General features: G+C 34.7%; 1 protein-coding gene and 1 long non-coding RNA gene across 2 annotated transcripts; both read left to right on the top strand.

Annotated features, from left to right (window-relative positions):
* Positions 1 to 12,832: 12,832 nt before the first annotated feature.
* On the top strand, positions 12,833 to 45,827 carry LOC129894689 (uncharacterized). The gene is made up of 3 exons (XM_055970350.1): positions 12,833 to 13,186; positions 14,631 to 14,692; positions 45,548 to 45,827. Exons 1-3 carry the CDS (start codon positions 12,833 to 12,835, stop codon positions 45,825 to 45,827), a joined length of 696 nt encoding a protein of 231 aa, XP_055826325.1.
* A 13,209-nt stretch (positions 45,828 to 59,036) lies between these two features.
* LOC129896962 (uncharacterized) lies at positions 59,037 to 68,215 on the top strand. Its single transcript, XR_008768089.1, has 8 exons — positions 59,037 to 59,438; positions 59,527 to 59,804; positions 59,904 to 61,882; positions 61,965 to 62,271; positions 62,382 to 62,539; positions 67,379 to 67,502; positions 67,602 to 67,777; positions 67,893 to 68,215. It is a non-coding gene; the product is annotated as an uncharacterized LOC129896962 (long non-coding RNA).
* Positions 68,216 to 72,089: the final 3,874 nt, after the last annotated feature.

The raw sequence follows: 72,089 nt of genomic DNA, 5'->3' as shown, positions 1-72,089 counted from the left end.
AAGCAACAGTGTTAAGTGCTTCCGTCCAAAAGAAATTTGGAAGTTTAGCCTCTGAAAGTACGCATCTAACTCTCTCAACAAGAGTTCTATTCATACTTAGAGAGTTTTATTCCTCCTTTCTGCCAAGCCATTCAATTGAGGCATCTTGGGAGGATTCTTCTGATGAAGAATTCATTGCGCTTTACAGTAGTTATCAAAGGGACCAATATACTCACCACCAATGTAAGTGCAAATATATTTTAATTTCTTTCCAGTTTATCTCTCAGAAAAAGTTTGAAACTCCTTAAACACATCAAATACTTGATATTTAGAGTTTAAAGGATATATCCACAACTTGCGAGAATGATCATCAATGAAAGTTGTAAAGTAAATTGCACCACCTTTTGACTTCACTTTAACAGGACCATACAAGTTAGAGTGTACTAGCTCCAGTAGTTTAGACTTTCTTGAAGGAGGATGACTGTGAAATGAAACTCTTTTCTGTTTTTCAGCTAAGCAATGAACACATCTTTTCACCTTTGCTTGTTTTACACCAGCAAGCAAATTCTTCTTAGCCAAACATATGATTCCCATCTTACTCATATGACTAAGTTTCTTATGCCATAATTCTGACAAAGTCTCACTTTCTACCAAATTTATAGAGTCCTCAAGAATTGATCCTTGTGTTACGTATAAATTTTAATGCTTTCTTCCTCGAGCTACAATCAATGAGACCCTGGTGAGCTTCCATTGGCCATTGAACAAGTCATTATGGTATCCATCATCATCTAGTTATCCTACAAAGATCAAATTCAAAGGAATGTCTGGAGCGTGCTTGACATTCTAAAGGACTAACACTGTACCAAGATTGGTCTTCAAACAAATCATGCTAACACCAACCACCTTAACCTCACCAGCATTACCCATCTTTAACACGCCGAAATTAACAGCAGTATAAGATGAAAAGAAGTCTTTCCTCAATGTGACATGTGATGTAGCTCCAAAATCTACTATCCAACTTGTATCTTGAGATACAAAATTAATGACGTTTTTACCACAAGCAAAGAGAGGGTCATCTCAGACAATAGCAACAACAGTGTTTCCATTATTTTCTTCTCTATTTCCTTCTCTAAGGTCTTGATTCAACTTATTGCAAAAAATATTCATATGTCCTTTCTTTTCATAATGATGACATGAAATATTTTGATACTTGGATCTTGACTTGCTTCTACTTTTACCTCTACTTCTCGAACCTCTTGTTCTACCTCTCCCTTAATTTTTTGTAGAGAGAACGTCTGAATGTGAGGATGTGCCTTGAGATCTTCTTCTGACTTTTGCATTTAATACACCACTTTTTGCATATTACATAGTAAGCTTACCATCGAAAGCATGATTTGTTAAAGAAACTCGAAGAGTTTCCCAAGAATCTGGTAGAGTATTAAGAAGCCAAAGTCCTTGTATTTCATCATCAAAATTAAATTCATTCCTGAAAGTTGATCAAGAACACCTTGAAAATCATTTATGTGATCAAGAATAGGACTGCCCTCCTTCTATTTAAAGGTTATAAACTTCTTTACCAAAAACAACCTATTATTGCCAGTTTTTGAAGCGTAAAACGTCTCCAACCTTTCCAATAATGTTCTAGCATGTGTCTCATTCACAATAAAGTTCCGAACATTATCTTCAACCCATTTCCTTATATATCCATGAACTTGTTGATGCTCAAAATCCCAATTTTCATCTGTCACATTCTCGGGTTTATGAGCAGCAAAAATAGAAAGATGCATCTTTTTCACGAATAATAAATCTTTCATCTTTCTTTTTCATATGTTGTAGTTACTCCCACTTAAACACATCATCTTTCTCAATTCTCCTCCATCAAAACATCCTTGATATACAACCAAGGCTCTGATACCACTTGTTAAGACGGAAGGACTCAAACCTGAAAACAGAGAAAATAAATAATATCAAATTTAACGTGAAAAAACCCTTCAAATTGAAAGTAACAACCACGGAATCTTCGGGATCCAATTTTCTCCACTGTAAAAATAATAGGATTACAAATATTCTCCTAAATGGCTACACAATAATTTCCAAAGAAGGAGAAGGAATATCTATATCAACAAAAGTAATAGGAAGAAAATCACTCAAAATAGAGCTACTATTCGGGACCTAAACGGGGATGTTTATGAGTTCCCAATCCTATCTTCATATTTCAAATCAAACACTAAGATGTTAGGAATACTCAGTAAAAATTTTATCCCGATCCAATGGTTAATGAATTAGAAAGGTAATTTAAAGGTTGCTAGTCCGAGAGGCAAAACTGCTACAGAAAACACTATTTTCTTCACTCTTCACTCTTATTGAAAGCTCTCTAAAAAATATATATTAAGATCCTAATGTCTCTCAAAGACACTACCAATGAGCAATGGCATAATTCTCTCAAATCATCATATTTATAGAGTGGTACTTTTTCCTAAAGACAAAACCAACTCAAATTGTATTATAATTCCAATTCTTTTCCAAATAGAATCGAGAACCAAATTAGGATAATTATTCTTCCTTTTAAAAATAGGATTAGGCCATGGGCCTTTGGATAGAACATGGGCCATAGCCCAATAATTATGGCTGCTTTGTATGTTTGGATCGAGTGTCACATTCTGACACATAATTGAATCAGTTGTCACATTCCGACACACTTTTGGATAGGGTGTCACGTTTTGATACAAACCTTAGACTGCATGTCACGTTCTGACACATAAATAAGTGTTTACAAGTACCATAAGAGGACCCTTATATGAAACTGCATGATATTGAGACTAGTGAATAGTAATCTTATTGAGTACTATTTGAGATGAAAATGCTTAAGTTTATTTCTGTATATCTGTGCTTTTTGGGTTTACTGGTCCATAACTCACTTATTATCTAGTTGCGTGATCCAATCAGTACACTATTGAACTTGTGTGCTAATACCGCACTTGCTTATTCTTTGTTGAGTATAGGGCATATTCAGCTGACTGTAGAGAGACCTCTCTTAGAGGATAGATAGTTGTTCGAGTTCAAGGGTGAGCCATTTCTTTCAGACAGTCGTGGACTCTCTTTGATCCTAGTCTTTCTTCCATGAATTAGATGTTCAGACACACATTTTATTTTTAATGACTCTGGGTTTGCATTTCCTTTCTTAGACTTGATGGTTGTTAGAGTTTTGGTACGATTGACTTTTAGGTCTTAGGATATTTTTCCAAATGTTTTTGTTGTTTATTGAATTGCTCCTGAGTTTATAGGGACTTAGACCTATTTCTCTAGTTAAGACTGCTTTCACAACCTTATCTTGTTTACCTAATGCATGTATTAATTATTGGGTTATCATAATGGTTCTCCCACCAGGGGTTAATGGGGAGATTTAATTAAGAGTGACAAAAAGGTCTTGAAATTTAAAAAAGAGTGACAAGAGTTTTAAGAATTGAGTGTTGGTGACAATTTTATGGTTAGTAATTAATGAATTTTGACCCTTTTTTCAATAAGTCCTCAAGGTTATTTTTACACTTTGACCCAATATTATATAGAAACCCTAATGGACCTAAAACGGTAAAAAAAAAACAAAAAATTATTGCCTCTCTTGTCAACTACCCAGTTCATGCATCTTATTTTTCTTCTTCTGCAACTACTACTATTACTATTTCTTTTTCCTTCTTGTATTATGGTATTGATATTATTGTTGATCCTATTATTGTTGTTATTATGCTGGAAAAAAGAGAGAGCAGAGCACCTCTTCTTTTCTTTTTCCAAAAGTTATTTTAATTTGAAAAAAATAAATTAAATTCCTTCGATTTGGAACTAAATTTCATTGGTGTACCATTGGACATTGATTGAGAGGTGATTTTCAATCATTTTGGTTAGTGAATATTGTTTTTTTTTATGTATTTCTCATCTGGATTTATCTACTTTTCCATTTATTACTGCTTTCGTTTCAGCAACTGTTGCATATGTTTAAGCAATTGCTTCATCAACTGCTAAAGCAAATGCAGCTATTGGATTTGTTACTACGTTTGCTGCATCTATTTTAATAGTTGCTGCACTAATTGCTGCTTATATTTTGGTTTAGCAGTTGCTGAAATATATTTAATAATTATTGTAGGTGCTCTAGCTGCTGCAATAATTGATGCAATAATTACTGAATATGGTTCAAAAATTGATGCATTAGTTACTAAAATAGATACAACAATTGTAAAAACATATTCAATAATTGTTGTAGGTGCTTGAGCTGCAGTAGCAATTGATACAATAATAGTTAAATATGTTTCAGCAATTTTTGCATAAGTTATCGAAACTGATACAATAATTGTTGAAATATGCTCAGCAATTATTGTAGGTACTCTAGCTACTGCAACAATTGATACAACAATTGCTAGATAAAATACAAATAGAATCAGAATAAAATTATGATCAGTTTTTCTTAAATCATAATGTAGGTACCTATCTCCGACACCAATGATTGTGAATCGAGATATCATGTATGGATATTTTGCAAAAAAAATCATTTCCTATTGTGAACTGAATTGTGAGTTGAAAGAACTTGTCATCACCTACATACATAGTTGCGGAAAAAGATAAAAGGCAACTCCTTTTGTAGAAGATGTCGTTGCAAGAAATATTAATTTTGGGAAGATGTCATTTCTTATGAAGTTTCTAAATGTTGTTATTTTGAACTTGTTTTATTTTTCATTTTGATTTTATCGTTATTGTTGTTGTTGGATATTTCTCTTTTTGAATGCTTTAGCTGTCAATAAATTGCAAATTAAATTTCAAGTAATTATATGTTGAACTAATTTTTTTCAAGAGTTTATAACAATTGCTATAAAAATCACAACAATTTCTAAGGGAGTCCCATCCTGAATCTAGCTTTTATTCTTAAAATAAACTAATACCATCCTATTTATTATTATGTTTGATTGATCCGTCCAACTAATAATTATTTTATTACAGAAATTATCTAACTTGCTATAGAAAAGTTTGACAACTGCTAAACAACTCACAATAACTCACTAACTTGTTACGAATAGTTTTAGCAATTACTAAGAGAGTCCCAGCAAGTAACTAACTTGCTGAAACATTTTACAGCAATTGCTACAACAATTTTAGTAACTTGTTAACTTGCTACAATAGATCCAATTAAAACCTCTAAAGAATTAAACATTTAGTCTTTAATTAAAATAACACCACTCTATTGATCAATGAATATGATTGATCCAATCAACTAGTAATCAATTTATTGAATCAATATCGATTTACATGTTCAATTGCTTAATTGATCGCACATTACCCGTCTAATTACTACCTCAATGTATAAGATCACTATTCAATCTATTTTTTAGTTTTAAATTGGATTAACACCACCCATTTATCATTATATATTTGATCCATCCAACTAATGATTAATTTATTCAATCAATTTCTACTTACATATGCAATTCCTCAATTGATCACGTATTATTTCACATATTACTTGTCTAATTACTATCTCAATGTATAAGATCATTATTGTACATATTTTTTAGTTTAAATTGGACTAAGACCACCTCATTTATCATTAGATATGATTGATACAACCAACTAATAATTAATTTACTATAACAACTATATAACTTTCTGTAAAAAAAAGTTCAACAACTGCTAGACAATTCACAATAATTCACTAACTTGCTATGAGTAGTTTCAATAATTGTTAAGAGTTTCCCAGCAAGTAGCTAACTTGCTGAGATATTATACAACAATTATTAGAACTTTTCAGTAACTAGCTAACTTGCTACAACATATCCAATTAATAAATATAATTGATCCTATCAACTAATAATCAATTTACTCAATTAATATCGACTTACATGTGCAATTGTTCAATTGATCAAATATTACTTGTCTAATTACTATCACAAGATCACTATTGAATTTAGTTTTAAGTCTTAAATTGTATTAACACCGCCCCATTTATCATTAGATATGATTGATCCATCCAAGTAATGATCAATCTATTCAATCAATATTGACTTACATGTGCAATTGCCCAATTGATCGCATACTACTTGTCTAATTACTATTTCAATGTATAATATCATCATTAAATTTGTTTTTTTAGTCTTAAGTTGGACTAACACTACCTCATTTATCATTAGATATGATTGATACAATCAACTAATAATATATTCACTATAGCAATAAGCTAACTTGCTATAAAAAATTTAGCAACTGCTAGATAATTCACAACAATTCACTAAATTGCTATGAGTAGTTTCAGCAATTGCTAAGAGCGTCCCAGTAAGTAGATAACTTGATGAGATATTATACATCAATTGTTAGAACACTTTCAGCAACTAGCTAACTTGCTACAACATATCCAATTAAAATCTCCATTAAACCTAAATTTTAGTCTTAAATTAAACTAACACCAAGCTATTTATCAATAAATATGATTGATCCTACCAACTAATAATCAATTTACTCAATCAATATCGATTTACATGTGCAATTGGTCAATTGATCACATATTACTTGTGTACTTACTATCTCTATGTATAAGATCATTATTGAATCTAGTTTTAAGTCTTAACTTTTATTAACACCGACCCATTTATCATTATATATGATTGGTCCATCCAACTAATGATCAATCTATTCAATCAATATCGACTTACATGTGCAATTACCCAATTGATCGCATACTACTTGTCTATTTACTATTTCAATGTATAATATCACTATTTAATTTATTTTTTAGTTTTAAATTTGACTAACACCACCTCATTTATCATTAGATATGATTGATACAATCGACTAATAATATATTTACTATAGCAACTAGCTAACTTGCTATAAAATATTCAGCAACTGCTAGATAATTCACAACAATTCACTAAATTGCTATGAGTAGTTTCAACAATTGCTAAGAGCATCCCAGCAAGTAGCTAACTTGCTGAGACATTTTACAATAATTGCTAGAACACTTTCATCAACTAGCTAATAATCAATATCGACTTACATGCATAATTGCACAATTAATTGCATATTACTTATCTAATTATTATTTTATTGTATAAGATCACTAGTGAATCTAACAATTACTAGGAGAGTACCCACAAGTAGCTAACTTGCTGAGACATTTACAGCAATTGCTGAAAAATATTAAGAAAATAACTAATATGATAATGTACTTTATAACAATTTTTACAAAAGGTTTCAGAAAGCAGCTAACTTGCTAAGGCATTTTACAACAACAAAATTAAGCAAATAGCTAACTTGTAGGGGCATTTTTCAATAATTGCTAAATAATATTCAGGAAATAGTTAACTTGTTGATGTATTTTATAGCAATTTCTATAAGAGTCCCAGAAAATGCCAACTTGCTGAGATATTTTACAATAATTGACAGAAGAGTTTCAATAAGTAGCTAACTTGCTGATGTATTTTATAGCAATTTCTATGAAATTTTTGGTATAATCCAATAATTACTACAATAAAATTTAGCAATTGAAAAATAATGAACACAAATTATAATATTAAACAAATTCTAATATTCAACACAATAACTACTATTTAAATAATTTCGATAAATTGAAACATTCAATATACTAATCATAAAACACAATCAAAATACTTTTTTTATTTATTTAACTAGGGCACAAATTACTTCTCATAATCTTAATCCATTTTCACTACATCATCTATCAGTTGTTGCTCTTTTTCATCTCCACTATCCTTTTTTTGGCACTTACCAATCCTTTTAAAATTTCTCTTTTCCTCTTTTGTAGTCAAATAGGAGTATATGACAATGAAATCCTTGATGATGAAATGATACCCCTCTTTGATATCATGGTATTTTTGGCTCTCTTTAAAGACTCCACCTTTGTAATCAATAAATTTGTCTTCTAACTGCACTTTAAACATTCACAAGAACAAGAAGGCAACTTAGAGGTACCGACACCAATAGTAAAAGATCATCCATCATGCATTGTGAATGGAGTTTGAATATCTCCTCCAACAGCACCATCAAAATTGCTATCGACAATTGGAGAAGATCCTCCTCTTCAACTACCACCTTCAAGATCAACAAAGCTAGTATTCATAATCGGAGAAGATTCTCTCCTTCTACCAGCACCAACATTAGCACCACCAACACCCTTTTCATCATTCAATATTCACCCGCAATATTTTTCACAATATCATCAATAGTTTTTGAAGCATTGAATTCATCATCAATTAATAACTGGTCGATGGAGACTCTGTTACAGGTGTATCATAATGCCTTTTTTATCTAACCTCATTCGATTTATTCTCATCTTATGTAGTCTCACCAGTATCTTTAATATTTTTTGAATTATCAGTAGCACCAGAATTATCTATATCTTTGAAATAATTAATTCTTCTTTCAAATTCTTCTTATTCTTCTTGTCTAGACTGCTCCAAATCCTCATCTAGTATCCTAGGGCTTGACGGTGCCTCACTCTCAATAATAACATGCTTAGGAAGGCTTGTCAATTGTGTTTTATTCATGTCTTTGTTTTGTTGTTGTTCATCCTCTCTTTGTGTACTAATTCACTTTTTTTAAAACTTCTAGTAAGAATATCATCTCTAGAATTTTTCTTTTACTTCAAGCCATTTAATTTGCACACTTGTGATAAAATAGAAATAGTTTATTAATTTAATTAATTATTCTAAATAAAGAGGAAAGTTAAGCAATTGGAAATTACTATAAAAACTCTAGTAATTGCACTATAGAATTAAACAATTTTTTTACATACTTCAGTAGTTGTTATAATAAATTTAGCAATTTAGCAGACTTGTTATAATAATTTCAGCACTTACTTCTCCTATTTACATCAAATTCTAAGATTGTTACGGCAAATGCACATTTTTCAAGTTCAATACCAGAATAACAACGAACTACCAACACCAACCACAAGAGCATACTTGTTTTCTCACAAAAAATATAACAATCAAGAACAGCATATTTAAGAACACATCACTATATAACAGTCCAAGAAAATCATATTTTTCCTCTTATTACTATTTTTCTTCCTTTTTAATTTACTACATTTGGGTGAAGCAACTGCTGAAGTTTCTACAGAGGCGCTGCTGTATCAACTTCAGCAAATGCTTCACTCAACTGTTTCAGAAAGTTCCGTAGTCGCTACAAGTAATTCAGTAGTTGTTTTATTCACAGTAAGATCTGAGAAACCAACCATCAACATCAATCCACCATCAACTACAAGAATATTTTTTCTCACAAAGAATAAAACAAATTCAGCAACAACATAGTTTCTCACAAAAAGTACAACAACAATCAAAGAACAACAACATATTTAAAAACACACCACAACAAGAACAATTTAAGAATATATTTATTAGGGCATGCAACAATAAAAATTGTGAAATCCATGTACTTCTTTATCTTTTTTAACATAAATCATCATTTTCACAAGAAAAATTGAAACCCTAACTATGAAACAAAGGAAAAGAACTTTATCTTTAAAAAGTATTGAAATCCTAATAGTGAGAGAGCAACTAGCGGCTAAGTGACGATGAGGATGACGGTGACGGAAATGGAGAACACAGAAAAGAAAAGAGAAATAAGAAGAAGATGAAGATGAAGTTGAGAAACTTTTTTCTCTAATTTTGACTTGTTAGAGGAGGAAGAAAAAAGTAATTTTGATTTCTTGTGGAGAAGTTTAAAGGATGGGTTATTTTTGTATTTTATTAAAGTTTAGAAATTTTAAATAATACATTTCACCCCTACTTAACTTAATCCTTAATTAGAAGAAGCTTTGACCTTGCCTAGTCAAAGTTGTCACCTTTTTTTAATTAGACTTTTTTGTCACCTGTGATTCAATTTTCTCAAGTGTGGGTGCCAGTCACGGCAGGTCGAGGTCGTGAAAAAAGTGGTATCAAATCCCTAGGTTCATTGATCTCGCCATATCAAAATAATTCTGTTAGAACCTTGCAGAACAATATGAAGACTTCTGTTCTTTTCTTTGGGAGGCTATATGACTTTAGAAAAAAATTCTCTATCTTCTTTCCTTTATGCTATAACTTTATTCCAATTGGTATATGGTGATCCAAATTGGTATCTAACTTCTTTCACTCTCTTGTTCACAGATTGTTAACACTTGCTACAATGGTGTTCGACCCATGGCTCTAATTAAGCCAGAAGAGGAGCTAGCCATACGAGAACGTAATTGAGGTAGAGGAAAGATAAGGAGGTATGGCAGAGATCGAGGGAGAGAGTCACCCACTAGGGTTGAGGCTCCAATTGAGGAGGTACTCAAAGAGGATTTCCCTCCTGCATCGTAGAATGAGTTAGAAGAGAACAGAGAGGACGAAGAGGAAGAGACTATTGAGCAGGTGGAGGTAAACCAAAATGGGGCTGCCGGTATTCCCCCTCTAGACCCCTACTAGTACAATAGATTATGGCTTTTCTAAGTAGGTTGGCAGGCATTAGAGTTATTCCCACTATGCCCCCGGTACCAACCCTTGTGCTCATCTATTTGCTACTGCAGCTCCCTTGGTAGATGAGGTGGAAGGCACTGATATCTTTTTTAGACCCCTTATGGATCCAGTTATAACGAGCACTTAACAAGACATGCTCACTAAGTTTTTGAAACTAAAGCCCCCGATCTTCCATGTCTTTGAAAATGAGGATGCCAATGACTTTCTCATTAATTGCTATAAGAGGTTGCACAAGTTAGGCATAGTACATCAGCATGGGGTAGAATTTGTGACTTTTCAATTGCAGGGTGAGGCCAAGCAATGGTAGAGGGCTTATGTGGAGTGTCGCTTGCCAGTGTTGCTCCCACTCACTTAGGTCCAGTTTTATGCTTTGTTCCTAGAAAAATATGTGTCATATACCTTAAGAGACCTCAAGAAGAACGAGTTCATGGCTTTGGAGTAGGGAGGTATATTAGTGGATGCTTATGAGGTCAAATTGTATTTACTGTCTAGGTATGCTAGCCAGTTGGTAACTACAGAGGAGGAAAGAATTTTAATATTTGTGAAAGGGTTGAACCCCAAATTGCAAGTGTTGTTAGTTCACATGACTTCATCAGGCATGATTTTTAATGAAGTCACTGAAGGTAAATGGTGTAAGGCAAGATGTGCAGGCCAAGGCTTTGACTATGAAGTCCAAGAGCATAGGTAATTTTCAGAGATCCTATTCTACAGGGTCAGGCAGGCCGATAATTGTAGCCCAGCCAATTCAGTCAGGTCTGATCGCTTCTACTGGCAATTTTTCAATTACTCCATAGTAGCATCCAACCCATTAGGGTCAGGAAGCATTTTGTCCAAGTAGAAGGACATTTTTTGAGAGTGTCTATTTCAACTGTGGAGAGACGAGGCATATAAGGAGAGAGTCCTCACTCGAGGGACAGATTCAGCACCTCAGCAGGCTAGAGCAGTAGTACCTATGGGCGAGGGAGGCAATTGTAAATGATGACCGCAAGGTGGGCGGAGAGAAAACTAGAGAGGATGTGGAGGTTTAGGTAATGTTAATGCAGGTCGAGGAGCAACACACCCAGGCAGGGAGTGGCCCATCAAGATGACAGGGCATAGTTCTATGCCTTTTCGGGAAAGACCGAGTCTGAGGAATCTAATGTAGTGATCACAGGTACTATTCTTATCTGTGACTAGATGGATACTATTTTATTTGATCCAGGGTCTACTTATTCAAATGTGTCAGTGAAATATGTCTTGGGTTTTAATGCAATTTGTGATATACTTGATGCCCCCATCCATGTTTCTACCCATGTTGGAGAGTCATTCATAGTCAAATATATTTATCGTGCTTGTGTTGCGATGTTTATGGGATTCCAGACTTGGGTTGACATAGTGATTATAGAAATGATCGATTTTGATGTAATCTTAGGCATTACTTGGTTGTCCCCTATTTTGTTGTACTTAATTTTAATGCAAAAACTGTGGCTCTAAAGATCCCTAAGAGGGAAAGGTTAGAGTGGGAAGGGGTGTACAACCCTAATCCAGCTAAGGTCATATTCTTTTTCCAGCCTAGAAAAATGGTAGGGCAGGGTTGTTTGGCCAATCTAGTCCATATTCAAAATGTTGATGTAGAGTCTTCCTCTACTGAGTCTATTCCAGTAGTGTGTGAGTTTCCAGAAGTGTTTCTAGTAGAATTTCCTGGTACACCTCCTAATAGAGACATACATTGACTTAGAGCCGGACAGTCGCCCAATTTCTATTCCTCCCTACCGTATGGCTCTAGCAAAGTTGAGAAATCTTAAGGCTCAAATTCAAAAATTCATTGATAAGAGGTTTATCCATCCTAGTGCTTCTCTGTGGGTTACTCCAATACTATTTTTTAAGAAAAAGGATTATAGCATGAGAATGTGCATTGATTATCGTCAACTAAAAAAGGTCACCATTCGGAATAAATATCCCCTACCACATATTGATGACCTATTTGATCTATTTCAAGGCGCATCAGTCTTTTCAAAGATTGATCTCAGGCCTAGGTATCATCAATTGAAGATTAGGCCTGAGGACATACCCAAAATAGCTTTTAGGACTAGGTACGGGACTATGAATTTTTTGTGATGTCTTTTGGGCTAACCAATGCACTTGCAGTCTTCATGAGTTTGATGAATGGGGTTTTCAAACCATTCCTATGTTCATTTGTTATTGTATTTATAAATGATATCTTAGTGTATTCGAAGAGTGAACATGAACATGCAGACCATCTTCGTATTATTCTAGGTGTTTTGGGAAAGTAGAAGTTGTATGCAAAACTCTCTAAGTGTGAATTATGGTTTCCTTGAGTTGCCTTTTTGGGATATGTTGTTTCACAATAAGGGGTAATGGTAGACCCACAAAAGATTGAAGTAGTTAAGAATTGGGCTAGGCCTAGTTCCGTGTCTGAAGTTAGGAGTTTTATGGGACTGGCCAATTATTATCGCTGGTTCATGAGGAACTTTGCTTTTATCACTACTCATTTAACTAGACTGACTCAAAAAGAGGCAGCATTCGAGTGGACTGACAATTGCGAAGAGAGCTTTCAAAAGCTTAAGACTCTTCTGACCACAACACCTATCTTGACCCTACCAGTTGAAGGTAAGGACTTTATTGTTTATTGTGATACTTCACATTCAGGTTTGGGTGTTGTGATGATGCAGGATGAAAATATTATAGCCTATGCTTTATGGCAGTTGAAGGTGCATAGAGAAACTACCTGACTCATGATTTGGAGTTGGCAGCGATAGTGTTTGCCCTGAAAATCTAGAGACACTATATATATGGTGTCAAGTGTGAGGTGTTTACTGATCACCATATTTTGCATCATGTGGTCACCTAGAAATACTTGAATTTGAGACAACGAAGGTGGATAGAGAAGCTCAAAGACTCTAATGTTACCATATAGTATCATTCAAGTAAGGCTAATATAGTAGAAGACATATTAAGTCGAAAATCAGTTAGTATGGGCAATCTAGCCTATTTGGGAGCCTTCAAGTAGCCCCTGACAAGAGATATTCAAGCCTTGGAGGCCAGGTTCATGAGTCTGGCATCTCAGAGAAGGGTGGGGTGATGGCTAGTATTGATCTAAGACCTACTTTTATAGAAAGAATTAAGGCCAAACAGTTTTGAAGATGTATACTTAAATAAGATTAAAGAAAAATTTTTTATGGGAAAGACCCAAGATTCAGTCTTTGATGTAGGTGGGGTGCTCAACTTTAGGGGAATTATTTGTGTTCCCAAGTAAATGGCATAATTTAGAAAGTTCTGTTGGAGTCTCATGGTTCACAGTATTCTATTTATCCAGGAGTAACCAAGATGTATCAAGACTTGAAACGTCTATATTGGTTGCCAGGTTTGAAAAAAGACATAGCCAAATATGTAACCAAGTGCCAGAATTACCAACAAGTAAAATATGAGCACTAAAGACCTTCAGTTTTACTTCAAAGAATGCTCATTCCTGAATCAAAATGGGAAAGGATAGGTATGAATTTTGTGGTGGGACTTTCCATGACCTTGGGAAAGTATGATTCTATTTGGGTAGTGGTTAACAAGTTGATAAAGTTAGTATACTTCATTCCGGTTAGAGTGGACTACAATGTACAATAACTGGCAAAGATTTATGTGAAGAAGATAGTAAGGCTGCACCGGGTGCTCATTTCCATCATTCCAGACTGTGGTACGCAGTCCACCTTTAAAGTTTGGGGAAAGTTACATGAAGAGTTGGGCACTCAACTCACTTTCAGCACGTCCTTCCCTCCACAGACAAATGGATATTCAGAGAGGACTATCCAGGTGCTGGAAGATATGTTGAGAGAATGTGTGATCACCTTTGGGGGACATTGGGACAAGTTTTGCCGTTGCATGAGTTCTCATACAATAATAGTTATCATTCCAGCATTGAGATGTCACCCTTCGAATCTATTTATGGGAGGGGATACCAGTCTCCCATAGGATGGTTTGAAGCTGGAGAGGTAGAGCCATTGGGGTCACATTCCGACACAAACCTTGGACAGAGAGTCATATTTCGATACATAAATAAGTGTTTGAAAGTCCCATAAGATGACCTTATGTGCAATGCCATGATATTGAGACTAGTGTACTGTGATCTTGTTGAGTACTGTTTGAGATCTTTGTTGAGTACAGGGCATATTCATCCGATTGCGGCAGACCTCTCTTAGAGGGGAGATAATTGTTCAAGTTCAAGGGTGAGCCATTTCTTTCCGACTGTCGTGGACTCTCTTTGATCCTACTCTTCTTTTGATACTTAGATATTTAGACACTGTTTATTTTTAATGACTTTATTTTGGGATTCCATTCCTTTTCTTAGACTTGATAGGTGTTAGGGTTTTGGTACGATTGACTTTTAATTCCTATGATGTTTTTCCGTATGTTTTACTTGTTGATTAAACTTTTCTTGAGTTTATGGTGACTCTGGTCTATTTCTCTAGCTAAGACTGCTATCGCATCCTTATCTTATTTATCTATTGCATGTGTTAATTTTTGGGCCATCATAATGGTTTTCCCACTAGAAGGTTAGTGTGGTGCCAGTCATGGCGGGTCGAGGTCGTAAAAATACCCCGAATTTTCTTTTCAAAATTTAAATTGTATCTTTTTCAAATCAAATTATTCCTCCAGGTCTTTAGAGATCATGAATATGTAATTGTTAACATAAAAGTCAAAGCTCATAGATAGATCTCTCTAAAGTACTTATTCAATGGTATAATTTTGTGCTGATATCATGTTATGAAACTATAAAAGAATAAGAAGAAAATAGTACGGAGAAGTGTCACAACCAGGGGAGGAGCTACCCCTAGTTAAGGGTGGTTAGATGAACAACCTTCAACCAAATTATTTTGTGAGTATATATGTTAAATATTGATATTGTCAGATATATACTAATTGTTGAACATGTTTGACATAGTAAAGAAAGATAGCCTAGTGGTTAGGGGTGTGCAAATTCGCCTTGAAGGCTTGGGTTCAAGCCTTGACAGGGGTGTTTTATTTATATTTTTTAGTTTCTTTTTGTCCTAAAGTATGAACACCCTTTAGATCATAAGATTAAAAGACATTTTGGTACATTTGACTTTTTTTTCTTATCCTAAAGTATGAAAACCCTTTACGAAAGTTCTGGCTCCACCACTGGTCACTACCCAAATTATGGAATCATGGGGGCACCTATCCTATTCATAACTAGATAGGCGAATTCTTACCACCCAATAAAAAAAAGCAAAAAAGCAGTTATAGTCTTTTAAAAACATATTAGATATATTTTTAGGGTTAAACTTTACAAGAACTCACGATCATTAAATAAATAAATAACACTTAACTAACAACCAACTTCCATGACCTTGTCTAAGAATGTACAAGAGTCTCTAATCAAAATAGAACACGAAATGACATAACTTTCACCAGACATAGACATGAAGAAGTTGAGGACGAGGACTCGCCACTTCACGTAAGAGACTCTAGTTAACTTGTAATAGATATATACTCCAAAAATAAGAGTAGTTTTAGAACACGAAACATACTGAAAAGCAATATCAACCGACTAAGGTTAAATCACACAACATAAGCATAGAAGTCATAAGATCAACACTGAAATACTATTCCACCCAAATTACCTTCATTCATCAAGCTTAACATTCTAACCCTTGGACCTTTATTTATCATGACAAGTGTAGTTAGGGTAGTTAGGGGCCATTTAGTTATTGGATAAGGGCTGAGTTATTTAGGTATAAAGGGTTGTATAAGCTTTACCATGTTTGATAGTATTTTTATATCATGTATAAAATTCAACTCATATAATACTATGTTTGGTTAGAAAATTAGAGAATCATACAACTAATACATGTATAAATTATAAGTCAATCAAAGTATTTGTAATGATTCTTTCTGGTCATTATGAGAAAGCCAACACTGAAAGATTTGGGATAGAAAAACTTTTATCTAGTAACTTAGAAATTTCAGGCTAAGCTAGTCTCAAATGAAATCTGAGCAAGGTGAGGTTTAGGTCGATCTGGGAAAATATGAGCTTGAGTTTGATTTCATGTTAACTAAGGAGTTAAAAATTTGTAGGGTTTTTCGGAAGAAAATTCGAATAGAGTAGAACTCCCAATATCGAACTAGGCATGAAGAGGCTATTCTAAAACTTCACGTTTGGGGTTGTTTTGCAAAATAAGGGCTTGGTGGAAGAATTTTGAGTTTCTATCTTGGTGCAACCAACCATAACGGATGAAATCCTGCTATGGCGGGGCCGCAATAGTGGGTTGGTAGCCTCTATAGCAAGATAGTCGCTAAATTAATAGGGAAAAGTCCCAAAATCATTTTTATTTTTGCAATTTCATTCTTGAGAGATCATGAGGCGACTTAGAGTTGTTTTCTTCAGTTTTCCATCAATTTACATGCTAAAGGTAAGTTAGTTACTCCCCTAACTTGTATTTTGATTCTTAGACCTTAGAATCTATGGTGATTACCTTAAGAGGGGTGTTCTTGTCCTAAAATTGATGATGGAAAAAGCCCTAATTAGGTGGGATGATCATGAAATTGTCCAAGGATTAGGATTTGAGAATAATCCGGGTGTTTTTAGACTATTGTGCATTGATTATTGTATTTTATAATTATTTTAGACCGAGAACAAGTCAAGGCACTTCAAAAAAGAAAAAGATAAGGTTCATTAGAGCATGCAAGTTTGATTTGAGGCAGGTGATTACTGTATTTTTCCCATTTATGTTATATATGCTTGTTAACTACTTCTTTAGTATTGCATGCATGATATAGGATTAGGGAAAATGAATGAACATAAATTAAAGTGGTAATTGTGATCATATTACATGTAATGAACGTATTACTTGGGTGTATAAGTATGATTGTTATTCATCATCTTATTAAAGAAGCCACCTCGGAAACCAAGAAGAACATGTGGGACAAGTACCTTAATTTTTTGAGGATTCAGGAACTACTTTTTTCTTGACTTAACTCTCTTTTCTTGTTTGATCATTTGGGGATGAACGATGGATAAATTAGTATATATTGTAATGATCCTTCTGGTTGTTAGAGGTGAGCTATTAGTGGACAAAGTTAGTGAGAACTTTTTTAAAAAAATGTTCAAATTTTCAAGCTAGACTAGACTCAAACGAAATCTGATGAAGATGAGGTCTAGGAAAATTTGGGCAAAGGATCGAGCGAAATGTCTAGGTATATTTTGATTACCTCATAGCTACGACGTAAATGAGTCCATAGAATTTATTTTGTAATGACCCTTGAGGTCGTTTCTATGTTCTTGCATGTTCTTACCATTTTACCCCTTCCCATAGCTTTCTTATAGCATTTATGCGGTGTTGGGATAGGTGACACACTCTCCAAAATGTTCAGTTGATTTTTGAGGAGGTTTGGCCATTTTTTAGGCTTTTTACTTAAAAGAGTTGACTTGTGTCAACATTTAGAGATTTTGATGTCGAATTGAAATTTTGTCAGCACGGTTATCTCCAAAATGCTAAGTTTGATTTAGAATGACCTTTAGTTCGATTCTCAAGGTGATCGAATGGGTATTAGTCCCATTTCCCTATTTTTGAGCTTCAATAACTCGAAAAGATGACTTTAATCATAAATTATGGTAAACGACCTCATAACAGAATTTAAACGGTTCATCAGCTTTGGAATGGCCAAATTAAGCTAGTAGCACGGTTAGAGCGAGTTTGGGGTCATTTGGCACTTTTGACTTTGAAAGTTAGTCTATGGTTGACTTTGGTCAACATTCTTGAAAAATACACCCGGATGATAATTATGACAGTGCGGTTAGTTCCAAAATGTCAAGTTTGGTCTAGGACGACCCTTTGTTCACTTCTAGAGGCTTCCGTTCTAATATCAAGAGCCATTATAGAATTTGGCTCAAAATGACACTTGGGTCTGACCCACATTGCATTAAAATTACCTTATATTAGAATTTTAAATGTACCATTGTGTCTTGAACGTCGAATTTGGTGGGGTAGCATATCTAGTTTGCGCGTATGGGGTTTTGAAAGAATATAAGACACCCTATCAGAGAATTTAATATGCCAAGTTCATTTTACACCAGCAGGGATCTGTCGTCACTAAAGAGACTCTTAATCGCTAAAACGATGCCATTAAAGTAGTCAGGGATTCGCTAAAGCGATCAGGAACCTAAGGTTGGCATCGTTAAAGTGACAACCCCCATCTCTAGGGTGAATGGTTGCTTAAGTGACCTGGTGTCACTAAAGTGGTGCCCGCTTCTTTGAGGTGGTCTATGAAGCGACATCAGAGGCCTATTTTTGGTCTTTTTTTAGATTTCAGCCCTAACTTTCAAACTCAATTTTTCCCTCTATATTTGGGCGATGCGGGGAATTTAAAAGGCTAAGTTGTGTGGATTTTTTAAGAGAAATCCATTAGTGTGCTCATAAATAGGAGCAAAGGCTTCTTTTGAGGTAAATTTCCCCATTTCCTTGAAATGTTTATGGGTTATGTACTAGGTTGAGGACTTTGGTGTTTGTTGGGGTTGTAGTTGTTTGGTTGTATGAACTTTGCTTCTTACGGAGTAAATTTCGTAAGTTACAAAGTGGGACCCACCATTCTTGCTTTTTACTCAAAATACTTCTACCTCCAAATTCGATTATTTTAATGTCATAAAGATCATATTGAAGTTGTGATTCCATAATTGATAGAGTGATATCGTTCAGAGGTGGACCGAAAAGAAAAAGCATTGGTTTAGCGGTTCGTGTGCAGTTTCAACCTTGAGGGAGGTTATGGTTTGCCCTTCTCAACTTGGCTTAGTTGGTTATGTATATATTTGAGTAGTTTGATGGTTTGGATGGTGTTAGAACTAGGTTATAGGTATGCTTGATCCTTAGCAAGATTCATTGGCCATTTCGGGTTATTTACTTAGTGTTTTAGCCTCTGAGCCTTAATTTAGGGTGATTTGTGGCTTGATTGATGGTTAGATCCTTAGACTACTCTTAGGTGGTGTGAAACTTAGCTGGTGTACGTTCTATTTGTTATGTTTGGGTTGTGTACGCCTTTTGTACAATGTTGCAGTTTATTTCCCTTTTTGATTAAACTGTTGGGCCTAAGGACATGAGCTTGGACTGCCTGATTAGTACCTTTGAGCTATGGTGGATGTTTTACCTGGTTACATGCGTGAGTTGGATTGTTTCAAAATATGGATTGGACTGTATTGGTGCATAAGCATGATCATGGCATACTTGTATTTGATTTCTAAAAATAATGAGGTTTTGAGCTATTTTTGAGATATACTACACTTTTCTATGGATTTTAGCTCTAGGGGAGAGGGATACCAATTTTTGACTGATTTTACCGATGGAAACTTGGGCTTTGAGGAAAAGTACCATTTTCACCTAATTATGCATATGTTAATGAGGTCCAGCGACCCACAGATTAAATTTTAGGTTTTACTCTTTTGATAAGCTGAGACGGTACTCTGTAGTTGTCTCGAGGGTCCACAGGACAGATGGTGAGACAACTCTAGAACTTTTTGTATTCATTCTGCATTGACCACATATGCATTGGACTTGTTTATGTGTAAGTGATGAATTGTGTAGTAGTTGTTATGGTAACTTGATTATTCTTTTATACTTGTTCATAGTTGGGTTGCCTTTAGCTTCTATTTAGACCCTGTTATATCCTTCTTGCTTCTTATGAATATATATACGGTCCTTCTAAGCTCGGTCGGCCTATGATACCTACTGAGTACCCTATGTTTTAGTACTCATACTATATTTATACATCTTTTCTGATGCAGCTCTAGTAGTAACCACCCTCTCTGAGCATTGGATCTCCCTTGGCTATCACTAAGTTGGATAATGGTGAGCTCGTGGCGTCCAGAACTTGTTTCTTTCCCTCTTTTGTATTGACTTATATTTTGTATTTTGATTAGTCAGTTCTCTAGTATATATGGACTTTCTGTACTTGGTAGCTCTTGTATAGGTGAAACCAGGTCCAAGGATTTGGTCTTGAGTCAGTTTGTCTTCCTGGTCATGTTCGGGCCTCTTTTGTATATTTTATGTCGAACTACAAATTTATGATATGGACTATTTTTCTTATATGTTTATTCCTTGCATTCTCTATTATTATCATTATATTTAAACTATTGTCTTCTGTGAATTTGTTTCCTTGGGTTTAGGCTTGCAACCATGGTAGGTTATAGTAGGTGCCATCATGGCCCAATTTCGAAACGTGACATAGTGGTATCAAATCCTAGGTTTACCAGTCTCACCAGGATCAAGTGCTTAGTAGAGTCTCGCAGATCGGTACGAAGACATTGGTATCCCATCTTTGAGAGGCTATAGGGCATTCTTTAGGAATATTTCACTTGTTTGTTTGTTATCGTGTGTCCTTGACTGTAGCAACTTCTAAGTTTTGTTCGTTTCACTCTTTCTCAGATAGAGAGGATGAGATCATTTGTTATCCAGAGAGATCTTAATCTGAGGCAGTACAGGTGGTTGGAGTTACTGAAGTACTATGATATTTCAATTATTTAATCTGGGAAAGGCTAATATGGTAGCGGATGCCTTGAGCCGGAAGGCAGTGAGTATGGGAGTTTTTCTTTCTTATCTATAGAGGAGCGACCTATGGCTTCGAACATCCATTCCTTAGCCAATCAAATAGTTAGGCTTGATATTTTTTATCTAAGCAGGGTACTCACTTGTGTGGAGGTTAGATCTTCCTTGATGGAGAGGATTCGTGCATAGTAGTTTGATGATCCGCAATTGAGGACAATCCAGGATAAGGTGCTTAGTATCAAGGCTAGGAAGGCAATTATAGATTCAGAAGGTGTTTAGAGGATTGAGGGTCGTATCTATGTTCCTAGAGTGGGAGACTTGATTAGGCTGATTCTGGAGGAGTCCCATTATTATACATATTTCATTCATCCTGGTATGGAAAATATGTATCATGATCTGAGCCAGCACTATTGATGGTGTAGGATGAAGAGAGATTTCAACTTTTATGTCTAGGTTCTTGAACTATCAACAGGTGAAGTATGAGTATCAGAGGACAAGTGGTTTGACCGAGAGCCTACCTATTCTAGAGTGGAAGTGGGAGCAGATAGCTATGGATTTTACAGTAGGCTTGCTATGTACTTTTTGAGGGTTTTATTCTATATGGTTCATTATGGATTGATTGACAAAGTATGCTCACTTTCTACCGGTTCATACTTCCTACAGTGTAGATAGTTAGATCAGATCTTTATTTGAGAGATTGTCTGTTTGCATAGTATACCAGTGTCTATTATCTCAGATCATGGTACACAATTCACTTCACACTTCTGGAGGTCTATTTAGAGAGAGTTAGGTACCCAGGTTGAGCTCAATTGCTTTCTATCTCCAGATTGATGGTCAGTCAGAGAGGACCATTCAAGAGGACATGCTACGGGCTGTGCTATTAATTTTGGGGGTCAGTGGGAGCAGTCTTTTTCTTTGGCAGAGTTTGTATATCATAATAGCTACCATTCGAGCATTAAGATAGCTCTCTTTGAGGCATTATATGGTAGGATATATCATTCTCTTGTAAGCTAGTTTGATGCTTTTGAGGTTAGTTCGTGGAGCACCAACTTATTGTGTGATTCTATGGACTGTATTAGTGTGATATAAGAAACACTCTGTACTACCCAGAGTAGGAAGAAGAGTTATACTAATCGGAGGTTATGGTCTTTAGTATTTATGGTTGGTGATTGGGTATTTCTATGGGTATCGTCCATGAAGAGCGTGATAAGATTTGGGAGGAGAGGCAAGCTTAGCCCCAGGTTCATCAGTTCATTCGAGATTCTGAGATAGGTAGGAGAGGTGGCCTATAAGATAACATTAACTCCAGATCTTTCTAACGTTCACCCTATTTTCCATGTTTCTAAGTTGAGATGGCATATTCTAGATGTGTCTCACTTGATCTAGTGGGATTCAATTCAGTTGGATGAGTCTTTGAATTTTGAAGAGCAGCATGTGGCCATTCTAGACAGGTAGGTTAGAAAGTTGAGGACTAAGGAGATCCCCTTAGGGAAGGTTTAGTGGAGGCATCGTCCAATCGAGGAAGCGACTTGGGAGACTAAGCTTGATATGTGTATCCAATATCTTTACCTTTTCGAGCCTTCAAGTAACTTCCTTTCTTTTACTTTCGAGGACGAAAGTCCTTTTAGTCGTGGATATTGTAATGACCCTCAAGGTCATTTCTGTATTCTTGCATGTTCTTACCAGTTTTCCCTTTCCCTTATCTTTCTTGTAGCATTTATAAGGTGTTGGGATGGGTGGCACGCTCCCCAAAGTGTCTAGTTGAGTTTTGAGGATGTTTGGCCATTTTGAGGCTTAAGACTTGAAAGAGTTGACTAAAGTGAACATTTAGAGATTCTGATGTCGGATTGAAATTTCTTCAGCACTGTTAGCTTTAGAACACTAAGTTTGGCCTAGAATGACCTTTGGTTTGGTTCCAGAGATGCTCAGAATGGGTTTTAGGCCCATTTCCCTGTTTTGGAGCTTTTATAACTAAAAAAGATGACTTCAATCACAACTTATGGTAAACGACCTAAGAACGGAATTCTGATGATTCCATTAGTTCCAAAATGGCCAAACTAGGGTAATAGCTTTATCAACACAAGTATCGAGGCAATCAATATGAGTTTGGGGACATTTGGCGCTTTTGACTTTGAAAGTTAGCCTAGGGTTGACTTTGGTCAACATTTTTGGAAAACATGCTCGAATGAAAATGCTGACAGCGCAGTTAGTTCTAAAATGTCGAGTTTAGACTAAGACGTCCCTTCGCTCGCATCCTGAGTCTTCTGTTATAATCCCATGACCCATTATAATTTTTTTTCTCAAAATAACACTTGGATATGGGACCCACTTTTTATTAAAATGACCTCGTAGGGGAATTTTGACAATGCCATTATGTCTGGAATGTTAAATTTGGTGGGGTAGCATATCTAATTTACGGGCATGGGGTCCCGAAAAAATCTGGGAAACCCCATCAGAGAAGTTATTATGCCAAGTTCATATTGCACCAGTAGGGATCTAGTGTCGTCCCTAAAGAGAGTGTCGCTAAAGCGACTAGGAGGTCACTAAAGTGACCAGGCACCTTGGGCCGGGGGTCGCCAAATCAACCACCCCATCGCTAGGGTGATTATTCGCTTAAGCGACTTGGTGTCACTAAAGTGATACTCACCTCTTTGATGTGGTCGCTTAAGCGAACACTGTGGGTTTGCTTAAGCGACATCAGAGGCCTATTTTTGGTCTCTTTTTCAGATTTCAACCCTAACTTTCAAACTTGATTTTTCTCTCTATATTTGGGCGATTTGGTTGATTTAAAAGGCTAAGTTGTATGGATTTATTTTATTGGAATTCATTGGTGTGCTTATAATTAGGAGCAAAGTATTCTTTTGAGGTAAATTACCCCATATCCCTAAAATTTTTGTGGGCCTTGTACTAAGTACAGGACTTTGGTGTTTGTTGGTGTTGTAGTTGTTTGGTTGTATGAATTGTGTTTCCTTTTGGAGCACAATCTAGGCTTAGAATCTAGGACCTATTCTATGATTAAATTTTGTAAGTTACAGAGCGGAACCCACAATTTTTAATTTCTACTCAAAATTGACCTGCCTCTGAATTTGATAATTTTAATTTCATCACGACCGTATTGACGTTGTGATTCCATTATTGATAGAGTGGTATTGTTCGAAGAAGGCTCAGAAAGGAAAAGCTCTGATTTAGTTGTTCATGTTCGGTTTTGGCATTGAGCTAGGTTATAATTTACCTTTTTTGGACCTGGCTTAGTTGGTTATGTATATATTTGAGTCATTTAATGGTTAGGATGGTATTAGAACTAGGTTATAGGTATGATTGATCCTTAGCAAGATTCATTGGCCATTTCAGGTTATTTAGCTTACTGTTTTAGCCTCTGAGCCTTAGTTTAGGGTGATTTGTGGCTTAATTGATGCTTAGATCCTTAGACTGCTCCTAGGTGGTGTGAAACTTAGCTGGTGTTTGTTCTATTTGTTATGTTTGAGTTGTGTGCCACTTTTTGTGCTATGTTGTAGTTTATTTCCCTTTTTAATTGAAATATTGGGCTTAAGGCCATGAGTTTGTACTACCTGGTTAGTACCTTTGAGTTATGGTGGGTGTTATACTTGGTTATATGCGTGAGTTGGATTATTTTGAAATATTGATTGGATTGTATTGGTGCATAAGTATGAGCATTACATACTTGTATCTTCTTTCTGAAAACAATGAGGTTTTGAGCTATTTTTGAGATATACTACACTTTTCTATGGATTTGAGCTCCAAGGGAGAGAGGTACCAATTTTTGATTGATTTTATCAATAGAAACTTGTTTTTGAGGAAAAATACCATTTTTACCTGATTATACATATGTTGATGAGGTCCGGCGGCCCAGAGATTAAATTATGAGTTTTACTTTTTTAATAAGCTGAGGCGAGGTTCCACAGTTATCTCGGGGGTCCATGGAAAAGTCGATGAGACAACTCCAGAACCTTTCACATTCATTCTTCATTAGCCACATATGCCCTACACTTCTTTATGTGTGACTGATGAATTGTGTAGTAGTTGTTGTCGTAACTTGATTATTGTTTTATACTTTTTCACAGGTAGGTTGCCTTTAGCTTCTATTTAGACCCTGTTATATCCCTCTTACTACTTTTGTATATATACAATCCTTCTGAGATCGATCGTCCTCTAATGCCTACTGAGTACCTCGTGTTTTGACACTCATATTATATTTCTGCATCTTTTTTTATGCAACTCCCAGTATAAGCCACCCTTCCTGAGTGTTGGATCTCCTTTGGCTGTCATCGACTTAGATCGTGGTAAGCTCCTGGCGTCCAAAGAGTTGTTGCTTTCCCTCATTTGTACTGACTTATGTTTTGTATTTTGCTTTGTTAGTTCTCTTGTTTATATGGCCTTTCTGTACTTACTAGCTTTTGTATAGGTGACACTAGGTCCGGGGATTTGTTCTTGTATTAGTCTATCTTTCTGGTCACTTTAGGACCTCTTTTGTATATTTTGTATCGAACTAGAGGCTTACAATATGGCCCATTTTTCTTATATATTTATTCCTGGCATTCTCTATTATTATCAATATATTTAAACTGTTATCTTCCATAAATATATGTCTTGGGTTTAGGCTTGCCTACTTGGTGGGTTGTAGTAGGCATCATCATGGCCTAATTTTGGGTCGTGACATTTTTGCAAGAAAATTTGAGTGAGTAGAACATTCGATATCAAACTTGGCATGAATGAGTTGGTTTGAAACATCAAGGTTTTAAGGTGTGTCGCAAAATTGAGACTTTTGGGAGGTTTCCAAGTTTCTTTCTAGTACAACCACTATAGAAGGGGACACACCGCAAAATTAGTTGAATTAATTCCCGCTATAGTGGACGATCCCACTACAGTGTCACAGTTATTGTGGGATTGGGCCGCTATAGCAGGGTTAGTCACAATTAATTCAGAAAATTCCCCAAAAATGCTCATTATTTGGCAAGTATAGTTTGGGAATAAAAGGGTGGCCTAGGCTGAATTTCAACTATTTTTCATCACTTTTAGGTAGATAATCCCTTCCCTAACTTGGTATTTTGATTTCCTAGGCGTTAATAGCGGTATTTGTGACCTTAGGGGAGGTTTTGATTTATCCTAAAGGTCGGAAAGATTCGGATTAATGAGGATTTTGGGGTATAAGACTTTGAATTGTTTATAACATTATTTGTTCTTGATTTATTTATAATAATTTGCTAATGCAACAACTCAATTGGTAGTTCTAAGTGAATTATTAGTGGAAAAGCCCTAAATTGAGGGGAAGGGGAAAAGACCATAAATTTAGCTTGGGGTTTTGTATTAGGATATAATACTATTGTATTTAGGCCATTATTCATTAAGTTTGTACTTGTGTTATTTCTATACCAAGAACAAGCTAGGATTCATAACAGGGGGAAGGCTTAGGTTCAATAGTGATTTCAGACTTGATTTGAGGTAGGTGATGATTGTTGTTTTCCATGTTATATAATGTGTACATGGTAAATATTCTAGAATATTACTTGTACAATGCATGTTTGGGGAAACATAAGGGTTGAATGTAAAATTTTATCTTATTTTCAATCTCATTCCATGAATGTGTCTTAATTGCTTGTGGCTTTATCAGTGTGATCGTATATTATTGCAATTGTGATTGTGTGTGGTATGACTTTCGGTTGGCTTAGGTAGTATGCCTGGTATAGAATATCTTTTGGTTCTCTTGGGTATCACATCTAGTACATATTATAGGTTGGCTTGGGTACCACGCCTGATATAGAATATTTTTTTATTGGCACGGGTACCACACTTGGTATGGGATATTATTGGTTGCTCAGGTATTGCGCCTGATACAAGATATTATATGATTGACTCAAATACCACACCTGGTACATGTTTGATTATTCTCTTGTATGTTGGTTCCTTAGAGTGAACTGGGCTTGTTTGTTATCATGTTGGACATGCTTTATAGAATTCTTAAGTTAGGATTGTTGATTGAGATCGTCTTGTTATATTGCTAACTTGTTTGATACATGAGTTGTCAATCATTTACTATGTTGTAGTTATATGTTTACATCCATATTTTTGGAATCTAATTGATGATCCTATCAGTACACTGTTGACTTTATGTATTGATACTGCACTTGCTTTTTTTATTGAGTATAAGACATATTCAGGCGGTAGCGACGAGACCTCAATTGTGAAATGCACGTCATCTAAATACAAAGGTGATCTTCTTTCTCCGGGCGGCTATGGTCTCCTTTTTTATTTTTAGTCAATATATTCAGACTTAGATTCTTTAGTTCTTTTATTTTCATATAGCATCTCCATATTCTAGACTATGTAGAGTTTTGGGGCATGACTTTCAGGTTCTAGGCAGAGTATTTTCCGCAAGGGTGTTTGATAACTATTTTTTGGTTATGAAACTTGATTTCTATTGTTGAAACTGTCATTTTAGTTGTTTGGTTAATTACGGGGTGGTGAGAAGTTGGTTCTCCCACTGAAGTTTTAGCGTTGGTGTCTCTCATGGCCAGTTGGGTCATGACACCAAGTCTCTTAACTCTTAATTCTCTCATGCGAATCGGCCTCCTATTGCTATTTTCTCGCTTCCAATGACATGTTCAAGGTAAATCTCTCATTCTATCCTTACTACATCATTAGGTACTTCCATTTCTTACATCTTTGGGTTTTAAAATGCTATAATTTTGGGCTAGAATAGGGGGGGGGGGTTAACTGAAGAGTTCTTTTCTTTTTGGGAATGGAAATTTGAAAGCATGCTAGTCTCCCTTTTCAAAAAAGATATGGTTGCACAATTAATGCACTATATTAAATGTTGTATTTGTATTCGTTGATATTTTTAATGGAAAAAAATAATTGAATACATATGGTACTAAATAAAATAGAGCTACAAATTATAATTAGCCAAAGTGAAGTTAAGGAGGCCTAATTTTAGCCATATATTAGCTATTTCTAAAATTTTCATATAAAACATCTCGATATGAATATCAATAGACTCATATTTACTCATAGATCATGCTCTTGATATATTGAAAGTAATTTGTAGCTGTTTGGAAAGGAAAGATCCATTTATAATGGTTTGTAATAGGTTTGCTCATACTTTGAAGTATATAATGACTTACCTTTGTTAGACTTGACTTGTTTAGTGACTTATTGTACAAAGCATGTTATGGGTTGGAGAAGTATTTGTTGAAGTATTAAGTGAGTTGATGTGATGTTCTTATACTTGAAATGGGATTTTAGTTGGTAATGTATTGAGACTTGTAAAGTGCTTTGTTGTTGCATTATAAAGAAATATGACCTACAAGCATGAGTTTGAGCATATAATTTTCGATTGATAAGACTTGTAACCTATGTTTTTATATTGTGAAACATATTTTTATATACTTATTTGTCACAGTCCAAACTTAGGGCCTAGATGTGACACGAAGCTTAAGATTTTCGAAGAGACCTCAATCAAGCCCCTTAGCATATCATAAGCATACAAAAGATAATAAATAAGCAGAAACTCATAAAAGTCGAAGAAGACATAACTAGAGTGAATCAAGACAACATAGAATCCATACACATACCCAACATGCCTTTATATGACTACATAGGCGGGGACTAGGATATGCTCCTACCCCACCCTCAAAGGGAAGAAAATGACATGACATCAAATAGTCTCAAAACATCATCATAGTCTAGAAATTATAATAAGAGGAAAGATAGACTCGGTTTTCCCTAGGAGCATGAGGACTCACCACACTAATCTTCAATACATTACTAACTAGCCACGGGAAGAGGGTAGAGCGTATGTTCCTACATTGTGATATAATGTAAGCAATGAAGTATGTGTTAATATGTTCTAATGTACAAAGTATGTGAGAAGCATGAAATTGATGACATAAAACATGGTAGTGCAATGACCAAGATTTAAAACATAGTAAAAATCCTTTAAAAGCATCATAAGACATAAGTCATGATCAATGCAAAACTCATAAGTAAATGATAAGTAGTCATAAGAAGGAAAAACGCACAATAAACCATAAGAGTATCATATAAAAGTAAAGAGAGGATTAGTCATTTAAAATATTATACGAACCATAATCATATATGGGAGATAACTGTAACCGACATTAAGACCATGCGAGCTATAACATGAAATTTCAATGCATTAGTCCATCAAAAAGGGCCTAATATATCTTGCCAAGACATAAAGGAATTATATCCGTAGACCGGGTACTCGCCTCTAGTCCTTGAGATTGGGTACTCACCTCTAATCTTTGAGATTGGGTACTCGCCTCTAATCTTTTGAGATTGGGTACTCACCTCTAATCTCTTTACCTATGGTGGCACGTAGTTTATGGACATGGGTAATCGCCACTAGCCCACTCGGTGTTAAGTACAACTCCCAACGAAATATTCTTCATACTATCTATATATCATAAGAGTAGCTCATTCGTCATCATTCATTACTTTCAATGAGACATCCATAGTCCTTGATAATCATTCATAAAACTTGTTCATAAGAGTAGCAGATTATCATGTGATTCATGTAATGTGAGTGTAGACCTTCCATCATTACGAATCCTTTTAATAAAAATATCATTATGGTCTTAAGTCATCCTCTTCATAAACTTGCTTGAAACATCATTGAATGAGTCATTCATAAACATTCAATGAAAATCCTTTGAAATTCATATCAAGACTTATACTCGAAAATATGGTGAAAACATGAATATATGATCAATTGACTTGGAAATCATGAAATTGGATTAAAACATGCATGATCATATATTTATACCTACCCACACATAATTCATGAAAATAATATCAATTTTATGTATAATTAAAAATACCCACTATCCATATCATGAACCCTAAAGATCAATATAGAAAAATTTATAGAAAAACACTTCAATTCCATGCAATAACCATAAATTTACATTAAAATAGATGCATAATCATAATTTGAATCGTATTTCATGTAATTGAAATAGAGATCATAAAACCCATAAAAATATATACTTTAATTTATAAAAAAGATGAGAATTTGTTGGGCTCCTTGGGTGAAAGGTACCCTTGGATGAATATTCCACATACCTTGAATGAGAAGATCAAATAAACTTCAAAAAATTTGGAATTTTGATGGAGAACTTGAGAGAAATTCTTGAATGTCTTCAATGGTGCCTTTTGAGATCTTTTGTAGTTAGAAGTATTTGAATAGATGAATTATGGTAGAATGAAGAAGAATAGGGGTTTAGGTTAGTTTATAGAGTCGAATTAGGTCCATAAAATATCCATGTTCATTAACTAATAGTTAGGGAAATATCTAAAGTGTCCCTACTTAAAAACTAAATTCGGACGAAAAATTTAAACCAAGTCCGCGTCACAGACTTGTTCCATAATAGGCTAATTTTAAGCGAATGAGAATTTTGCCAGATTTTGAATAGGAGAAAATTTGTACTATGGGGAAGCAGATCCGCGATGCAGACCTGTCATGCACCCCTTCTGAAAAAGCAATTTTTGGAAAATTTTACCTTTCGGGATATTTGACCTAAAAATCCTCTATGCCCATTTTTTGCAATGCCTAACCTTGTAATAACATATTCCAATCTTCAAAAACCTGAGATTTTACATTATTACATTCAGGAGTTATTTTATTTATTATGATCATTGATTTGAGGTTTATTTATACATTTAAATACCATATTTTACCCATATTTTAATTAAGTTATGAGTATAATCTTGTGAATATCCATGTGTTTATTAATTATATCTTGTGATGAGATAATGGACATGATTATGATAATTTCGGGCTAAAAACATTAAGAAAAGACCCGTACAATGGATTAAAACACAAATCAAAGTAATCCAGACTAAGACAAAGAAAAAATAATTATAGGCAGGACCCTGAGATGGGCCTCGCATCGCACTTGTCCAAGAATTGAACTTCAAAGATTCAACAAAAGGAGGTAAAGTCAGAGTGAACCTCATGTAATGACTTAGTTCCCCTTGTGATAGACCCACACCGTGACCCCCTGTCTATTAGACTGGGTTTGACTTAGTCAAAACAGAGTTCTATCGGGATTAGAATTTCGATCCTACTCTTATATGGATGTCTTTTTGATGATGTTTTTAGGGTTACAAATCACTAGTCGAAGAGACACACTATCAGTAGAAGATTACGACTTAGTAGAAGAGATTAGAAGAATTCATTGTTCTTAGTTTTTTCTAGGGTCTACTTACAGTTTTAGTAGACTATTATGGAACAGACAACATTCTTTCGCAAGAGATGGATTAAACAAATGTTTTGTTTACTTTTTTCTCAATTAATGTCCTCTATTAGTTTAAATTATTATAGTTATTTTTTTATCGATAGTTAAGGGTAGCTAAATTCACAACTAGAGTTATGAAACTTAGATTAGAGATGATGATAACATATTCGTTACAACAAATCTTCTCATGAAGGGGTGATCATTGTGTATTAAAGTTCTTTCGTAAAGATTGCTATTTTAATGATTACAAACATTAAGACTCGGTTGTATTCTGACTTGCTTGACAATACAAGTTAATATTAGGAAAAATAACCATTAATAAGGATTTGATGCTACCAACCACAATCTAATAACTTGAGTTCGAGAGAGGATAGTTAACCTGAGGATTTTGGTAAATGAACAAAATAATTTGATGCCTAAATGTGGACAAACACTTAGGGTGATATTCTCTTAATTGAGCCAAGAAACTTTTGGAGACTTATAGATTTGTCAGATTCCCAAAATGAACACACTTAAATGAGTTGATACTAAAATATTGTTTGAATTCTGATAACTAAGAACTGTAATTCTAGTTCATCTTTATTATTCATAAAAGTCCAAGCAGTTAAAGTAGTTAGAAATTTCTCATACCCCCCCCCCCCTCCATACACCCAATTTTGCAATAGTAGTTAATAATCTTAATCTCAATAACAAATTATAAAAGAACTCTAGTACTTTCTGTGTGGAATTAAACCTCAATCTATTTAATCCCGTAAAAAAGTATAGTTTGGACAACATCAATCATGCATATTCATTCATTCTCATGGATCACAAGATTGGTACTATATATCCGACGGGAAATGATATCAAACTACAGATTTTGATTCATTTTGTTTGACGAGAAGTAGTTCCGGATGAGTGATGTTGATATTGCCTGACGAGAAATGGTTCTGGGTGGGTAAATGGGCTGCCTCTTCCTCCACTTTCACATGAAAGTTGAGATTAACCATCAGCCCTTTTTATCACTTTACTTTTGAGTGGGATCCATGTCACGTATGCATTCGGATTTTGGATAGGTTAGTGGTAAAATACATATAATGTTTTGCCTATATTACAAATAATTGAAAATTATTTTCAATAAATGTTACCTTATATAATATTAATAATTTCTCTACATAGCTAGATTTAAAATCTCTATTAAAATAACAATAAACTATAAAAATATTATAAAACAAATGCATAAACAAATATATTATAAATAAAAAATTCATAAATGTTAAGACATTTAAGAAAAAATAAAAATATATTATCAAAATCTAATTTAAATCGAATGTCCTTGAATGTGGAGGTTTTTATAATAAATAATTAAATTTAGGCTTGTTAAACTTTGATATGAGATAAAGGATAACTTCAAACATATGGTGCGTTACATTTCATTTTGACTTGATTAAGCCTCCAGTCTGCCTTCCGCAGGGTCTTTTGTCTCTAGGTGTAGAGGGCAACATTCTATTTTTTATGTTTTGCCTCTACAACATATGTCTCCTTAGCTACTACCTTTTGCTTCTAAAAACAAGCTACTTCTTTAGTTTTGTCTTGGAGGCATCCGTCAATTCCTCGACTGTCACATCAAGAACGGATTACTTCTCCACGAATTCAAAGAGAGCTTGCAAGTTGACAACCCTTTCCTTCATCAAGGACACCACCTCTTTGTGCATCTGGGAGGCCTCCCAGATATGTGTCTCTTCTTATTTCTCTATTTGATAAAGTCTAGCCCCGGAGGCCTTTACTTAGCCTAGCTAGGACTTTAGAATCAGGATATACTCTCGAATCAACTCCAAATTGGTCGTCAACACAAATTTCTCTAGGATCATCCTATGGAGTCCTACAATATTAAAATGCTTGCCTGTAAAAGAAAGGGTAAGGTCAAAATAATGGTAAAGAGAAGAGTAAAGAGATGTTTGTAGAGCATCCTTACCTGAGAGTTATCCTATATCACCTCATTGAATAGGCACGCAGAAGATACAGCATCCATCTTTCTTTGGTCTTTTCTATCATAAAAGGCTCTAAATAGTTGGCCACACCAACGGTATTAGACAGAAGATAGATCTCCTCCGAGACCACTATAGTGCGCTTAAGGGAAGGATATCGGATTGGCACAGGGAAAGTCTTGACCAAATTAAGGGTGTGATGTAGATGTTGGAGAATCAATATGGATTTTTAACTAGTTTGGAGGTGGGAGGAAACCTCAGAGCTATTCTTGAAGATGTAGAGGTTGGATAATCAATGTCGTTTCCCCCAAATTAGGCTTTCATGACTCTTGAGAAACGAATGACAATTGATGCACCGAGTCAATTTTCTCCACAATATCAAACTCTGCAAAGAGCCCAGCTTCATTGGGTGCCCTTTCTGAGCACTCGAAGTCCTCGGTCAAATGGAAGCTTTGTTGTCACCCTAGTTTCTAATAGGGATCATAGTTTCCAGTGAAAACTAGGTCCCTAAGGGCAAGTTCATCGACTTTATCTCCGGTGCCATAAAAATCAACTTGTTAATATGGAATATAGCTATGGTACAGAAGATCAGGTAGTTCAAAATATTACTCACCACAAGGGCCTTATCGCAAAGCCTCTTATTCTTGACGATCGGTACTGATGAGTCTCACGGGTTCGGTTAATGCCCAAATGACCAACACTAATTTTAGATGGTTCCTTAGTTTCCTAGTTAAGGGAATAGCTTTTGAAAAAACCTATCACAATACACAAGTAAGAATAATTTAAACAACAAGAACAAACCCTTCAACTAAAAGAGCATTACCGTAGGTTTTGGATCTCCAACCTTTGGACATTTCATTCCAGGTTTATTTGTACACCTTGAAAATATTCAAAATCCTCTGGATCCAATTTTTCATGTTCGTACTTTTGGTATGTCTCCAGGGTGGCTTCATAAAAAAGTATTTAATGCAAGTTAATAAAAAAAGGGACAACACAGAAAAGAGACGATATTTTCATAAGCAGATACGTACATAAATAATTCCAAGAGTCTGAAATGCCCTTGTTCAAGATAATATCCTCGGTGGCCATAACAACAAACCTCTTTGTCCATCCCCGGTCATGATCATTGTGCAAGCTAGATGTAAGGGCTCCCGCTTCCTGTTGTATCAGGTTCACAACTCCACACTAGAAGAGCCTCAACGAAAAAACAAGATGAGATGGTCGAAGGTGAATTCTAAGTTGTCTTTATTGTCCAAATACCATAGACAAGCCACTACCCTTCATATGGCAATACCGACTTAAGCAAAATAACAAGGCCACGCAAAATGTAAGAATAAGGTGGTCGATCACCGAATCACCAAACTCAAATGTAAAGGGCTACATGTAAGATATATATATATATGTGTGCGCGCGCGCATATAATGTCAAGTGCCTTGATCCGAATGCTATTTTTCCATCTGCAATATCACCTGACGATGTAGAGGTGCAAGGCTATGATAAATAAAATGTACTCAACGGCTAGTTTATCTTGGTCGCTAGTCTATTTTGTCTAATTAAAATTATCTAAGAGTAGCAACTAATAATAAGGTGTCTAAACGTCTAAAATAAATACATCAAAAATGAGAAAGATCTACGGTACCCTGGATGGAAATAACTCACCCTCAGATCTTAATGCAACATAGCTAAATACAAAAATACGTGGACAACTCTACATCATAATATACACTCAAAAAATTGCATGAATGGAACACGTACAAATACTATGTACTAGTAGTCTCATAGGCCAACTAAGATTAGTAATAAATATATTATCAGAGTCATAAAGAAAGAAGAAAGGTTCATTTTACATAGCAAACCCAATAAGTCACATGTCATGGGAATCATCATAAATCACTAACATATTTGTATGTGTATAATTATAACTACACATCATTATTTTAGCTTATCACAATCACTACTCAGTGAATGATTCACAAGTACTCTACCACCAAATAAACACTCAGAGGATATAAGCGTATATACATTTATGTGAATATAGAACTATACTCCTTTAAAGCATATTTCCTCTATTTATACTAGACCTAACTAGCATGTCAATTAATAAGCATTGAGCAAACAACAAAAAATCAAAATCAATCATAACATGCTTGTGAGAAATACAACAAGTCAATAGAATCATAAAAATTATATCCATCCTGGCGATGCAATTGTATAATCTCTATAACCTTTCTAGTCATTTTTCCACTCTCTCAAAAATCATAAGTCTCACTCTTATCTTTAGATTGAGGGGTGCTTCTTATCATATCTGTGGTGCGCCCTATCGCCCTAAATCTAAGCGATGGAAGCATCACTATCTTTGTATACTTTCACCGCCAATTATCATGAAAACTATGGGTAGGATTTCCAGATTTGGGAGTGTTAACGTCGAGTGTCGCGCAGGCCACACATACTAAAGGGTCTTAATCTTTCTCATCTACTCATGACCTGTAGGGGATCCTAGGGGTCCATGTACTGGCATGGTACTTGATCCAACCACACACACATAATTTCTCATTCATACTATTACATCAAACTCGAGACACTCAGCATCAAACTCGAGACACTCATTATCAGAATAGTAAATATATTCTCACTGTTTCCATATATCACTGTATGCTAGCCTCTCTAGTCACCTCTTAGGATTACTCATTAAGCATATAACTCATATTATATATCAGAAACTAAGATAAGTCTAACTCCAAGTAAATCGTAACCACCTCAACCGAAGATTTGGAAACAAGCAAACTAAATCACTGAAGCCTTCCATTTTCTTATAGCTTCAGAATGCTTTAAGTCTAAGACAAATAAAATATAATGACACTTTAATAATCTACTTCCTCAAATGATGTTCTCGGGTATTCAAACCCACCTAATTCTACCTTTTTCAAAGGTCTAACTATTTATGTTAAAGTTATTTCATCAAACTAGAGGGTTCCACTATCATACCAATCTTATTCATGGAGTTTCACCCTCATTAACCACTATTGAACCATTCATATGGTTAAATAACCTATTTTATGGAGCTTTTAGGTTCCTTAATATCATAGTTAAAGGTCATATTCATAATTCCATGCTAGAAGGCAGACTTGAATAGTCTAGAATTGAAAATCATGCTTAATTATATTCCACCACATATTGTCCCATAAAAATAATAACTCTAGGGTTCAAACCTATTCAATTCCCATGAGATAATACCCTTTGATTCTAGGAGAAAATCAAATTACAAATGGAAAGGATGAAAGAAAATCACTCACCTCAAGAGAGAAAAACCTCTAAGCCTTGGAAAAGTCGTCACTAGGGTTCTCATCAGAAAAACTCTTATCAAATAATACAAAATCCCACTGAATGATATAATTTTTATAACCATGGAACTTATTCAGCATGTACACATGAAACACTGGGTAAACACCTGACAAACCTATAAGTAAATCCAATTCATAGGCTACCTCATCCACACATTTAATGATCTTGAATGGACCAATAATCATGGACTCAACTTACCTCGCTTCTCAAATCTCATCACATCCTTCATGGATAAAACATTGAGCAGAATTTTCTCTCTTACCATGAACTACATATCTCTAACCTTCCAGTGTCCATATTCTTTTTGTTTGGTCTGAGCTGCCAAAAGCTTATTTTGAATCATCTTGACCGTCTTGAAGGATTATCTCAGAAGATCAATACCCCATGACCTCACCTAAAATGCACCAACCCAACCAATGGGAGATTTACACCTTCTCCCATACACACCTCATATGGATCCATATTAATGTTAGAGTGATAACTATAATTATAAGCAAACTCAGTCAATGGAAACAATTGGTCTCAATGACCACAAAAGTCTATCATAGACGTGCGAAGCATGTCCTTTAAAACTTAAATAGTGAACTCATACTGAACATAGGTATGAGGGTGAAAAGTTATATTCAAGTCCAGCCTTGTTCCTAATTCAGCCTACAAGGTCCTCGAAAAGTAGACGTAAACTGTGTATCTCTTTTAGAAATAATAAAAACTAGGACTCCATGCAACCAAACAATCTCCCAAAAATAGATTTGGGCTGTATTTTAGGTCACCTAAACTAGTATAAAGTGTCCAAACTTAGTCAACTTGGCCACAATCACTCATATAGAATCAAACTTACCCAAGATCTTAGAAAGACCAAACACAAAATCCATACCTATCCACTCCCACTTTAATTCAGGAATGGCATCTTTTATAGCTTACCTCTCTTTTATTTCTCATACTTTACCTGCTGGTAATTCAAACATAGCACAATTAACTTTATAATATCTCATTTTGTCTGACCCCACCATAAATTCTACCTTAAGTCACCATACCTCTTGGTGGCTCTAGGATATATAGAATATCTTGAGCTGTGAGATTCAGTCAAAAAAGTCTTGATCAGATCATCAACACGGGGCACATACACATGTACTTTGGTCCTCAGAACACCCTCACCATCTATCACTATTTCTTTAGCTCCTCCTTACAAAATCTTATCACGAATCTTGCTAAACTTAGCATCCTCAAACTATCTATCTTAGTTTGATCTAGAAATGAAGATCTTGCCTCTACACAAGCCAAAATCCTACTTAAATTGGACAAATCAAGTCCCATAAAATTGTTAGCTAGAGTTCGAAGCTCTCTAGGCAACAGACATCTTGTAACCTCAAAATAAGCCAAGATACCCATGCTCTCAAACTTCATGCTCAATGCATCAGCTAACATATTTACCTTGTCCGGATTATATAGAATGGTCATATCATAATCTTTAAAAAACTCCATCCATCTCCGCTTCCTCAAATTTAGACCCATCTGAGTGAACACATGTTAAAGGCTATGGTGATCAGTGAATACCTCATAGAGAAAACCATAGAGATAATGCCTCTAATTTTTTAGAGAAAATACCATAACTGCCTACTCTAAGCCATGAGTGGGATAGTTCTCCTCATAAACCTGTAACTATATAGAGGCGTATGAAATGACTTGCTTATTCTACATTAAAGCAGCACCCAAACCATAACATAAAGTGTCAGGGTAAACAACAAAGTCTTTACCTTCCACATGTAGATCTATAATAGGTGTTGTGGTCTGAAAAGTATTGAGCTCTTGGAAGCTTTCCTCACATTCATCGCATCACTGAAATAGAACCTCCTTCTTAGGTAGATGAGTCAATTTAGAAGTAATAGAAGCAAATCCTTTCAAGAATCAGCGGTAATAACTGGTTAATCCTACAAAACTATAAAATTTTGATACCGAAATGGGCGTAACCCAATTCTTAATTTCTATCACCTTCTGCGGATCAAACATAACCTATTTTTTTAGAAACTACATGCCCCAAAAAGAACATAAAAGCAGGCCTAAATTCACATTTAGAAATTTTAGCATACCACTGCTTCTCTTTCAGCAATCCCAATACAATTTTGAGTTGATTATCATGTTCCTTCTTACTCTTAGAATTCACTAGGATGTGATTAATGAACACAATAATAAAAAAATCTAGAGATAATTATAAAACATTATTCATCAAGCTTATAAAGGTTGTATGAGTATTAGTAAACCATAAATATATAACCAAAAATTCATAGTGCCCATACCTGATTTAGAAAGTTGTCTTAGGAATACCTTCAGCTCAAATATTTAGGTAATGATACCTAGATCTCAAGTCAATCTTTGAAAAGGTTGATGCACACTGCAACTGATCAAACAAATCATCTATGCAAGAAAGAAGATACTTATTCTAAATAGTGACCTCATTTTGCTGAATGTACTCAATACACATATGCATACTTTTATACTTTTTTTACAAATAAGAACGAACCCTATGGTGATGCACTCAGATGAATAAATCCCTTATTGAGAAAATCTTGCAACTGAATATGTAACTCCCACAACTCAATCAGTGACATTCGATATGGCTGAATAGAAATAGAATGAGTCCCCAGGTCTAATTCAACTGCAAAATTAATATCTTGATCTGGTGTGTCATTTAAATTTATAGAAAACACCTCTAAGAAATTGCACGAATCTAGAACTGATCGAATAGAAGGAACCTCTACACTAGTATATTAGAGATGTGCCAAAACTACCAAGCATCCCTTCTCCACTAACTTCTTAATACGAATATAAGATAAGATATTTTTAGAAGAAAGAATACAAACATCCCTTCTCCAAGATGACATCAAAATCTACCATGTCAAGAATTACTAAATTCACCCTAGTCTTATAACTCATAAAAGTCACCACATAGGAATGGTAGACTTTATCAACAATCACAAAATTTCCCACGAAAGTAGAAACATGAACATAAACATCAAGACTCACAAATCATGACCAGATTAATAAAAAATAAGTAGACACATAAGAAAAGGTAGAACTAGGATAAAAAAAAATGTAACCATCTGGTCATAAATAAGAGTGGTAACTCTAATCATTGTGTGAGATGCCTATGTCTCAAGTCTACATGGGAATGCATAGAAATGAGTCATATATCCTATCTGTGAGTCGCCTCTGTTGGGATGAGTACTACCTCTACCTAGATGACCACCATCTCTACCTGTTGTGTGGCCACCCTACCCAAGTTAAGGGTGATCTCTGCTAAACAACCTCCCTCTTCTACATGATGAAACTATAGCTTGAGAATTATGTTGATGCTGAGCTACCTTCAAGTCTATCTAAGTGTAGCACACCACTTACAAATGTGCCCTAGTAGACCATACTCATAGCATACTCGGTCCAAATTTGACCTTTACATTAAAGTAAAAGAGGTGGAATATCCCCTCGATCCTAATGGCTGGTGACTGACCGTAAATGGACCCCAAGATGATATATGCATAACAGACTAAACAGGACATCTAGAATACCTCTGAGAAACTAGTACCTTTGAAAAATATCCACCGATGCTACCACCCTTTTGGGCCTTCTTGTCTATAGACTTAGCATAAATTTTTGCTTCACTCCCTCTACATTCTTAACATGCTCAACCACCTTCTAAAATATTTTACCAGAAGATACTATTTGTAAAGCTATAAGATAAAGTCCCACATTCATACCCTTAACAAACCTTATGATCTCAAGAGCCTCTAGGGGTGGAAAGGACCGAGTCCTAACTTGTAGTTGTTCATAAACTAGATCTCTAGCCTCTACAGGATTGTTGCTCTCCTCTTGCCTCTAACACCACCTCTAACCCATCCTTTACTATGAGTCATGAATATCGACAGGATCGGGAACCTTATCTCTCGCTTCACCTGAATGTGTTCTCACCATCAATGAGAGAAAAGGGTGAAATAGTTAAATACTAATTTGCTTAATCAGATACTAATTAAAATCAATTAATAGCACAAAGTCAAGAAAGAAGTGGTTTTCCTAGTGTCTTGTAACCTCTCAAAGAGCGGTATAGACATCTTAGTACCATTTTGTAAGACTCTACTAGACATGTCTTCGTATGAGGTTATGGACAAACCTAGAATTTTGACACCAACCTTGTTATAACCGAAAGCGCAATAGCTGGTACCCACACCAACCCCTCTATGGGCAAACTAATTACTTAATATGTAACTCATGCAATTCCTAAGTATTTAAATAGGTTATATAAGTAAAAAAAATATAATTGAAGTATCAAAATATAAATAAATAAATAAATAATAGCAGAAGTCAACTAATACATTCTGGAATCCAAAAGTCATCATACTAAAACTCTAACTAAAACAATCTAAGAGTAGAAAATAATAACTAATGAATAAGGTGTCTCAATGTCTAGAAGAAAGACATCATGTAAGACCCCAGAAGTGGGAAAGTTGATTAAAAAAAGACTCAAAAATTTACAGCTTTTGGACTTCCATGAGGCCCTTCACGGGCCGTAGGAAACACCACGACCCATGGAAAGGGATCATGGAAGTGGTATAATAAAGGGATCATGTGATTAGTGTGATACAGACCCCCATACTAATCATAAAAGGAAACACGACCCATAAAAGAGTCCTATGAATGGGAATGTGGAAGATATAATGCAAATTGAGGGCCACGACAGGGTCTAGGACCTGTAAAAGCCTTCACGACCTGTATAAACCCTCCTTCAAGCCCCCTCACCTAACCCTTGTTCCCCTTCAATCCTACGGATGCCCAGACGATCTGTAGTGATCTTCATAGACCGTAAAGGGTGCCCGTAAAGTGTCCTCCGCAAGGTTTTATGTGGTGTTTTGGATTTTTCATTGTTTTAATTAATAATTGGGAATTTTTAGGCCTTTTCCCATAAACTATAAATATTCAAACCCTTTAAATTTCCCCCATTCTCTTATTCACCTAAAATACTCTAAGGTTCACAAGGATTTTTCTCTCAAGGTTTTCTTCTCCATCAATCTAGGGTTTCAAGAGCTCAAGTTTCCTTTTTTAATTTAATAGCTAAGGATCATCGAGGTATGTGGAAATTCATCCATGGATCCGATTTATCCATGGAGTCCCAAAGATTTTCTCAATTATCCTTCTTATGAATTATTTTCTAACCAGTTTTGATAAAATTGCATTGAGTCAGTTCAATTATGATTTACTTCAATGTCAATGATTTAATTATGCATGGTTCAAGTTTAATTTCATTTTTCAATTGATTTTACATGGATCCATGCATTATTCTATTTTTAAGTATGAATTTAGGGAATTTGATCATGGATTTGATGAAGAATTTATGAAAGTAATGAATTATGTTTTCAAGGATGTTTCAAGTAAGTATAAATGGTTGTGAATGGATTTATAACACATTAATGTAAGGATGAACATTTTTCTCACCTACCTACAGATTCATCAAGGTGAAAGGTTTTCTCATGCTTGTATGAATCAAGACTTTAAGGATCTATTCTTATGTTGTATTTTCTTATGTGGATGTAACACCCCCTAAAACATTGTATGTAGTATTTCAATTATCGATAAAAATGATATTACTTCTATATTTTGGGTATTACTTTTCATAGAGAAGTCCAAATTAGGTGATTAAAATTTATAAATGACCTTAACGGCATTACCTACAACTTTCATGAAAACCATATCTTAAGATTCGGAGGATACGTACGTCAAACAAATTAATTTTGGCAAGACATGATGTAGTGACGAAATGGAGTATTTGTAGAAGAAAAATCATATCTCACAGTAGGATGCTCCAAATCAGTTGATTCTTAAGCAACATAAAAATATACTTCTAGATCTACAATTCATATAAGACATCAAATCCTAATTATGAAATTATCTTATTCAAACACAGCTCCAAAAAAGGGTATTACGTTAAAAGAAGGTTCATCTCACCAATTATTGAAAGATCTAGATCCATTTGACATCACCTATGACATCAATAGTTCTTCATTTGACATCATGAGATCACAATCCTCCATTGAATTTTCAACATCATACTTTGTAAAAAAAAATTATTGTTAGGTCTCTCCTCCACACCTATAAATATCCACCTTATTTCCTCATTTTATTCATCAAGCTTTCTCAAGCAACTATTCTCTCTATACACTTCTTTACTCATTCTCAAATATAGTTTTAGTTTTTAGTAGTGTAGAAAAACTATTCCGGCGATTATTATACTCTGGGTAGTACACAAAATACTCCGATGGGGAGAAAAGGCTAGGGGTTCAAGAGTGGTCATTGATTTCCTCAATTTGTAGTAAAGCTTCAAATTCCAGATATGTAAGGATATTCATAGCATTAGATTGAGTTTGTCCATTCGCCCAATATTTAAATTCATCGTAATTGAGTTATAGTTGAGTTTTACTCAAATATTGAATTATAAATGAATTAATTTTTCTTCTATTGAGTTAGATATATTTATGCATTGATATTATTATTATTTTTATCTCTCATATTATTAAAATTATTGTTCATGGCTACTTTTCCATGAACCCTAATTAATTTGAAGTTTATGAGTATTTTTACACGGCTTTTGAGTAAAGATGTTGGTTTTTAATATTTATTGATAAAAAGAGTGATTTGAATTAATACTATATATGTATTTTATTGAGTTTTGAAAGATCATTAGAATTGAGTTTAAATGAATTTGAGTAAATGATATTTTGATGAGATGTAAATAATGTATTGAAGTGTAATGATTGATGAAGAGGTAATAAGATTAGTTTGATGTTTTTCCAATAAGACTAGATGATGATGTTAATATGAGCACATATTTTGGAAGTAGTATTGAGCACCGAGTTGAGTAAGAGTTTAATTGACTCAAACCTCATAATTACATAGCCAACATAGGATGGAGGCTATACCTCTTAGGTCCCAAAAAGAGGACTTCAATAATTGGATCCAAGATGGTGATGTCCTTTACCCTAGCAAGGTATTGGATGGATGTAATAACGACATCGCTTCGTTGTATCATCACTAGATTATAAGTGATGGTTTTCGGTTAGAGAAACTCCCAACTGAGTAAGCATTTCTTATTATTATTATTTTTAATCTTGCATTACATATTGATGTTGAGATGATGTTGAGTTCTGAGACGAGTCTTCCTGAGAGGAGTTTCTTGATATATGTCCTTACTTTCCTGCCATTTTACATACTTGTACATGTACTGATGTCATTCGACCTGCATTATTTTATGATGCAAATATAGGTGTTATAGATCCTCAACAGACGCATCGTTGAACATCATTATCTTCCATCTATTTGGTGAGTTCTTCTTGTATTCGTAGGAACTCTTTATCCTTTTATTATTTTTGAGTATTATGTTTCTTTTGAGGTAGACATAGACATGTCATTGGAATTGTATGATAGTGTTAGAGGCTTCATAGACATAGTTCGACGATGTAATTGGAGTAGTTCTCCTTTGAAACTATTTTTTCTAAGGATTATTTCTTTCGTTTGATATTGATGATGGAGAGCCCACATAAGTATTCTTATTTTCACTTAAGTCTTCCACTGATGAAAGAATGAGTGAGGAGACCAAGTGGTTTCTCTTAGAAGCCAGAGATGGTTTCTGAGTGCTGGCCACACCTAGGGTACTCTCTCGGGGCATGACAGTGGATTGGTATCTATTATGCCTTTCCTAATGACTATTTTATGAGAAATAATTTATGTATTACTTTGAGAGTATACTTAGAACTGAGAGGACCCTAGGATAGAGTCACACCCATCAATAAAGGCATGAAACCGTTAGTAGCAATCTCATTATCCCATAACTATGTGCCACCGTAGGAAGAAGGATCACCCGTTAGTAGAGGCTTAATTCCTTAGGATGGGTCACCCATTAGTAGAGGCTTTATTTTTTAAGTATCTTAGTGTATCAACTTATGCTATTGACGGTTCTTGCCTTGGCAAGTATGGATCACCCTCTCTTTTCGATGTGTGAGTCAAACATTAGACTCCATGTTATAGCTCACATAGTTTTTGTCGGTTAACAATATCTCTCACAAAGACTTATAACTCTCACTATGGCTTATTCTCTCACTATGTTACGTTTTGACTTATGATTTTCTTACATGTTTTCATGGACCATGTGTTATGTTTTCCATGATGTTTTAAAGGTTTTTAACTATGTTTAGCTTGGCCATTATATTATCATGACTTATGAAATGCATTGCATATTCTCCATAATTTGTACATTACATGAACTGAAGCATACTTTGTCATCATTGTCTCATAATATAGGGTCTGACTCTCATCCTCTCACATATGTCTAATTGGTGATCTACTCAAAGTTAGCTTTTGGTGAGTCGACATCATTCTAGAGCGAACTCGTCACATTATTTCCCTATTCTCATCCTAATGTTCTTTTATTATGTTGGTGAGTTAGGAGTTTATCATATGCCTCATCTAAAGTTAGTAAATGCATGTCTAGACTATATGAGTATGTTTAAGTCATTTGGCATTTCTAATTGATTTCTCCTAATTTAGAGATTCATTATATTGAGACTTTTCCGCAGTTTAAGTTATTTTATATTTCATGCTTGTAATTGTTATGCTATGTTTGTTAAAATGCTTGGTTTGAGTCCTTCGGGATCCTAACTGTTGTGTCACACCTAGGGCCTAGATTAAGTCATGAAAAACTTGATATTAGGGCACAGATTTCAAGTATCTTAGGGTGTCTGACATACCGCATCGAGTATAGTCTTGCTCATGGTAGCATGTCATATTTATGAATGAGAGGCTTTGAGTTGTTTAGGAAACTTCTGTTATTTCATCACTCTTAAGTCATGCGATAGAGTTGAGTCACATAAGGTTTTCTTTCTAACTTTTTTTCTTGGCGATTACAGAATGATGCATCTACATAGAGTTTACGTTCGAAGGAATGCTAATATGAATGAGAAGAAAAAGGCTCCACAAGCTCCCAATGATCCCTTAACCAAGCAAGTCTCTCACGCCAAGTTTAGATTGGCTTTTCAAGTGCTTGCCCAAGCTGTGGTGGCACAATCCAACAGTGAGGTGGTTGCTATCATAAACCCAAATATGAGTACGATGGCTAGTAGGGTGTGTGACTTTACAAGGATGAATCCTACAGAGTTCCATTGTTCTAAGATGGATAAGGATCCATAAGAATTCATCAAGGGTACTTCTAAGATTATGGACATCATGGGAGTTACCTCGATTGAGAAGATGGACTTAGGCGCTTACCAATTGAAAGGACTGGCATAAATATGGTTCGACCAATGGAAAGGAGTGAGAGCTAGATATATGGGTCCTTTAAATTAGGAAGGCTTCAAGGGTGCTTTTCTAGATAGATTCTTTCCCCTTGAGTTGAGAGAAGCTAAGGTTCAAGAGTTCATAAATTTGAAGCAAGAAAGTCTGAGTGTGAGGGAGTATGCTTTGAATTTTACCTAATTAAGTATACTACGTTCATGGTTGTCGACATTAGATCTCGTATGAGAAAATTTGTTTTGGTTATCTCGGACTTAGTGGTTAAAGAATGTAGAATAACCATGTTGATCAAGGAGATGGATATCTCAAGGTTGATGACACATGCCAAACAAATAGAGGAAGAGAAGCTTAAGGAGAGTGATAGGGAGACTAAGAGGGCTTTGACCGATAGTGGTTCATCTTTTGCTAGTGATTCGGTGCCTAAGTTCAACAAGAATAAACTCCCTTCCCCACTTGTCAAAAATATGGTAAGAATCACTTAGGGGAGTGGATGGTCGGCAAGGATGGGTGTTATGGGTGTGGGTGAGGTTGGATATTAGATGAGGTATTGTCCAGTGGCTTCTAGGAGAGGTAGGGAGATGGATAGGTCTGCTTCTTCTATTCACCCAAATAAGAAAGGTACTTAATCTGATCTTAGTGGTATTCAGTGCCAGAACAAGTTTTATTCTCTTCAGGCTGGACAAGATAGGGAGAGCTCCCCTGATATGGGCATTGGTATGTTATAGATCTTTCAATTTTGATGTTATTCTTAGTATGGTTAAGTTTCAATTTAGATGAAATATTAGCTACTCATGTCTACTCCTTCGAATTCATTTATTTTAGTTAGTCTCATGTTATCTTATGCATGTATGTTCATAAAATGAGAATTAAAGTCATATTTTAGCTTGGGGTGGATTACTCTTTGATTTTATGCATTTTGATATGTTTGGCATTCATGTTGGGTTGTTATATCTCCTTTCCTACTCTATTCATGCTACCTTAAGTCTCATTCGAGAATGAATGTTCCCAAGTGGGGATATTGTAAGATCCTGAAAGTTGATTAAAGAGGCGACTCAGAAAATTTGCAGCTTTTGAACTTCCATGAGATCCTTCACAGGCTATAGGAAGAACCACGACCCATGGAAAGGGGTCGTGTAAGTGTTCTGACAAAGGGGTCATGAGGTAAGTGTTATACGGACCCCCATATGGACCATGAAAGAAACCATGACATATAAAGGGGCGTGTAAAAGGGAGTTTGGAAGATGGAATGCAAGTTGAGGGCCACTACAGGGTCTACAACCTGTAAAAACATTCACGACCCATATACTCCTCCACTGTCTCATATGAGAATTCAGGTCACCAAGCTTCTTATTCATATGGAATTGGGATGTTGCCTTTGCAAATGTATCAAGGCTGAAGACTAGTAACTCTTCCATATGAACCTTAATCTTGTGTCATTCTTTCTCTATTCTAAGGGGAAACAATTTAACAAAAATGTAGATGATTTGGGTCAACAACGAACAACCCAATAACCTCCCAAATTAGCCACAAAATACAATTCCGTCAAAAAGGTGTATCGAATTGGCACAAAAACACTCTTCTACTGAGTTCCATTATGATTTGTTGGGTTTTTTTGTTGAATTTTGAAGATGGATTTTATGAAGATGAAGAAGAAACACCTTTGAGGTAGAGGATGAAACAGGATTGCTTTATTGACTGCTAGGTCTTGTTCTTTTTTTATTTATTTGTACACTGATTTAATTCGATAGAACAAGGAAACATGGTGTGATTTTTGTACAACCCAATTTGAAAATCAGATTGAAACAATACTGTGGATTTGAAATCTAATTTTTTAAGAGAACACAAAACTTGTTTTGCTAGAGAAATGGAGGAACAAGATGAAGAAAATCCTTGATCTTGAAGATTTGCTTTGATATTTTTGGGAGGGGAAAGTAGTGCTACGGTGGAGAAGACGGTGAGGTCAAAGTGAGGTTTGGGTTTTTTTTTGGTATGAGTTTATTTAGTATAGTGGATCGTGTTTGGGTTAAAATAGATAATTCGGTTCAATTGAAAGTGGATTAATTTTGATTGATTTGGGGAATTCTATCCAAATAGGGGTACGAGTGAAAAGTTTATTAACTGTAGGGGTATTAATAACTCTATTTTAATGGTAAGGGTAAAGTCAACTAATAAATAAAAGTTGAGGGTATTTTTGACCCTTTTACCTAATTTCTAACCCTAGTTTTCATGAAATTGCGTTGGGTCAATTCAATTATGGTTTACTTCAATATCAATGATTTAATTATGCATGGTTCAAATTTAATTGCATGTTTTCAATATATTTTACATGGACCCACGGATTATGTTATTTTCAAGTATGAATTTATGGAATTTGATCATAGATTTGATGATGGATTTATGAAAGTAATGGATTATGTTTCCAAGGATGCTTCAAGTGAGTATAAATGATTTTGAAAGGATTTCTCACACATTCATGTAAGGGTGAAAGCTTTTTCTCACCTACCCACAGATTTATAAACGTGAAAGGTTTCTTATGCTTGTATGAATCAAGATTTAAAGGAGCAACTCTTATGATGTATTTCATGATGTGGATTGGTATCTATTATGCCTTTCCTAATGACTATATTATCATAAATGATTTATGTATTCCATTGAGAGTATACTTAGCACTGAGTGGACCCTAGGATAGAGGCACACCCATCAGTAAAGGCATGAAATCATTAGTAGCAGTCTCATTGTCCCAAAACTATGTGCCACCGTAAGAAGAAGGATCATCCGTTAGTAGAGGCTTGATTCCTTAGGATGGATCACCCATTAGCAAAGGCTTTATTCTTTAAGTAGCTTAGTGTATCCACTTATGCTATTGACAGTTCTTACCTTGGCAAGTATGGACCCTCTCTTTTCAGTGTGTAAGGTAAACACCGGACTCCATGATATAGCTCACATAATTTTTGTCGGTTAACAATATCTCTCACAAAGACTTATAACTCTCACTATGGCTAATGATTCTCTCACTATGTTACGTTTTGACTTATGATTTTCTTACATGTTTGCATTGACCATTTGTTATGTTTCCCATGATGTTTTAAAGGTTTTTAACTATGTTTATCTTGGCCATTATATTATCATGACTTACGAAATACATTGCATATTCTCCATAATTAGTACATTATATGTACTGAAGCATACTTTGCCTACATTGTCTCATAATGTAGGATCCGGCTCTCATCCTCTCGCACATGGCTAATTGATGATCTACTCAGAGTTAGCTTTTGGTGAGTCATCATTATTAAAGGAAAAACTCATCATGTCATTTCCTTATTTTCATACTTATGTTCTTTCATTATATTTGGTGAGTTAGGAGTTTGTCCTATACCCCTTCTAAAGTTAGTAGAGGCATTTCTAGACTATATAAGTATGCTTAAGTCATTTGGCGTTTATATTTGATTTCTCCTATTTTCGAATTCATTATATTGAGACTTTTCCTCAGTTTAAGTTATCTTCTATTTCATGCTTGAAATTTCCATGCTATGTATGCAAAGAGGCTTAGTTGAAGTCCTTTGTGATTCAAATTGATGTGTCACACCTAGAGCCTAGCTTGGGTCGTGACACATTAAAAACAAGGAAGATTTGCAGCAACTTGGATGAAAATAGTTTGCCCTCAGATCTGGACACAACATGACTAAATACGGGTATGCGTGGATATCTCTGAATCATAATCTACACTCGAAAGAAAGTGTAAGAGTAGCATCAGTACTAAGGGTGGCAGCGGACCAGTTTTTCTTCGGTCCGGTCTGGTTCCAGTTTCGATTAAATCGGTACCAGCTGACCCGGTAATATATGGTATCGATACGGATCATGAGATTTTACCCTATTTACCCGGTGTTGTTTGAACCCATTCTGGTCCGGTTTCAGATCGATTTTAACGGTAATATTTCAATGACCCCTTTTTAAAAATTTCTGAACTGCTTGTAGTCGTATTTTCCCTTTTCTCAATTGTGAACATTGGGGTGGGCACTAATCGATAATTAAAGCCACCCACCCCTATAACACCCCGTGTACCCTCTTAACCCCCTAATACTATAAATATATCCCATTTTTTTCTATTTTTCTCATAAATTCACAAAATATTTCATTAACATCTTACAAATTCTCTCAATTCTCAAACTTTCTTGTTGATTACTTGATTATAAATTTTATATTTGTTCTATTTGTTAATTGGAGTTCGGAGAGTTTTTTAAGTAATTTGCAAGCTTCAATTGGCATCTCTCAATTTCGGCTTTTGGTTATACGTTTTTTTACATAGACGTTTGGTATATTTGTTCCAACTTTAATCTCTTTATTTGTTTATTTCTTAAGTTACTATATTTTATTGTTATATTTATATTTCTTTTTTTATTATATTTTAATTATTTTAAACTTTAAATATGGATTCACAAAAAAATATGGAAAAGGAAACCAACTAATATCCGCCAAGAAAAAATCTACTGGTAGGGGTGGAAGTATGTCACGATCCGACCTAGGGACTAATTGTAAACAGCGATCAAAACTCTGAAGGACTCCAACCAAGTCTCTTGACATATCATAAGCATGCATAAGGTAAAGTAAGTGCGAAAATAACATAACAAGAGTCTAAACATGATCATAAAAGAAAGAGTAAACTTGACTACATAGACTCCATGATATAGGTCCAACAATTGTCTCTACTACATAAGAAGGGCGGGGGCTAACACATGTCCCTAGATCACCCTCAAAACAAAATATAACAAGTCTTTGAAGGAACTAACACTCTCATAACTAGTCCCCGATAGATGAGGACTCATCCAAAACACTTCGTCGGACGGAGACTCTACTAGCCACGTGTGATAGGAACATGATCCTCTACCCCTACATTATGAGATAATGTAGGAAATAATATGTGTTAGTACATTTGAATGTACTAAATATGAGGGCATGACATGCAATATAATTCATAGGATATATTGATCAATTAAAGTAGATGATGAAAGAGAATGATAAACGTCATGAGAAAACTATAATGATAAAAGCATTTAAAGGACATAGTTAAAAACATGAAGATCGTAAAGAGCATATACATATGTGGGATAGAACCATAATCGACAATAAGACCATGTGAGCTATAAAATGGAAACCCGATGTCTCCCAATACAATGAAAGAAAGAGGAATCTACTTGCCAAGGTAGATTCGACCCTGCTAGGCGGGCCATGTACATACGCTATATGTGGATATGATAGCTAAGCCATGAAGGCAACCTATGGTGGCACGTAGTTTAAGGGACTTGAGGCTACTACTAAGGCTTTTGTTAGGGCCCCCACCTCAAAGTACTCTTGGTGCTAAATCAAATCTCACGAAATACATAACATAGTAATCATACTTTACATATATCATAAACTTTATAATACATAGAGTAGCTCATTTTCATGTAATACTTGCAATGTGAGTATTAGCCTTTCAACATTACAATATCATACTTGCATAATTCATGTCATTAGGTTCCTAGATCACCTTGGGCCCTAAGTCACCATTCTTCATAACTTGCATAAAATTCATAGCTTGAACATAATTGTGCTTCATGATCATGATTCATACTTGAATTTAGAGTAAAACTCATGTACATAGTCAATTTGAATGAAAACCACGATAATACTTTGAAATTATTGTATTCATAATCATACATCATATATCATCATTGAAAATAGCTTCATGCATGAGAAATCATAATTCAACTTTGAAATCATGTAATTCATGTAGAAACATACTTATAATGATTATTTATAATGATTAAAAATATAATTGAAATAGCCAAATGCAATTCATCAAATTAGGGTACCAACCCAATTAAAATTCATGAGATTTTGAGTAAAAACCTTGGACTCCATAGGTGAAAGGGATCCATGGATCAATCCCTATATACCTTGATTGAATTTGAACTAGGAATTGAAAGATGAATCTTGTTCTTGAAGAAACTCTAGCCAAACTTGATGAAGAAGATAAACTCTTGAAGTAATCCTTGAGAGAAAAGTCTTAAATGTGTTTGGAAATTAATGAGGGAAAAGAATATTTTTAGGAGTATTTAGGACAATTTCATATTGAATCTAGTCTAAAACAAGTCCACATTTATTAATGAAAGAATAGGAAAATGACAAGATTACCCTTCATTTAACTGGAATAGGGACTCACCACGGAGGATCCATCACGGTCCATGATGCTTGTCATGGCCCATGGTGGTGTCCGTGATGTTGGACTTGGGCTTGAATTCCGAAGGTTATAGGGAAAGGGTTTCAAGACTTCCTCCACGGAGACCTTCACGGTCCATGGAGAGAATCACGGTCCGTGAACCATGGTCGTGGTGTAGGACATGCAGGGTGGTCTGTAGGAGTGACCACCACAGAACCTACCACGGTCCGTGAAGGGCTACACGGCCCATGGTGGTGAGGCGTGGTCCTTTCCTTGGAATCTTTTTCTGAGGTCTGAGGGGGGGGTCATCACGAAGGGCATCACGACCCGTGGTGCTCACTATGATTTGTAGTCCCTTCTTGCCATCCCTTCCTGCAGGTCTGAGCTTCAGAACCACTACCACGGTGGCTCACCACCGGACGTGGTGCGTACCACAACCCGTGATGGCCTTTTTTGGTCATCACCTGGTGCCAAAAATTATAGGTTTGAGTAATTTCATGTTTTCTTCCTCGTTTTTTGACTTTTCAAATTTTGGGGTCTTACAAAGTAGTTCTAGACAATTGCCATCTAGATTTAGAATTAATGCAGATGATTATACTTACATTGATGAAACTACTTTTATATCACGTCCAAGTCCTGTAGATTTTAATTCCGATAATGAAATAGACCAAGAGACATTGAATAGATGTTATACTAATTTTGAGGAAGAATTAGATGAAGAAGTAGAAATACAAGATGATGACACCCTTACTAGTTTAGTTATAGATTTACCGCAACAAAATAATCTTCCTCCTTTACCTACATTTTCTAAGGCCGCGACAGGACGTCCTAAAAGATCTTTAGTTTGGAAATTTTGGTACAAAATGCAGAAACAACTACTGCTCAATGCATTAAATTTAAGAAAGTGATGAATCATTTGACTACAGGAACGCATGGGGAACAAGACGACTTAGTACGCATTTGAGATCGTGTAATAAAGCATTTTCTCATCTAGAAGCTATTAACAGGGTTAAAAAAGGAGGTAAACCACTATCGAAAGAATGTGTACGAGGTTCTAACATAGTTCAAAGTCTGTTAAATATGTCTAACCCGACTAGCTCAAGCACACAATGCACATATAATAAAAAAATGATCGTCAAGAATTAGCTAAAATGGTTGGTGTTTGTGGTTTGCCTTATAGTTTTCCTTCACATGTCATATTTATTCTTTATATTCAACAAGTGTATAACCCCTCTTTTCATGATTTTTCAAGAAATGCCATTAAAATGATATTTTTAAATATCAAGCTGAACATTGCCATTATCTTTGTTGCTTTTTTGCTTGTTTTGATGCTATAATAAGTGTTACTTCTGATATGGATCGTAGTCCTAATGGTAATGGTTATTTTACTGTTACTGCCCATTAGATTGACCATGATTGGATTATGTAAAAATGAATAATTGTTTATAAATATGTTGAAGAGAGTAAAACTGATTCTTATATAGCCACAAAAATAGATGTTATTTTGTAATATTTAAAATATGTGATAAAATAATGAGTGTTATTTAGATAATGCTTCTAATAATTTAAAAGCTATTGATTTTCTAAAACCTAGAATTTGTCCAATTGATAATGTTGTTTTTCATATTAAGTGTGCTGCACATATTTATAATTTAGTAGTAAAATATGATATTTTTAAACTTGGAGATTCTTGTAACAAAATTAGAATTGCTTGCAATTGGATTTTTAAATCTAAAATAAAGCCTAGAATTATAGAATTCAAAAATCGTTGTAATGAATGTGATTTGAAATATAGAAAAGTTTCAAAAGAAGTGTCTACTAGATGGAATTCATTATTTGAAATGCTTGAAGTTGTTTATGTTTATCAATCTCCGATACAATTAGTTTTTAATGCTCATAATGCGGACCCAAATTTAAGACTTGGTAAAGAAGATTGGGAAGAGGTGTTTGCAATAAATTTCCGCAGTGCTGAAAATTAACTGCAATCAAAATAAATAAAAGAAAAAATAATTTTATTGATGAATCTTTAATGAGTACAATTTTGTCATTCTCTTGATTCTTCTCTCCTAATATGTTTCTGTAATTCGGGGGCCGGCAGTAGCGTATTTCTCGAATGTAGGAGGATGTAGACTTCGCTGAGATGTGTATGATCTTTGAGAACGTCTGAAAGTACTTCATCGTTTCAAGTCGATCTCCGGGAAGAACTCCGTTAACCACTCCTTTGAAGAACTTATGTAGTTGATGTTGTAGCTTTTCGCCAATGCTTGCAGAATGTCCTCAGAAAATTATGTAACCCTCCTATTTATAGTTGTAGGGGGGAGGCAGTCCAAATATGGATGAACTATTTTTTCTTCTTCTGATTGGTTCATGTAAGTCTTCAAGTTTATCACAAATACTATATGATAAGGTTGTTTTTTGATTGGTTGTTGAACTTTGACCAGGATCGCCACATCATTTGAACACGTGGCATCCTCTTCTTGGTCTTTAACTTGACGAGGATGCCAAGTCATTTTGACACGTGGCATGAGCTTGGGCCCCAAGATGAACTGACCCTTGGACTTGAATTTAATAAAATGGACTTATGCATTTGTGAAGCCCAAATAATTATTCAACCTAAATGAACATGAATTTAATCCAAATTTTGTATGAATTAAATTCAATAAAATTTACGTGTCTATAAGAGAAAAAAGAACTTATTGATTTTTTAAGAATTTTTTATATAGCTACAAATGTTATTTTTGGTCAATATTATCCAATTATTTCTTTTGTTTTAATAAATATTTGTGCTATTTCATCCCAATTTGCAAAATATAAAAGAAAAGATAAGTTTAGAGAATCAATTGAATTTATGATTGAAAAATTCAAAAAAAATCTTATTCTTCAAATTTATTTGACTACTACTTTATTTAATCCATCTTATAAATTAAAAGTTGTTGAAAATGTTTATGCTAATTTAGAAATTCAACCTGATAAAATTCCTAGAGTTGAAGATTATAAAAGTAGCATAATAATAAAAACCAAAAAACTATATGATATATATAGAGTCATGTAAATAAATGTTCCACCAGTTATACCTCCATCTCGTAGACCTAGAAAAGATGATATAGATGATATGATGGATGATTATCTTGGTCTTGAAACTTCTAACAATAATGATTTTAATGAATATATTAATCGGAGACCGAAAAAGATTAGAGATGAACATGGATAACCTCGACTATTATAGTGGTGGAGGAATCGTGGAGAACATTTTTTGAACCTTGCTAGAGTTGTTCGAGATGTGCTAGCGATTCAAGCACCATCGGTAGCTTCAGAGCAAGCTTTCAGTGCAGCGAGATTTCAAATTGGAGAACATCGATATTCATTATCAAAAGATAGTTTAGAAATATCGGTGTTGTTTCGAGATTGGATTAATGCCGAAAGACGGAATTATGGACTACCAAAATTATCCAGTCAAGTAGAAGACGAAATAGATGAAATACTTGGAGAAAATAGTGATGATGGCATGGCAGCAATGGAGGAATAACGACAAATACAAGTTCCAGATAATGTTTCCCAAGAAATGATAGAAAATTTAAGAAAATAATATTTCGGAAATTACAGATATTAGTATAATATTCAAGACCTAGTTGAAACAGAACCGTTCCTAGAAGATGGCTTCATATATTAGGTACTCTTTTTAGTATTTGTAATTGTACAAATACAAATAAATGGTTATTCGCCTTGATTTTCTTTTAAAATATTCTTTTAATTAATGCAAGTGTGTAACGCATTATAAAGTTTAATTTTCAATATTTTTTTTAACATTAGCCTATTACAAAATTAAATTTAAAGCTCCTATTGTTACTACTTTTTATTGTTTAAACTTTAAACTTTAAACTTAAACTTTTCTTAAATTACAATTCTTACAAGTTACAAGTTTCAAATTGAAAGTTTTTATAAAAAGTTACAAACTTTTTGTAATAATATAATACTAAGTTAACTTATAATATTTAATGAGATAATAAATATTTAAATAACATTTTAAATATTTAGAATAAATTAAAAAAAGGTAATGATCCATTTTCGGTACCGGTCCGATTCGGTTCCAACCCATTATCTATAGGAATGGACTGGAACCTTGGAAATGTACTGGTAGACTTGATTCCGATAATTGAAATGGTTAACGAAACCGATTCCAATTTCGAATCTGATAAAACCGATCTGGCAGTTTTCAGTCTGGTCCATTGCCAGCCTTAATCAGTACAAACATAATATACTAGTAGTAATCATAGACCGACTAAAATTAGTAACATATATATAATCACAGTGATTAAGCAATTTACAGGTTCATTTCACGTAGCAAACTCAATAAGTCACAAGTCATTGAAATCATCATAAATCACTAATATATATGTATGTGTATAAGTACACATCATTTTGCTAGCATATCACAATCTCCACTTGTTGAATGATTCAAAAGTACTCTATAACAAAACCAATACTCACGGGTAGGGGTGTACATGGACCGGGTTGGTTCGGATTTTTTACAAACCAAACCAAATCATTTGTATCGGGTTATTAAATCTATAAACCAAACCAAACCAATAAAAGTCGGGTTTTTCGATATCAATTTTTCTCGGGTTTTTTGGGTTTTTTTGGGTTTTTCGGATTTCTCGGGTTTTTTGGTTTTTTTTGGATTTCTCGGGTTTTTCATAGTATCTAATAAAAAGCACAGAGCAGTGTTTCTTAAAAAGAGTTCTAGTACAAAATATCAACATATAAGATGGAGGCAGAACACTGTTTAAAGTTTTAACTTTATAAGATGAGCTTTTTTTGTATATTATTTAGATGTGCTTCTCAAGTCCAAATCTAAATGTAAGAAAGAAAACAAAAATTATGAAATTTTTTTAAAAAATATTTATAAATTACATTTTAATAAATATTTTTATGTATAACATAATTTAAAAGTAGTATATCTATAATCGGATCGGTTTGGGTTCGGTTTGACTTTTTTTAGTTAAAACCAAACCAATCCTATAATGGTCGGGTTTTTTTTCCAAACACCAAATCAAGTCAAACCAAACAACTAGTCGGGTTTTTTTCGGTTTGGTTCGATTTGTCGGTTTGGTGTGGTTTATCGGTCCGCCTTGTACAGCCCTAAGTCGAGGAGGTGTGAGGAATTGACTGTGTATGGTGGATATGAAGAGAGGTAGAGATATTGGAGAGATGTGACTAGATAGGACGTGACACACCTCAAGTCTAAATCTAAATGTAAGAAAGAAAACAAAAATTATGAAAAAATTTTAAAAAATATTTATAAATTATATTTTAATAAATATTTTTATGTATAACATAATTTAAAAGTAGTATATCTATAATCGGATCGGTTTGGGTTCGGTTTGACTTTTTTTAGTTAAAACCAAACCAACCCTATAATGGTCGAGTTTTTTTTCCAAACACCAAACCAAGTCAAACCAAATCACTAGTCGGGTTTTTTTTCGGTTTGATTCGATTTATCAATTTGATGCGATTTATCGATTTGCCCTGTACAGCCCTACTCATGGGGATATAAGTGTATACTACTTTTACTAATATGTAGAAGAGGGTAGAAGCAGGCTGCTCTTTGGTCAACATGCCTGCTTCAGCTAGGGCTATTTTCGTCTTTGTCCATGCAGCTACACGTGGCTTTCGTTGGTGATACACCGCTTCTTTTGATTGCTTCACAACACCGCTTCTCTGTTCTGATGTTGCCTCTTACGTTGGATTTGTTTAGTTTCTTTGTCTCTTCTCCGGCATGTATCTCCTTCATCTTTTGGTTTACTCTCTCTGTGTTCTGCTCCGTCTTTGCTTTTCTTTTGGGTGTGATGGTTTGATTTTAATTTGGGGCTTTTGGGTTCTTTCTCATATACTGAAATTTCATGTTAGTTTCAGTTGCTGTGTTCAAATTTGAGCCGAATGGAACATGGTATAATCATATTGTGTAGGACTAAAATTAGTTCGATTGTTGTTCGGAATTGATTTCCCCTTGTACTTCACATAGACTATTCGCCTTTTGGTTTACTGTCTCTGTGTTTGCTTTGATTTTGGGTGTGGTGATTTGATTTTAATTTGGGGCTTTCAGGATGACACAAGCATATTTCTTTAGTTTCTTTTTGAACTTGATTCTTCTTGTAAAACCTCTTCAACTCTGCACTGAGATGTTGAGCCCTCACAATCTTGAGATATCGCAAATCACGAAGTGTCTTAACATATTCGACAATACCAACTTCTACCATTATGGGTGATTTAATTATACTCACTGTTTTCTTACATTGAACATGTATAGCAACTCTTGGAAATATGTTTGGTGTTACCAAAACAAGAAAGACCAAATCATTAACTGAAAGAGGACAGCTTTCTATTCAGTAAATTTTGAAACATATTTACAATGGCTTTCCCAAGGAAAAACAAAAACGACGCAAAGATGCCTGTAAGAACTAAAGTGCCAACTTTGTCATGAAAATTCAAAGTAAATTCCGTAGAGTACTGAACATTATAAGTTCCATAAACATTTGAGCCTCCTTCTCCTGAAACTGGTGTGGACTTGAAATTTTAAGTCAAAGAACAGAATGCAAGAGAAATTCCCTTTTGTTAACATCATTATGTACATTCTCAACAAAAATAAGAAAAGAGGTATTCATTCTTATCATCAAAGTTTTCATCAACTATTCGACTAGCATCATTGTAATTATCCATTCAGATAACTGCAACACTTGGCATGAAGCTGAGTATTTTCTCAATAAACATAGTCTTTCCTGCTCCAAAAAAGACTAATAACATAGAGAAGGAATGAAAAGAACATCCAATTTACAACATATTCTTAAATATGATTCTCCAAACAGTTAACTCATATATAGGAGAAATAATCACCAAAAAACAAAATGAGAAAACTCTCTGTACGTTATATTTTTCTTTTCTCTCTGACAAATTAACCAAAGATTGTAGCTTCATAGCAAAGGAGGAAAAGAGCTCAATTGATCATTACTATGAGTTTGTGTGTTAACCTTTCTTAGGAAAGCAGGAAACTATCACCAATTTATGGCATCTTCTATTTGTCGTCTTCATGTAATTTTATTGCTCCCACAGTTTCTTAGTTGCAACTAACTTTGTGTTGCCTTCACACTTATGTAGCCTACACTATCACAATGGAACGGAGGCTTAACATCGACGCAATCACACCATAGGTTCCAGAATGGACTTGCAAAGTTTTGGTCGTCGATAAGTTTAGCCCTCGAGAGAGCAAAACTCAGACTGTTCATTTCCAAACAATAATTGTACAAGATGAAAACGTAAGTTTACTACTACTACCTCTTCATAGTGACTGCATAAACAATGTCCAGATATATTTAAGACATCTTTGGTTTTAATCTATTACAGGAAGAACATGTTGCAATAGTTCCGTACGGTGATGACATTACCAGGTGTCAAAAATTATTCACCCCTTTCGGGACATATCTGATTTCGGGTACTAATGTTAGGGACCCGCGAGTGTACTCAGTACGAACAGATACGTTTGAGTGGGTTGCCGATAGGTACAAAATTGTAGCAGCAGTTACAAATCGTGGAGTCAATGAGGCACCATTACCTCCTCCAAGAAAGTTGAATATACTTCCTTTTCCGGATCATGAACTTCAACTTCCAGGCGCTGAATTTTGGTGAGTCTTCCTGCAGTAATTTTCACTTCTTCTCTCTATTAGTTAAATAGATCTTGTAGTTCAAACTGGACATTGACATCTTACCATCCATAACAACAGATTTGCTAGCAATAGTAGCAAATTGCAGTGCCATGTAGTATACTGCTGATCAAACTAAGAGGTACCGGGAGGCCACTGTTATGGACAACAAGTAAGTCATTTAGTTTCAATCAAAATGACAATAATAACATTTACGAGATATATCTTTTTCACTTAGGCCAAACTTGTTCTACATTCCTTGTATCTCACTTTCACATTTTTTACAACATTTGCTTGGTAATAACCTATCCAACGCTCATGTTATTTAACAAGAAGCTGGGACGATCTAGCGGAGAATGAAGGAGCTGCACTATTATGACAGGTACACGAGCATCCTGTTATTCTTGTGCTGGGAAAAAGGAGAACATATAAGTAGTTTTGATGATTGATAAATTGAACCTGGTTCACTACTTGTTATCTATGTGTACTCTATCAGGTGAACCAGGTCCCCAGATGTGAATGCGGACATCATGGGAGATTGCAGCAAAGAAGGAAACTAATAAATTGCAGAAATAGCGAAAAAAGAAATAGCTGAAATAAAGGAGCAAAGAAGAAAAGAAATAAAAAGTACAGTTAAAGTCCAAAGAGGAGTTAAAATGATATGAACTCATTGTATGTTCATCGAGTTCTTTGGTTGTTGATTTTCAATGATGCCAAAAGGGGAAGTTATATGATGTGGGTTTGGGACATATTGTGCATAGTTTGGCATCATCAAAAACGGGGAAATTGTTGGGGAATAAGAGAACATGATGTTTGTAGTTTTGATGATTGACAAAGGGTTTGGGACATATTGTGCATAGTTTATCATTATCAAAAAAGGGAAAATTGTTGGGGAATAAGAGAACATGATGTTTTAGTTTTGATGATTGACAAAGTATTTTGTTTGACAAATTAAACTATGATGCATTATATATCATCATCAAAAAGGGGGGGAAATTGCTGGGAAAAAGGAGAACATATAAGTAGTTTTGATTGATTAATTGAACTTGGTTCAATACTTGCTATCTATGCGTACTCTATCAGATGAACCAGGTCCAGGTCCCCAGACGTGAATGCGGACATCATGGGAGATTGCGGCAAAGAAGGAAACTAATAAATTGCAGAAATAAAGGAGCGAAAAAAGAAATAGCTAAAGTAAAGGAGCAAAGAAGGAAAGAAATAAAGAGTACAGTTAAAGTCCAAAGAGGAGTCAAAGTTTCCTTATAGAATGAAACTCCTTTTAACAAAGGAAATCAGAAATTTCCTTATTAGAGGACAAGTCCAAAGAGGAGTCAAAGTTTTCTTATAGAATGAAAGTCCTTTTAAGGAAGTAAATCAGAAATTTCCTTATAAGAGGACAAGTCCTATTCGAAGTAAAAGTCCTAATCCGTGATATACTAAGGCATGACAAATCTCCAGTATATATATGGCATGAAAGAACATTGAGAACGACACCTATTTCATACTCACGAAATTCATCATCTTGAGAGCAATAGCCATTGGAGCAAAACTGCAAGAGTTCGTCACAGCAACACTGGAACCTGGTTCACGAGTTGTGTTCGAGTCTGAATTATTGAGTATTAAAGTTTGATCAATTAAAGACTAGGGTTATTAGTCTTTATTGAGTTTGTAGTAGGATTATTATTGAGTTATAATAATTCCTAGATTGAAGAGAGTAATTGTGTGGGTAAGGTTTGTAACAAGAAGCGAATTTGACTTCTTGGAGAGAAGTTAGAACAGTTTGAGTGAACTGTTGAGTTGAGGTACTAGAGTTAGTCTCTTAGATTATAGAGTTGGAATCTGAAATCACTCTTTGAAGTTAGTGGAGGTTGCTGGAAATCCTACACGCTGTAGGTTGTGGTTTTTTATTTCCTTGAGCAAGGAAGTTTTTCACGAAAAATTAAGTGTTATTTACTTTCTGTTCTAATACGACTCTAGGAAACAGGTTCCTAGATATAACTGTTGGTGCACAGTTTTCTTTCATCTTGCAAAACGGGTAGCTGTTACTGATTATCGTCGTGGTATGATTATCAAATCTTCTTACTGCAATAATTGTGCATTTCCTCTCCTTTATTTATTTTGCTCGCGTGCTAATGCCTGCAGTTTTAATCTTGACAACAAGATACAATTCAACAATTTTAATCAACCCTCAATACGTGCAAGCTACTGAACTAATGAACTAGTATGACTTAAGTTTCCTCTCATTCTGATATGCCATCCTTGGTTGACAGCTTTCTATATGGAAAAAAGGGTCATATTTACTGTCACATTTTTCAGGCCCAAAGAGAATGAATGAATGCTTCTAGCTTACACTTTAAGAAGTTCATCTGAGCCATATTCGTCCCTCAATCTTGCATCTGTTGAAGATGAGACAGTATCTATTTCAGACATTCCTTCATTGCCGGCTATAGTGAGTTAAAAAAACAGCATCATCCTCTTTGTCAATACTCAGTTTTCCCTCCACACGAAGATTTGTCAGACAAAAAAACTTGTTAATATCATTGTGTTCTCCTGCTATAGGTACAAACTTTCCCCGTTGAAGGTCAAATATCATTGCCCAATTACCCTCAGTCATTTTACATGTTTGCATGCTCAAATTGCAATCATTTTGTGCGTTCTAAAGCCCGGAGAAAAGTTCAATGTCTGAACTGTGACCTACCCAGAATGTTAGTTCCAAGGTAACACCTCCTTAGCTCAGATACAAAGACTTTACTACTTAATGTGAATATTTCTTGCTTTTCTAATCCATACAAAAAAGTACATCTTACAGTTGACAAGGACAATTTTAACCAGCCAGGCATATGTGACAGACAGGAATTTTGCAACAAAAGAAAAAAGAAACAAACCAAATAAAACCACAAACTTATTATGAATGCACTTGACACAATAGGGAATAAATAGAAAATGAGGAAAAAGAGAGCAAGACTTTGAACTTTTTAGTCAACTTACACACAAGTTACCTCAAGAATGTCTTTTCTTGAAAAGGAAAGACTAAGTAATGCTGCCAAAAGAGCTTGTGTAATGGTGCAAGCTAAAAATTAAGTGCCAAAGGTTACTTTTTAAAGTCTGGCATGGAACCTCAAAGACGTTTTCAGGAGATATCTTTATCTATAAAAGAAAGGAAAGGAATTCAATTACCTGTATCCTCTCAACTGGTGAAATGGTTAGACTTCAATTGTGATATAGTGGGCATGATGAGGCAAGCTAACCTAGGTGGGAATCCTTCTTTAGCATCAAATATGCTTTTATCCTTGGGATCACTGCATTCCCCCCTCCCCCCCTGCAGCTGCAATCAGAACTAAAAAACACAAGGATGGTGCTGGAGTCAGTGTACAAAAAGTAGAAAATCCTACAAGCAATACTTCTCTATCCTGTCAAAAGCTCTCCCATTACCTTTATCTTATTGTTTCATCATCTATCTCTGAAACTACTTGTTTGTGCATTTTCCATTTTTACACTTCTTTTATAAACTAAGATCATTGTATGCTCTACTATTAGGTTCCTAAAAACCCCATTAAGATAATTAACTAAAGGGCTTTGCTTATATTACCTAAAACATTTATGAATACGTAAACCTTAACTAAATAAGGCCATATTCTTATTTTTCCAATTTCATCACGTTGCTGGTTTTGTTCTTATTCTCCTTTTTGGATCCATTTTGTCAGGTTCCATTCCTCTACTTCTCTTTCTTGTACGATATTTATTGAGAGGAAACATCGGAATGGGCATACTTAGGAGAAGAGGAACTGAGGAAGAAATATGTGTAGTGCATTTTCTGGAGAGTGGAAAAGGGAGGATAAAAATTTAGATTGGTTGCCTATTACCAATATACAAAATTGGTTGCTTGTTATGTTAGAGTAATTAGTCGTAGAGGGCAAAGATCACGAGTGGAAATGAATCTTTTACTCAGTAATCTACGAAAAATATATATGCTGTCAAATAAAATTTTGTCACAAAAGGAAAAAAAGACCTATCTCGTCCTTGAACTATACAAAATGATCTACATTTACCCTTGAACATCAAGAAATTTGGATCATCGAAAAATTTCAGAAAGACAGTACAAGGGGCTGCTTCTACTTCTACTAAAGAAATGGAAAGGCTTTCAGCTAAGCAGTCTTTGCTTCTTGCAGTGACTCTTTTATCTCTTTTCTGAGTAATCTTGCCTGAAGTTCCATACATGATAGTCTATTGATCAACTGGTCACCTAATCAATTATACATCTAATAATTCTAATTCCAAATTAGCATTATTACATCTGAGTTTTGCAATATTTGCGTACCCAGGTAAAAAAAGCGGGCTACATCAAGTTTTTGGACAATAGTTTAAATATGATCAATCGTGTGAAGACTAATTTACTGTTAGCCGGAAGAAAGAACTAACTGATTAAATTGTGGAAAATGTTCAAAATTTCATTAAAAAGGGATGCCTTTTTTAACATTTGCCTTCTACAACTTTGGGTTTTTGTCCTTCATCCTTCCACATAAATTAAGTACCATTAATTAGCAATCAGTAGAGCTAGAAGTGGATTTTTAAATTTTATATGACCAGGTACAAAGGTCTAACCCATCGGTGGCCCCTCAAAGTTGACACCAACTTTCACTTAGACACCTCAACTAAGCTTTGTTAATTTTAAACACCTCAAGTAAGGTTCTGATGTGTCATTTTGACACTTTTTTTACAATCACCCAAATATCTAAAGTGTGTGTAATACACTTGACGCTGATGTGTCAAAGTGACCAATTAAATGAAGAAACGTGACAGATATATCAAAAATAATTTTAAAATAATGACTTTTGATTAGGAAAAAAGTGATCATTAACTTCATTTAATTGGTCATTTTGACACATCAGCGGCAAGTGTATTACACACACTTTAGATATTTGGGTGATTGTAAAAAAAAAGTGTCAAAATGACACATCGAAACCTTACTTGGGGTGTCTAAAATGAACAAATCTTAGTTGAAGTGTCTAACTGAAAGTTGGTGCCAACTTTGAGGGGCCACCGATGGATTCCGCCAGGTACAAACTATGTAGCTTCTTTATTCACAATCAGATCCCTCTAATCTTTGAGCATTATAAAAACCACCTTTAAAAAAAAGATTAGAAAAATAAAAGAAGCAGAAAATAGGCACAAGGTACAAAGTAATTATTAGCTGTTGTCTGGCTGAGGATGCAAATAATTTACCTTCAATCATTTTGTCACAATCCGAATCCAGTCCAGGTGTGATGACACTCATCTTAACCCACCGAGATAAGTCAGCCTAAAACTTAACGGAAAGTAAATGCGGAAGTAATTGAGATAAAGCAAGGTTTAACTTAGTCAAAAATAAATAAATAATCTCAAAATCCCTAAGACTGGTTGTCACGTATACAAGTCACTAATACATTATCGAAGTATGAAAGAAAATACAGTCACAATTTCTTTGTCTCTAGAATAGGACTAAAACATATTAAAAGAGTAAGAGGTGTCCGCTAGATGGATGTAACAGCTACCTCAACACTCGAAATGATAGCCTCAGATGTGATGGAAACACTAGGAGATCAAGCAAGTCCGGGCTCACAACCTACACAAGTGTAGAAGCAAGGGGTGAGTACCAAACAACACGGTACTCAGCAAGTGGACAACAAAAACTAAGCAAAGCTCAATAGATACAAGTACTCCTGTCCTCCCAACCGACACTCCTTAACTACAACCTGTATAAAAACAGTCTAACCCTACACTCGTACAATAATAACAGTAATACAATCCACGAATACTCATCAATAGTCTCATCAATGAATCATATAGAGTCAAGTTCAGCATATACATAGCAATAAAGGGATAAACACGAATTCACAAATATCAACAAAATGCGATGCAATACAATGAGATGATGCATGTCTGTCCTATCGGTATACATCTGTTGAATTACAGTCCGAAACCCATGGAGGACATTTCTGTCCATGTAACCTGCCACGGAGCGTGTGACCCGTCCCCTCAATATATATATCCTTCCACGGAGCGTGTGGCCCAACCCTTTTGATTTATAATACCTGCCACGGAACGTGTGGCCCGACCTTTTTGTTTCATAATACCTGCCACGGAGCGTGTGGCCCGACCCCTTTTATTTCATATCATTTTCAATCTCAATACAATATGTCAGAACCAATGCAATCAATTCATGTTCATATAATTCACGATAATAACATGACAACAACAATAATTTTTTCTATCTCACATCAACATAGTCATTTCACATGTCCAAAATAAATCTACAATCACAATATATCAATTCCACCAATACATGTCATTATATCACCATTTTATACCCCTCATCTTCATCTTTAAGGCCAATCATACAGTCAATAATCCAGTCAAATTCTCATTACTTTCCAGTACACATAACACGGAAATAAAAGCATCTACAAGCTTAAACTGAGGTTTAGAAATTCACTTGCCTTAATTAATCAAGCAATTACTCCGGTACTTGAGTCTTCCCTTTTCGTTGGTCCTCCAAATAAGTATAATCTAATCAAATAAATAACCACAATAAGATTTCGAAATTAACAACACTCATATTATTATATGTCTAGCCTAGATCCAAAACCTACCCAAATCTATAATCAAGTTCCTAATATTGATGTCAAATAACATGTCAACTCTCATATTTCCAAATTTTAAGCCTAGGGTTAGGTTCTAATGTTCCAATATCATAAATTTAATAGAATTCATAAAATATAATATACCTAATATTTAATTATCTATCTCAATATATCAAAATTCGAAAACTAACTCATTTTATGTCATTGAAGTCAAATCTGAAATTTTCTTTCTGATTATATTCACTCATGATAAAATAAACTCACATGCCAAATTTCAACTAAAACGGATCATTATTCGACTCTCAAATCAAGATTTTATATGAAGAACCGTAGGGTAGTATTTTCTTATTTCAACATTGTTTCTCCACCAATATACCCTAAAAATATGTTCATAATCACATGAAAATTTAATGGAATGGATGAGAATAATTACTTTGACGCTTTGGAATGAAAATCATTATTTTTCTTTTCTCCTTTATTTTTCTTTTCCACTTACTTTTCTTTCTTCCTCCATATTTTTTCCCATCATCTCCGTTTTGTTTTTTTTCTTTACGCCACGGATGCACATTTGATGGCTTAATGTCATCAGATTACATATATATATTTTATTTTATTTTATTTTATTTTTCTTTTCCAAACTAATTATGTATTAAAATTTACAAATCCTACTAACCTATTTTAATAAATATAAGAAAAATGATATAGGATATTAAATAAATTAACACTTTAGCCCATCAGTTAAATTAATTCTCTAAAATTATCTCTCAACTAATTAACCAAAGTTATCGAATAGTCCAAATAACCCATTAAAATTTTACGTGAAGGGTCTCGTATGAAAGGAGGAGGACTCGTTCTCAAAATGACCTAACGGGTCATTACACATTTGGATACAATTTGCCTTTCTCCACTCAACTTTTATTCCTCTTTCAACTGTAGGTATCACTTTGAGCTTGAGATAGCAGACAACACTGGTACACTGACAGCAATGGTCTCGGAAACATTAGCTGAAAAAATATTATTCATGACAGCCAAACAAGTATAGGAAACTGTCGCTGCCCAGGTACACATGTAACATTTACATTAACTCTTCTTACTTCCTTCTTATATTGCAATAAGTAATTCTTGAATTATGCTCCTCTTCCTTTATCATTATTCTCAGAATCAATCATTGCTTGTTGCCGCTATCAATCGTCAGTTTGGCCATAAGCTTTTCAGCCTTCAACTACTAAAGCCGTTGTTCAGATTTCCCAATCAAAAAATGGTTACACTGGCTGTCTCATCCTACGCTGAAAAACAACCCCCAACATTTACGCTTCCGAGCGAAGGAACTAAGAAGTAAAAACTCGAACCACCCACTCTTACCAAGAAGCAGTAATAATCATCGTACACTATTAAATAACATATTCTCTTATTCAATTGTTCTCTTACAATATAAACTTTTCCCATGTAGGTAGCAGCAGAAGCAATGCTCATGTACAACCAGATTTTGATCGACGATACTAACTTTAAAAAACCAGCCACCTCAACAAAGTTTCCTTTTTAGAGGGGCATACTGACATCCCACATCAACTACAGCTCTTGACAACCAAATCATTATGTTTACAATTTTTGTGTACATATAACCCGTGGCGGAGCTACATGGGAGTGAGGGGTTCACCCGAACCCTTTCAATCGAAAAGTTACGTTGTATATAGAAGGCTAAATTTGAATTTTATGGCTATATACCATTTATTGAACCCCTTAGAACAATTAAAAAGAGTGGCTCAATGGGCAAGGGGGTTCAATTCACTGATGTCGCAGGTTCGATTTTCGCTCAAGCCTTTTTTTCTTAAAAGTTTTTAAAAAGTTTCACTTCCTTTTCTATTTAATGTGCATTTGGGTTTTGGATATGTTGTTGGGCTTGGCCTTTCTGCTGTTAGGGCTGAGTAGACAAAAATTAGTTAGCCCATTTGTGTGTATTTGTTATTTACTTAACAGTTAATTATTTTTTATTTTTTAAATATTGTATTTAAAATATTTTGTATTTATTTTTTTATGTAATTGAAATGAAAAATATTCCTATTCACTCTTTTTTCATGCTCGCATACTAATTTAAAGCCCTAGCTAGATTTCTATAATTTCTAATTGATTTTCAAATTTACAACCAAAAGAAAAGAAATATTGCATATCTAGTTTTTTTAAGTTTTATGTATTATTTATCGAGTTACATAGTGCGTATTTTTCAATTATATTTTTTATCATTTTACATATTAATATATTGTTGTTATTCAACATCTTAATTATTATTACTATTATTATTGAGTATTAAAAATATATTTGTAAACAATAAAATTCGCGTCGAGAAAATAATAATCGTAAACGGAAAATATTGCAACAATTGTAGTATTTGATTTTTTAATATGAGTGTTATAATTCTTTAATTCGTTTTTTCGAATATAAATTTAAGGGCTCTTGAGTTTGATCTCGAATTTGGTTGAACTTGATGGATTTGATCTTGACTTGTTACTTCAATTCAAAGGCTTTTGGGTTTAATTTTGAATCTTGTGGTCTTGATTTTTTTTTTTTTATTTATTTTTATTTTTATTTTTTTTTTACGGGAACAGACCCTACACGAGGCTCCCACCTCTCGTGCACAGTCAGGGGTTAGGCAACACCCCCAAGCCTTAACATAAATAATCAAATTAAAAATACAAGGAGGGGGACATAAACCTTACCTCCGATCCTATGGTGGTTCATAAGTCGGCTAACCTATTAAGGTCGGCTAACTCATCCCCGATACAAAAAGATACTAACTATAACTAGAAAGCAGTAAACCTGTGAGAGGACTCCTCCCGGTACAATTCAACTATGAAAGCATAAATGAGGGAGACTCTCCCCTTCTATGAGAAAAAAGAAAAGTAACCTACACTAGTCCTATTCCAACTATGCTACGTACCAGACATAGCTACATTGAAGAAGAACAAGTATACGAAACTTCTATCTCGCATGGGAATGGGAAAATTCTTTTCATCTTTGCTCTTTTTAGTCTTGTCGTACCAAGTCGGTCCAAGGAAGTTTGCAGCAACAACAATCACAGTTAAGGGGGATGAAATGATAGGAAGTAAATGTAGCCATAGCAGTCATCTTGCTTGGGATTGTAGTTAAGGAAGCTGAGGGACAGAATATTTGTAAAATGCATTTTGTATGTGGTGCAACCCTGACTTGAGTTGCTGGTTGGAAGTCTATCAGTGTGTGCCTTACACTTTGCATGATTCCAGTTCTGTCGAGGCTGATCAGGGATATACCTGCACATCCACAAATAAACCAAAAAGGAGTTCCAAGAGTCTTGGATGTAAGTTAGCTGTTGCAGCTGTTGATGGAATGCATCTGGTATGCATGAAGGGGCATGTGTTGCTGTTTTCTCCCTTTTTCTGAGACATTGTGTACCTGCCCAAACAACTAGCCAAAGAGCCAAACAAGTATAAGATCTGTGAGGGCTGTTGCAATCCTGTAGGCAGCTTCTTGTTGCCTCCAAAGGTGAGTTGATCAGCTCCTTTGAAGGTACCTTATATGCCAACCAGGATGGGCTTTGAGTACAAGGTTGTCTCCCTCTGTTTGACTCTTTGTGGAACTGTACACAGCTTCTTGTTGCCTCCAAAGATAGAGTGATCAGCTCCTTTGAAGTGTTCAGCTCATTAAAATACCTGCACATGTCCACAAAAACAAGACAACATGCTAACAAGAATTGTAGATGGTCCTTCTGAGCTGCATTGCTTGTTGCTGCATGTTTCTGTTCCTGCACATAACAAGTGGACATAGCCAGGAGCTCCAGGAAGCTTGAGTTGTAGGGGAGCTGCATTGCTTGTTGATTTTGATTTGTTGATTTGATGATCTTGAACTTTACTTGTTCTTGAACTTGATGATCTTGATCTTCACTTGTTTTTGAATTCAAGGACTTTTGGGCTTGTTCTTGAATCTGGTGGTCTTGATCTTGAGTTGTTCTTGAACTTGATGAACTTGATCTTGAATTCTTGAACTTGTAGTTTGTAGAGAAATCTGCAGCGTTTGATCCATGAGTTCCCTTTGGCTTCCTGTTAGAATTTTGATATTTTTTTTTCTGAATTATGAGACCCCTATTTATAGTTGTGGAATAGAGGAATTATGATGAAAACATATTTTTCTTCGGTCAATAAAATTTAAGTGACATGGCATAATGGGCTTTAGCGAATGGGCTTGTCATTCTGACACATGGCATGATCCTATTGGCTTATTTGTTTGACTTGGCATGACACGTCACTTGACACATGGTATCAAAATGGACATCTAGGATAAGATGATATTAGGCTTAACAAAGTGAGCTGATCTTTGTAGCCCAAATCAATGGACCAGCCTAATAAAATTGGACTTTAAGTAAAGAGAAACTTACCTATATATACTATAATAAGAAAATATTTATCATTTATAACAATAATAATATTTTTCACTAGACACTAATAATATATTTATAATACAGTTTTAATACAACTTTAATACATATTCGCGAGAATAATTTATAAAACTCATATAATACAAGTTTTATTCATTGATAATATATTTATCACACACTTTAATACACTTATAATACATTGTGTCAATTTCTTACCAAACAAGTATATATATTTTAAAACACTTATAATATATTTATATTGCATGTATAATTCACTTTTAATACATGACATATATATCATAATATTGCTATGCATTGCTATAAATGGTAATAAATAAAAAATATCGCTAAAATCAGTAATTATTTATTAAAAAGTGCTCCCGAGTAATTTTTTCTTAATTAAATCCATATTTCGTAAATTTAATTAATTAATTCGATTATATTAATCCATAATATTTATTTTGACTAATATATCTTAAATTTAATATAATTCAAATCATTTATAAATTTATATTTAATAAATTTTAAATAATTATAAATGTCCCTTGCTTCAAGAATCTGTCGAGGTACACATTTGGTATGATCGAAGACAAAGCTTGAAGTATTTCATATATATATATATATATATATATATATATATATGCATGCCACTTTTAATGTCACAGCTCAACTGCTCGTTATACCAAAGAAATACTTTAATTATTTGGCCATAACTTTTAGTAACATTTTAAAAAGTAGAAATTATATGACAAAGATGAATTGGATAACTGCATGTTATCTCTTTCTCTCCCTCATTATTCTTTGTGGGTCCATGAGTAGAAATATTGTTCGCAAGTGAAAGTCTATTGATATATAAAATTGATTCAACACATTTTCCAAATTCAACTCAAAGTAAAATATCTTTACGTTAACTCCCAGCCATCAAATCCATGTTCAACCCAGATAATATCACTGCCTCAACAAAATATTTGATTTAGAATATGAAGTGTGACTTCAATTTATGTGATCCACGTAATTAAATCATTATATCATGTTGGCTTTGATCAATTGTGATAGGAAAGGGATAAGAAATTGACCAATCACAATCCTAGAGAAACAAGAATTATTGGTAGTTTAGGAGAAGAACTCCTTGCCACCGCCATCTTAGCATCTATAAATAGATGTTTGGTCCTTGTTCTTTCATATCGGCAAATTTGGAGTTCATTCTTGCAGCTACTCTCTGCGTCAAAGCTTGAGGTATGT

The sequence above is a fragment of the Solanum dulcamara genome, chromosome 7 (assembly GCF_947179165.1).
Source record: "Solanum dulcamara chromosome 7, daSolDulc1.2, whole genome shotgun sequence".
Taxonomy (NCBI): Eukaryota; Viridiplantae; Streptophyta; class Magnoliopsida; order Solanales; family Solanaceae; genus Solanum; species Solanum dulcamara.
The sequence above is the reverse complement of the archived record's forward strand: the minus strand, read 5'-3'. Positions and strand labels throughout refer to the sequence as shown.

Excerpts from the sequence above, each read along its gene's own strand:
- LOC129894689 (XM_055970350.1), top strand. The coding sequence starts at position 12,833 with ATGGTAGACCCACAAAAGATTGAAGTAGTTAAGAATTGGGCTAGGCCT. Across the intron at positions 13,187-14,630 it reads ATGCTTTATGGCAGTTGAAG|GGCATATTCATCCGATTGCG; the intron begins GTGCATAGAGAA and ends TGTTGAGTACAG. Across the intron at positions 14,693-45,547 it reads ATAATTGTTCAAGTTCAAGG|AATGATGCATCTACATAGAG; the intron begins GTGAGCCATTTC and ends TGGCGATTACAG.